The sequence below is a fragment of the Culex pipiens genome, chromosome 3 (genome assembly GCF_016801865.2).
Source record: "Culex pipiens pallens isolate TS chromosome 3, TS_CPP_V2, whole genome shotgun sequence".
Lineage (NCBI taxonomy): Eukaryota > Metazoa > Arthropoda > Insecta > Diptera > Culicidae > Culex > Culex pipiens.
In genome coordinates this window covers 184,960,409-185,021,356 of record NC_068939.1, presented here as the reverse complement: position 1 = coordinate 185,021,356, position 60,948 = coordinate 184,960,409, and the positions used below count along the sequence as shown (strand labels likewise).

Sequence of the window (60,948 nt, the reverse complement as noted above, 5' to 3'; positions counted from 1 at the left end):
TTTTACTAATTAAAGTTAAATTATGTTAAAATTAGTTAAATTAAGTTAAATTGACTTAAATTGAGTTAAATTTAGTTATTTAGTCAATTAATTTAGTAAATTTTAGCTAAATTTAATTTATTTTGGTAAGATTTAGTTAAATGTTACATAAATTTATTAAATTTAGTAAAATTTAGTTAGATTTAATTAAATTTAGTTGATTTTATTAACATTTACTCAAAATAAGTAAAATTTAGTTAGAATAAGTAATATTTAATTAAGTTTCGTTAAATTTCACTAAATTTAATTCAATTTAGTTTAATTTAGTTATTTTTAGTTTAAATTAGTTAAATTTAGTAAAATTTAGTTAATTTTTTTGAAATTTAGTTGAATTTAGTTATATTTTGTTAAACTTAGATAAATTTGGTTAAATTCAGTCGAATTTAGTGAGATTTAATTAAATTTAGTTGAATTTAGTTACATTTATTTAAAATAAGTAAAATTTTATTAGATTAGGTAAAATTTAATTAAGTTTCGTAAAACTTCGCATAATTTATTTCAATTTAGTTAACTTTAGCTAAATTAAGTGCTATTAAGTTAAAATTAGTCAAATTTAGTTTAATTTAGGTAAATTAAGTTTGATTTAGTTAAATTTAGTAACATTTATTAAAATTTTGTTGACTTTTGTAACATAAAGTTAAATTCAGTTGAAATTTATAAAATCTATTAAATTAAGTAAAATTTATTTAAATTTATATAAATTTAGTTAAAATTACAAAATTTAGTTAGATAAAGTAAAATTTAATGAAGTTTAGTAAAATTTCGTTCAATTTACTTAAATTTAGCTAAATTTGGCTTAATTAGGTTATGTTAAGTAAAAATTAGTTATATTCAGTTAAATTTAGTTAAATTCAGTTAAATTTAGATGAATTTAATTAAAATAAGTAAAATTTATTTAAGTTTATTAAAATGTCGGTTAATTTATTTCAAATTGGCAAAATGTAGGTAGATTAGCATTAAGTTTTACTGAATTAAGTTTTGTTTAGTTTACTAAAATTTATTTTAAGTTCGCTAAATTAAATGAAAATTTAGATAAAATAAATTAAATTTATTAAATAGTAAGTAACGTAAAATTTAGTTTCTTTAGGTTTAATTTATAAAAATTTGTTGAATTATGTAAAATTTGATTGAATTGAAATTTGGTTAAATTTAGTTAAATTTACTTAGATTTATTATTATTTCGTTTATTTTATTTTATTTTGATTGCTAGTAGTTAAATTTGGAAACGTTTAGTAAAATTTAGATAAATTTGGTTATATTTAATTAAAATTGGTTGAATTAGGTTCATGGGCTTAATTTATTTTAATTTCATGAAATTTCAATTTCAATAAATTTATTACCATTATTTTAGTTGATTTAAATTAAAATAAATTTAGTTTAATATATGTTAAATACATTTAACTTCATTTTGCTCTATTTTAAATAAATTGAGTTTCATTAGTTAAATTTAGTTTTATAATTAAATTTAGTTAAATTAGGTTAAATTTAGATTAATTTATTAACAATTTGATGAATTGATATGATTTTTTTAAAGTAAAATTAGTTACATTTAGTAACATTTATTTAAATTTAATTAAACTAAGTCAAATTTGGTTGAATTTGGCTAAACTAAGATAAATTTAGTAAAAATAATTAAAATTTAATTTTGTTTATTTTAGTTTTAGTTTTTTTTTTAATTAAGTCAAATTTATTATTATTATTTAAATTAAGGTAAATTTAGTAAAATGTTGTTGAATTTTGCTAAATTAAGTAAAACATAGTGAAATTTTGTCAAATTTTGCTAAATTGAGTTCAAAGTTTAATTTAGTTATATTTAGTAAAATTTAGTTGAATTCCGTTAATTTTAGTTAAATTAGGAAAAAAATAGTTTAATTAAGCTAAAATCTTTGATAATTTAACATTTATTTAAATTTGAAATTTTTAGTTAAATTTAGATTCTTTTAAATTTAATTTAATCAAGTCAAGCTGAATTTAATTAATTTTTGTTAAATTTCAATTATTTTCTTTTATTTTAAGTTTAAATTAGACTAAATTCTACCAACTTCAAACAAATTAAGCTAAATTATACATAATTCATGAAATTATACTAATTAAAACTCAATTTAACTAAATTTTATTCAATATAACTAAATTTAACTTAATTGAACTAAATTTAACTGAATTGTACTAAATTTAATCAAATTAAACTAAATTTAAATAAATTTCAATGAATTTAAATGAATTTAGCTTAATTTATCCAAATTAAACTAATTTTAAATAAATGTATCCAAATTTAATCAAAAATTTCAAATTTAAATCAAACAAAATTAAATGAAATTAAACTGAAAAGAACTTAATTTAATCAAATTAACGAAATTCAACGGAATTAACTAAATTTAGTTTTAATTAACAAAATTGAACTAAATTTAACCAAATTGAGCAAAATTTCACTAAGGGTCACTTGAAACATTAAAAAAGGTTTACTTAATTAGCTAGTTTCTACAATATGTAACTACAGTTATTTTTTTTAAATTTAACTCAATTAAACTAAATTTAACTTAATTTTACTAAATTTAGTTAAATTAAACTAAATTTAACTAAACTCAACGAAATTTATCTAAATTTAACTGAATTCAACAAAACTATTCAAATTTAACTAATATTAACTAAATATATCTAAATTTAACTAAATATGTTTAAATTTATTTGACAAAATTTAATTAAGTTCAACAAATTTGATTAAATTTAATATAATTCAGCTAAATTGAATAAAATGTATTTAAATTCTGTTTCATTAAGTTTTATTCAATTAAAATTCATTCAATTTAATATAATTTAAATCAAACAAAACTAAATTAAACTGAAAAGAACTTAATTTAACTAAATTAACGAAATTTAATGGAATTAACTAAATTTAGTTTAAATTAACAAAATTAAACTAAATTTAACCAAATTAAGCAAAATTTCACTTAGGGTCACTTGAAACATTTAAAAAAATGTTTTAATTCAATTAAATTTAAATACATTTCGTTGAAAAAAGTTAAATTCAATTGAATTTAGTTTTATTTAGCTAACTTTATTAAAATTTGGCTAAATTTTGTTGAATTTAGTTAAATTTAGGTTAATTTAGCTGAATTTTCTTTAATTTGGTTAAATTAAGTAAACCTTAGACATTTTGCTAAATTTAGTTGAATTAAGCTAAATTTAGTTCAATTTAGTTAAATTCCGTTAAATTTCGTTAATTAAGTTCTTCAGTTTAATTAATCATTTAAATTTATTATTGTTTTGTTTGACTATAATTTGAAATTTTTAGTTAAATTTGGATATATTTAGTTTAAATTTGGTTAATTTTAGGTACATTTAGTTAAAATTTGTTAAAGTTTGGTTAAAATGAATAAAATTTAGTTTTATTTGGTTAATTTTAGTTAAATTCAGTGAAATTTAGATTAATTTTGTAAAGTTAGTGAAATTTGGTAAAATTTAGTTAAATTTGATTAAATTTAGTTAAAATCATTTAAATTTAATTAAATTTTGTGAAAATATGTGAAAAATAGATCAAATTAGTATATTCATTTTGAGATTCTGTAGTCTTGTTTTCATTTTTTTGTTGTTGTAATTTTGTTGTTTTTTATGATCTTTGTTATGTATCCTCGGATTTTACTTTAATATTTTTACATTCTTGTATTTTTGTATTTTAATATGTATCTTTAATAATATATTTAATCTTTTGTATTTTTATTTTTTTTGTTTTAGCATTTTTGTGTTTTTCAAAGATGTGTTCTTTTTTTCTGTGTTTTGTATTGTGGTTGTGTATTTTTATCTTTTTTCGGTAGTTTAAGATTTAATGTTTTCTGTGTTTTTGTGTTTTATCTTTGTATTTTTATAATTTTTATATTTTTTTGATTTTTATAATTGTGTTTATTTGTCTTAGCAGAGTGTAGTTAAAATGCGACTGTTCAGTTTGAATGTTCAGTCCAGAATGTATTTCGTTTCCCAAATAGTTAAAAGGTAACTTCGATTGTCTTCAATCTTCAAATATTCCAGGCTTCTTCGATTCGGTATTTCTTCACTCCTCCTCGAACTCGAAGAATCCTAGTCCCAACGCAGCTCTCAGCTTCTCCAGCTTCACGCGGGTTAATGGTTTCGTCAGCGCATCAGCCACCATCGAATCCGTGGGACAGTACCGTACACAAATCGTTTCATTGGCATTCAGGTCTCGAACGTAGTTGTATCTGGTGTCGATGTGTTTGGTTCGTCTGTTCTCACCTTCCTTGTGTAGTATGCTGATACAGCTTTGATTATCTTCGTTAATGAGAACCGGAAGCTTGACCTCCTCTCCAACATCAGCCATCAGCTTCAGCAACCACTGCAGTTCCTTGCACGCCTCCGCAAGTGCCACGTATTCCGCTTCCGTTGATGACAGCGTGACACACTGCTGCTTCCGTGACGTCCAGCTGATAGTTCCAGTCCCCAACTGGAAGATGAAGCCTGAGTTGGATTTCCTGTCCGACTTGTCGCCAGCCCAGTCAGCATCTGCAAAGCCGATCAGATTTCCATCTCCACCAAGCTTCAAGTTCATCTCCGTGGTTGTGATCAGGTACCGCAGAGTTCTTTTGGCCTCAGTCCAGTCAGCTTCTGTTGGGTTGCTTACTTTACGACCGAGTATGGAAGTCGTGATCGCGATGTCCGGCCTGGTACATACTGCAACATAGAGCAAAGCACCTACGAGACTATGGTACTTATCGTTGTTCTTCATCGGTTTCTCCTCCTTTTGCGACATGTTCGGGTACCCAGGATCCATCGGAATTGCAGACGGTTTTGCATTCTGTTGACCAAAACGTTCAGCGATCTTTTTGATGTAGCAGGACTGGTTCAACATAAATGTTCCATCCTTGTTGCGTTCGACCTGTAGTCCCAGGTAGTGCTTCACGTCACCGAGGCAGGTCACTTTAAAATTCTCCGATAGATGCTTCCGAACACGCTCGTACTCATCCTCTCCTTTGGTGACGACCAGCATATCATCGACGTAGAGCAGGACAAACGACCGATCTCCACCATCGTCTCGCACAAACAGGCATGCATCGGCTACTGCCGACTTGTAACCGAGTGTCTGCAACACCTCGGTAATTTTCTTGTTCCAGATCCTACCTGCCTGTTTCAGTCCATACAGGCTCCTCCTCAAGCGGCACACATCCTCAGGATTCCCGTTCTCGTAGCCCTTCGGTTGACGCATATATATGATCTCGTCCAGTTCTCCGTATAGGTATGCCGTCTTGATGTCGATCTGCTTAACGTCCATCTTCCTACGTGCAGCCACAGTTAGGAGAGTTCGAAGCGTCGTCTGCTTTGCCACAGGAGCGAATACCTCGTCGTAGTCAGTTCCAAACTTCTGACTGAATCCTTGCGCCACAAGTCTTGCCTTGTAGCGTGCCACGTTGCCATGTTCGTCAAACTTCTTCTTGAAGATCCATTTGCATCCAATCGGTTTGCGGTCCGGAGGCCTGGCCACAATTTCCCAAGTACGGTTTTCTTGAATCGAAGCAAACTCCTCCTCCATTGCACGAATCCACAGATCTCGATCAGAGCGTCGAAGCACCTCCTCGTATGTGGTTGGGTCATCCAGTTCCGCGACGTTGTTGGAAGGCTGAGGGAAAACAACACGGCCAGAATTCGTATTGTAACACTCAAAATCTTGGTACTTGCCTGGGACATGGCGCTCCCGACCGCTGCGCCTCGACTCTTGTTGCACAACAGCTGGTCTGTTTAGTTGCGGTGGGAGCGCAACTTCGATGTGGTCCACCAAGGCTTCAACAGGTGCCGCCAGTGGAGCGTTCTCATCTAGAACTTCCACATCGTCATGCACGAACTCCATCCGTGCAACTGGTTCGTCTGTGACTTCGTTTGGTCCAAACTGCAGTTCCATGAACTCAACCGGTTTTTTCACGAGTTCGCAGATCCCGTTCGATCTCGCTGCGCCCTCGCCGACAACGATGACATCTCGGCTGATCAAGAAATCGTTCGTCTCTCGATCGTACACTCGATACCCCTTTGTGTCCTCACAGTATCCGACGAAAATTCCCTTGCGTGATTTTGGATCGAACTTGTGGCGTCTCACCTTAGGGATGTGGACCATGACACTCGAGCCAAATACCTTCAAATGCTTCAGATTCGGCTTTCTTCCAGACCATGCTTCTTCCGGAACAATCTTTCCAAGTGCTCGTGTAGGACATCGATTCATCAGATAAGCTGCAGTCGAGATTGCCTCCGCCCAGAACTCCTTGCCCAGCTTGGCCTCGTTTAACATGCACCGAGCCTTCTCAACCGCCGAACGATTGAACCGCTCCGACGCTCCGTTCTGCTCCGGAGTGTATGGGCACGTAGTTTGATGCCGAATCCCAAACTGCTCCAGCACCTTACGGAAGTCTGCGTTTACGTACTCCCTTCCGTTGTCCGTACGCAAAATACGCAACTTCTTACCCGTTTGCCGCTCAGACAATGCCTTGAATTTCTTGAACGCATCTAACGCCTGGCTTTTCCTTTCCAGGAAGTAGACCTTGACCCTCCGGCTAGCGTCATCCAAGAACGTCATGAAGTAACGGCTTCCTCCAAGCGAAGACACTTCCATCGGTCCACACAAGTCAGAATGAACCAGCTCCAGTAGTTCGGTGGCCCTTGAATTGCTACACGAAAAAGGTTGTCGAGTTTGTTTGCCTTCCAGACACGGGACACAATCTGGCAGCTCGCCGTCCTGGAACTCGATTCCGTCAGCCATTTTCTTCAGTTTCCGCAGGCTTCCCACGTTCAAATGGCCAAGTCGTTTGTGCCACAGCTCCATCTTGCTCACCAGCAACGATTTCTCCGGTCTGTCCAACCGGTACAGCCCACCGTCTTCGACTCCAGTGACCACCAGATCACCGTCCGTCGACCAGACTTCGCACTTGTCCGCCGTGAACACCATTTTGTTTCCTCTTTTACAAATTGCGCTTACCGACAACAGATTTGTTGCAAGTTCCGGGATCTTCAGAACTTCGTCAACATTGACCTCACCTTCGCTTGTATTCAGTAGAACCGACCCTTTCGCTACGGTCATCATACTGCTGCTGTTCGCTGTTCCAACTCCATGGTTCATCGGCACCTCATTCGAAAAATTTTGGTCCGACCGCGCCATATGACTAGTTGCACCCGAGTCAAAGTACCACTCCTTCGTCATCACGTCACCCATGGCAAAAATACAGCACAGCCCTTTCTGCTTCCGTCCTTTCTGGTTCACGTTCTCTGGACACTTGTTAGCAAAGTGTCCCACCTTGTTGCACTTAAAGCAAGCTTTTGGTCCTTTCGATTTCCTGGCATCGTCCTTGGCCCGGAAATTCCTCGACGAGCTGTAGAAAGCTCCGTCCTCGTTCGAGCATCTCGGACCCCGCTCGACCTTCACGTCCTGAAGGATTTTCGACTTGACAGCATCCGCCGACATCGCCTTCCCGGACGCCTCGAGTCCCATGATCATTGGCTCGTAATGCTCCGACAGCCCCATCAGCAGGATACCCGCCAGCCAAGAATCGTCAACCTTGAATCCGATCGCCGCCAAACGTTGACTCGCCGACATCACTTCATCGACGTAGGCCTCGACGCTGGCACAGTTGACCAGTCTCACGGATGTGAACTGTCGCAGCAGACCGATTCTTCGGGTTGAACCGTTATCTTGAAAAGCGTTCTCAAGGTTCTCCCATGCCTTCGCGGCGGTGCCCGCATCCACCACATGACTGTAGTTGTAGGTCTCAAGACTGAGGCAGATTGCTGACAACGCACGCAAAGACATATCTTCATCTACAGCTTAGCAGAGTGTAGTTAAAATGCGACTGTTCAGTTTGAATGTTCAGTCCAGAATGTATTTCGTTTCCCAAATAGTTAAAAGGTAACTTCGATTGTCTTCAATCTTCAAATATTCCAGGCTTCTTCGATTCGGTATTTCTTCAATTTGTGTTATTTTGCATGTATTAATAAATTTTTGTTTTTTACTTCTATTTTTTTGTATTTCACTTGACTGTTGATGACTTGATTTGGGTTAATCGAGGGCCCAGTTCGTGATCGGGAACCACACACCACCATCACACACTGAACCCCGCTGTGCTGAATCGCTGGAACATCTGGTGCTGATGGAGGATTGTGCTAGGAATTCAGCACCGTAGGATCGTACTGGTCAGACTCGTACTTGAAGGTTGTCGCTGTCGATTTTCCCGGATCATGGCATCGCCGTGGGAACATGGATCACCGTCGGAATATGGATCACCGTGGGTGGTGACACTCGATTGGCCGGCTGCTGCACAACCGGCGTTTTTGGCCGCACATTTTGATCCCGAACGACGACGTCGTTCTCATACCATGGCAGCAGGTCGTTCGAGCGGTTAAAAGATCGTTAGCGGCAGGATGTTTTTGTTTTAAACTCGCCACGGCGAGGACGGCCCCAGGGAGGAGAATCCAATCGTCACGTTGGGCGGCTGGGTACGGTCTGGGCCGTCGGATTGAGGGGAAGCTGCTATATGACACGCTCGATGAGGGGATTCACTTTGTTGGGCTGGACTTGGGGATGCGGACGCGGTAGTGAGGGCGGAATGATGACACGTTTCACGTTTTCGGGTTCCTCGGTGCGGTCATTGTTGTCGGAGAAGCACTGATGGTCTTCGACCGGGTTGGAGGTGGGAGACGGATGACAGCGGGTCGAGGTTAACGTTTTGCTGAAATAAGTAAAATAAACTGTAAATAATCTAAGGTTCAACTTCTATAAATCTGTTACTTACCATCGCCTCAGCCGGCCGCTTCACAGAGGTTCTTCCCCATATCTTCTGCACCTCAATCTGGTCATACCGGTGCGTAAAATGGCAAACGTCTGCGACGTCTTATTTGCCGGCGTATCCCGCTTCCCCCGGGAACGAAATTGACCTCTCCAGCCGTGGCCTCCTTCAGTGTCCGATTCCTGCTCCATTCCGGGCACTCCCGGAGAAACAAACGCATAAATCCTGGTCGACGGATCGCTTCTTCGCATCGGTAACCGCTGAAGTTCGATCGGAGACCGATTTGCATCTCACTGGGGGAGTCTTCGGCGCCGTTGCTCGCATTACGGACTTGCTTTAAAACGCGCGGACTCGAGTAAATTCAACGTTGGGCGACTTCTGGTTCGGGGAAACCGGGGAAACGCGGCCGGGGGAACTCCTGAACACGTCCGGGAACGTCCGCGAGCTGTCTTTGTTGGAGCTGGTAAACACGTGAAATTGAAAATTTTTGACAGCTGCTGGTCGCGTTACGAAAGAGGATTGTATGCGTGAGAGCGGCAAAGAGCAAATATGTTAGTGTGCGTGTGCAAACAAAAATATATTTTTTAAGGATTGTGTCTAGACTAAAGGCGTCTTTACTGGCACTGGCGATGCCCGATAATCGCCCGCTCCCCCCCCAAAAGTTAGAGTGGGTCTTAGATCGAAACCTTGTTTTCAACTAATACACTCTCGACGTTCACTTGACAGTCGGCATTTTATGCTTATGTGCGAAGCAGACATGCAGACACCTGATTCGTATGCTGCCCAAGCGTGAGCCTGCATAACTCGAGTTTTGATTTTATTTGTGTGAGTTTTAAATGGGCTATGCTTTAATCAAAAGTTTGCTGGCAAAAAAAGCGTGAAAGCAAGAAACCGGTCTAAACAGTATCAGATCTAATTTCAAAAGTATGTGTAAAAAAATATGTAAATTTTCGAAAAGGACTTTTGAATTATAGATCTACTCTAAACAAAGCAACCCAGAAAATGCTGGGTTGATCACTCCAACCTTCCTCTGTGCGCTGGCCAGGCCCACCTTGGACAGTATACCGCTAGGGCGATTCGTTACAATAGATTCTCAAAGATGTGATATCGGGTTATTCTCATAAAAAGCTGGTTAAAAAAATCTTATTTTTTATTAACAATTCAAACAGAAAGCCACTTTTAACCAAACTAAATCTACGACGTTCCTTTGCCGGGATCTTCAAAGTTATACACCGGATATCGAGGCATGAACGGTTTGGACATTACCGGCTCTTGCGCTTGCGATTCTTCCTCGTTGTCTGAATGATCCGAAACGGTGACGCTCATTGCTTCCTCGTACGTGGGAGGTGCTACAAAAGTAAAACAGGTTGAAATCACATGTTTTTTAAGGGGAGAAACCATTGCTTACGTAATTCATTCGGGGATGTCGCAGTTTGAGTGGTAGACGAAGCTGATGGTCCTGCAATGTTGGCAGCAGGTGGTTGCGATGGTCCGGGGGCACCACCTGATTTTTCCGGTGGGGACATTCCGTCCACATTAAAACCGATCTTGGGCGGGTGAGGAGGTGGTGGCGGTTGATCATCGGAACTGGTGCCGGGGGGTGGTCCCATAAGAGGAATTGTTCCGATCGAGATGGGAACGTTGAACACCGGATTGTCTCCGGATGAGATGTGGACGTAGACTACCAGTTCGTAGGATATTTTGATCAATGGACTCACGCTGGTTGGTGGCACAGCTGGGATGGTTAGATTACGCTCGAAACGAACCTGTCCCTGTTTGTGCATGTCCCGATTCTCGACTTTGACCACGCTCTGTTGATCGGTTCGCTTCTTCTCGTACGGATCGGTGGCCTGGTATTCTTCATTCTTGAACAGTTTGATGCGAACTCCGTGGATGCTGGCATTGCTGCTGTTATCCCAACGAACCGTTACCGGAATTGCCTGTCCAGGGACGAATCCCGTGCAGGGAATCTCTACGACTATATTTAAAGGATCCGACTTGAAAACCCACCAGCCGAAGGTTTTGCTCAACTCTAGCTTTTTCGGAATCTTCAGCGAAGGATCATCGTTGAGATTGACGTGTCGCAGTACTGTGAACGCTTCCCGATAGGTCGTGTTCTTTTGGGTTGGTCTCTCAACAAGAATGGTTGCCGTGTATCGAATGTGCCCATATTGACCTTCGAATGATGTTGGCAGGTTGTCCGGTAGGACGCATGTAAACTTGTACACATGCGTCCCTTGAGGAACGTTGACGGACGGTGCATTCGGCGTTCCTCCAACCAGGTATGTAAGACTGTTGAGATAATCTTGGCGCGCAGTAAAATGTCTCGATCGACGTCTTTGACCTTGAGGACGACGCTCGCTCCAATGCACCACAGTGAATCCTTCGATTTTGATGGAAATTGCTAAAATACAAACGATCCTTGAGTTTCCGAAAGCTCCACGTCAGTCGCTACGTCATTCATGACATCACAGCGTAAGTCAAGGTCAACTCTTGAACCAAATTGCTTACCATTCACGGTGTCCGACTCGGTAAGCTTCAAAACTGCACTTCCTGACAACGTTTGACCAGCGTAGAATATCCCCTGCGGGTTATTATCGTACTGAACTTCGACACTGACTGTCATGGTGACCAATAGTTAACTTCCAAAACAATAAAAAAAAATCTCCAACTAAATCAGTCGCTTTCGTGACGATGACTGAAGCGTTTTGTCCATGAAGATGGAAATTTTGCTTCTGAACTCGCGATCGTGCGTTGATATTTGTGGAAGGAGGCGCTTTCGTGGTGACCGATCGTGGCTGTATCGTGTCTCTACACGTGTACCTGCACAACCTGCACCTGAGCCACCTCAAAGCAAAGTTGTATCTTTGGCTGTGTGTGGCGGTTTTTTTTTTGAAGAAGTTGAACAACCAAAACAAAAACCGCCGTGTCGTGAAGGTCAACCGTGTGATTGGGCGGTCTGTATCGCATTGTATCGAGCTCGAAGAAGCTTGGAGTATTCAAGTGATGCAATTAATAACGATACTGAGCTAACCGCGGGATTAAAAAGTGTCGCTATTCTGTCTTTTTATAATAGGAAAAAAAAAATCTCAAATCGCATTTTAAAATTTTAATGTATTTTAAGAATTTAGAATTAAAGAATTTATTATAGATTTAAAGAAGCTTAAGAATTTACAATTTTGATTTTTTTTTGGAATTCTATGATTTTTAAAATTTTAATTTTATGAATTCAGAATTTTCGAATTTTAGAATTTTTAAAATTTTTAATTTTATAATTTCAGAATTTTAGAAATTTAGAATTGGAGCCTAACATTTCAAAAGGGCACAAAACTTTTGTAAACAATAGTGTATCCCTTTCACTCAAATGACAGTTTGCATAAGGTGTGAGAGGGATACACTCTTGTTTACAAAAGTTTTGTGCCCTAATGAAATGGAAAGCACGAATTTTAAAATTTTAGAATTTAAGAATTTTAGGATTTTAGAATTTTAGAATTTTAAATTTGTAGAATTTTAAAATTTTAGAATTTTAGAATATCGTTGGAAAACCGCATCCCATTGCATTCACTACACACACGAATGCAATTATTTTCTCTGCCATACATTTTCTATAGTGGGTCAGCTTATCTCAAACACATGAGCTGTGACAAAGTAGTGAATCACACTGCATTTGCGCCACAAACCAGACCAAAAAACACGGCATGACCCACTGCGAAATAAAGTTCCACAACAACTCGCTCGGAATCTACTACGCGGGCCAAACCCTGGCCGGTTCCGCCGAGTTGCGGTTGGAGAAGTCGAAAAAACTTAAAGGTTTGTACAATGTGATTATTGATCTAGTCATGGGTTGATTGTTTACGCAATTTCAGAGTTCATTCTTACAATCAGTGGGATTGCGGAAATTTCATGGACAGAGAAGGATGGCGACGGTAAAGAGTCAAGCTACAGTGGATCGGAAAAGTTACTTGAAGCTGTGCATGTTCTGATAAAACCAAAAGGAAGCGAAAGTATGGCGAATTTTTTTTGTAATTTAAACAAGTAATACAAGTTTAATTAATGGTGTATTACAGGTGATACCATTGAAATCCCGGCTGGAACTCATGTCTACAATTTCGAATGCGCTTTGCCATCTACTTTACCGACGTCCTTTGAGGGTTACCACGGTCACATTCGGTACACGGTATCCGCAACGATCGTGCGTCCCTGGAAGTTTAACCAGACCAGCAAGGCGGCGTTCACGGTGCTGCAAGCACTGGATCTCAATCTGGGACCGGAGCTGGTACGACAGCCTTCTAAAGCGGAATTCTCCAAGAGATTTTGCTGTTGGCCGTGTAGTTCCGGACCATTACACGTCACAGTTAGGACGCCAATCGCTGGGTATGTTCCGGGTCAAATTATCCACGTGATGGTCTTGCTGGACAATAAAAGTAGCGTGACTGTCAACTGTTTAGTGACAAGTCTGGTCAGGATCGTTACGTATATTAGCAGTTGCGGAAAAACCAACGTAGATACCAAATCGATCGCCAGTGTTGAGAATGTGGTGACCGATGATCGAACTGATCAGTTTAGCCAGCACATGGTGGTACCATCCATAGCCCCGAACATTAGCTGTTCGGTGTTGAATGTGTCCTACGAGTTGCTGGTTACGATCAAGGTTGGATGCTGCCGGATTAGCCCTCGATTGAGGATACCATTAACCATTGGAACGGTTCCGATCGTGGCGGCGCCAACAACGGTGCCTACCGCTGAAGAGACCGCCAACTATGGGACATTTGGTGCAATCTTTGGACCATCGGCACCAGTTGCAGACTCAGTTGATCCACCAACTTATGCCGAAGCGGTTAGCACCACGTCCGTCAATGTGAACGATCATGCCAATGCAATTGGAGTTCAATCTTACGTGCCCAGATATCCCGTGTACAAGTTTGGGGCCGGAGTACTTTACTGATTCTTGTATTACTTATTTACAAAGCAGAATAAATACATTTCATATTGATCGTTCCTATACATACAGACATACTTTCCAAAGGATATCTCTTTCCTGCAAGAAGATGAATCTTTTTTTTTCAGCAACTCATACATAAAGTTTGCCGGTATAGGATGATGTCATTCTTCACCAGCCGACGCATGTGTAGTGGTTATGTCTATACCAAAGTTGTTGTATACATTAATTTCTTCGTCATATGCGTGCAACGTAGTTCATTAATGGTCCTACGGGTATGCTTGTGTGCTGCGTACTATGAGTATTCGCGAGTGCCGATCATAACACAGTATTGCCTTTGATTTCCCTAGTGAGATAAAATGTTTGTCGAAACAATCCGGCTGTCGATTTAGAAGTAAAGTTTGTATTCAGGGTGAACAGTTAGGATCGCAATGACCCACTGCCAAATCAAGTTCGATGACAATCCTCAGGGAGTTTACCACAGCGGACAGACACTTTCCGGTTCTGTTGAGCTGCGGCTAGATAAACCCAAAAAGCTTCGAGGTTTGTTTAATTTGAGTTAAATTGTGTACTTCATTGGGAAGTTATTACCTATTTTTAGGTTTTAAACTATTGATACGAGGAGCTGCCGAAGTTCGCTGGACTGAACGGCATGGTAATAACAAGTCTACCACGTATTACGGAACGGCAGAACTGTTGCGATCGGAGATCGAGTTGGTAAATCATAGAGGAGGTATGTAGATTGATCTGCAAGAAATTATACGAAGTTTGTTCATACAATATTTTCGTCCACAGAGGAAACCGTCGAATTACCACAAGGACTTCACGTCTACAACTTTGCAACGTTCATCTCCCCAATGCTTCCAACGTCCTACGAAAGTGAACATGGACACATTCGATACACGGTGACCGCCACCATCGATCGTCCCTGGAAGTTTGACCAATCCAGCAAGGCTGCCTTCACGGTGCTGAAAACTTTGGACCTCAACCTGGGCCCCTCTGCAGTACGACAGCCGTTCAAAGAGAATCGCATCAACACGTTCTGCTTTCGTACGGGAAGGCTTGAAATCACCGTAGAAACACCATACAAGGGATACGTTCCAGGTCAAAGCATTGAGGTGAAGACAAGTATCATAAACATTGGCGATATCAATATCGAGTGCATTTCAACCAAACTGTACCGGACCGTTAAGTACACAAGCGATGGTGGGAAGACCAAAATTGTGACAAAATCAATTGCAAAATCCAAACTGCCAATATCTGATAAAAGAAAACCAAATCACACTCAGCATGTCCTAGTTCCGTCCATCGCACCGACTACCTCCTGCAGCGTACTAGATGTGGCCTATGAGCTAGTGGTCACCATTGAACTCGCCTGGTGCTACATCGACCCCCAAATACGCATCCCGCTCACCATCGGCACCGTTCCAATATCACCCAATCCAGTCGGATGGACTATGCCCGCAAACATCCCCCAACCAATCAGTCACCCTTCGGCTCCAGAAGCAGCTGTAGTGGCTGAAGTCGCGCCGAATGTGCCATTACTGCTGGATCCACCGACTTATGAAGAGGCCATGCACGCACCACCGCCGGTTAACCTAAACGACTATCCGCACGCGATTGGCTTCGGGAATTACGTTCCCAAGTATCCGGTGTACCAGTTTGAAACGAAGTGAAGAGAAGATTTCCCATGATGTTCTTAAAATGTGCTTTAGAGCAGGATATGCTCTCTAATGAAAGACGCATCTAAAATGTGTTAACATATACTCATGTAATCTCAATAAAATATATTATATTTTATTAGACAGTTTATAGAATGCTTCTCATGTTATTTGTAAGCAAGAAAATAAAAAAATTAAAAAAAATAAATGTTGCTTATGCTTGCTCTTAATCTCCTCATTCATGATATCCCAATCCAATTAGCTTTGAAGGCAGTGTGGCCACTAGGGTGGCTCATCATGGTCGATTTTTCAGAACATTGTGGCCCCTAAACAGCTCCTCGAAATTTGGGAACGATTGAAAGCGTCAAACTAACACAATTGCCTTAAAATTGAAGAAAATTCTCAAAAAATTTCCCGAAGAAAGTATGGCGTGCTTAAAACTGGGCTTAAACTTTTTTTTTTCGATCAAAAAACTCGTTTGAAATCAGTTTTGAGGACCCTGTATTTCTTTTTTTATTATTTTGAAGGAGCAAGAATGCACCATAATATCTTCGGGGATTTTTTTTAGAGATAATAATAAAAATTGCAAAAATCAAAATACTAAAAACTATATTTTTTCCACATTTTAAATTTTTGGGGCACTCAGGCCACTTATGCCAGACTAAAACCGTTTTTTTAAATTCATTAACAAAAAATAAATAAAATGAAAACATTGCAAAAGAATCCAAAAAATAAAAAAAAACATGTAAAAAGAAGTTTTAAAAATTATTAAATTAATAAAAATATTAAAAGCATTTATTTTTTTTTAAATAAGGCGGTTGCAAATATTTTTAAAAGTTAATGGCGCTTGCCCCTTCAGTCGGCCTGAATAATTAAACGGCAAAAATGTTTATTTTCGAAAAACTTGAAAATAATAAAAAAAAAACCGGTTAAAATGCATTTTCCTGCGTTTAAAATCATATTTAGCATGTTTCAGCTTCATTGAAAACATTTTAAATTTTCATGAAATGTACAGTAGGGTGCCCAAAAAAAATGACCCCCTGCTCCACAAGCGAAACATTGTTTATTGGGTTATTTTAAGCATCTGTTCAAATTTTGAGCGAAATTGGTTAAGATTAACCCATTGATACCCGAGCCTGAAGTTGGTGAAAAAATGTTTTTCATACAAAAATGACTTTTTTAAATCGCTAATAACTTTTCAGGATTGAAATTTACAGCTTTGGTATGTTCTACAAAGTTGTAGAACGTTAAATTTTAAAAAAATGAGAATATCACTTTTGAGAATATTTGGATGGAAGTAGCGCACCCTGCAGACCAAACCGTAAGAAAATAGCCCAGAGTCCTTAAATAGCTCAAGGAACAATATTCAGCTTGTGGAGCGAGGTTTTGAGAAAAAGTACTATATTCTGGGCACCCTAATGTACAGTCCCACGAAAAGTTTTTTTTTCGCGAAAAAAAATGTCCGTGAATACATTAAAAATTCAAAGATATTAAATAAACAAATTAAAAATAAAATAAATTCAAAATTAAAAAAAAAGTAAACAGAAGAATTAAACATTAAAAAAAAAATAAAACGCAAGAAAAAACAAAATTAAACCGTTTTTTATATAAAAAAATAAAACAAAAACAAGGTTAAACAAAAAAAAAAACAGCAAAAAGTAAAAATGTTAAGGCTGATGCAAAACAAAAATATAAATATTGAAATAACAAGCCATAGTTTCAACATTTGTATGGAAAAAGTGTTTTAAAATGCATTTTATACTAGTTCAGTTGTTTTGCAATCATTAGTTTTCAAAAAAAGTAAGATTTGACGAAAACATTTTTTTTTCCGAATAATATTTTTTTTTCAATAATAAACATCGAAAATTTATTCAAGAGATTTTTAAATCAACCCAAACATACTAAAAATTATTCTAAACGCAGGGGAATGCATTTTAAATTAACTGTGAAATTTGTACAATGCCGTCAGATAATTGAGTCTGGACAATACTTTAGCTCCGCCATATTGGATTCCTTGTTGGATTGCATCATAGAGTAACCCAGCGAAAACAGTCCAAAGAAAAAGTAAAAAGCAGACAGCAGGCATGCGCTGAACGAAAAGATGGTTTTTCAGAGTGGTCGAATCACTTTACACTCCTCGGCAAAGTTGTTCCCCGGGACACAAATTATTAGCTCATGCGTTTTTTTTAATCGAGCTCTGTATAACCCAAAACATTGTCCTAAACACACGAACTCATTTAAATTTTTAAGAGAAAAAGAAGATAAAAAATAATATTGTAGACTGAAGTAGCTTTATTTACTGTCACATTTCAACATTTTAACAAGCAAACTTGGACACATGGCAAAACATCTCATAATAATAATATCTGTATGTAAAATGTTAACATTCATTCCAAAACGACAATCCGCTGCCAAACAAACCATTTTCCTAAGTCTCCAACTCCATGATCGTCGACTCGCGACGATCGCAGTTCAGCGGAACCGTCCCAATCAGCACGGGAATGGTCAGCTTCATGATCTGATGTACGGCACCAACTTCCAGTTCAGCTTCCAGCTCGTACTCGATGCGGATCTTCTTGCTGCAACAGTCGCTACAGCTGGTAGCCGGCAGATGCGGTATCAGCAGGGACTCTTCGTACTTGACCTCGTCGGGATCGTCGATTTGGTCCAGCTCGGCCCGCACCACGTCTTCCCGGTCGATTTTGACCTTGGCTCGCGGAGTGTCGCTCGAGTACGACACGACCATCACCAGCTTCAGGTGGATGACCTGAATTTTAGAACTGCTGCCGTTGTTGATCTCCAGCAGTACTGGGATTCGCTGGCCTGGGACGTATCCGGTCGCGGAGGTTTGCAGCGCGACGACCAGCGGACCGGTTCTGCACGGCCAGCAGCGGAACGATCGGGTTATTTCTGTCCGAGCTGGTCCGCGGATCGACGGGGGTTGCGTGTTGAGATCTACGTTCCTTAGTACGATGAATTCTATCGTGAAAATCTTGTCTGCCTTCCAGGAACGCTGCAGGATTACGGTTATGATGTACTGGATTCGGCCATGCTTTCCCTCGAACGTGGCAGGCAATGATTCGGGGAGGAAGCAGTCAAAGCTGTACGTGTGCTTTCCAGCGGGAACATCCGCCGTTGAGTCACCTGATGAAAGTGAAGTTGTTCAGAAAGTAATCTTATATTACGCACTTTGCTTATATTACCAACTGCTCGCAGAAGGTCAATTTCCGAGTGCAGACACGCCTCACTGCCCTTGAAGGTTGTGCTGTACCGATTCGGACCTCGGTACTGTAACCACTTTACGTGGACCACTCCTGCGATGATAAGTTTGATTCCTACGAGACAAACAATGGAAAATTCGCAATTTACACTTTTTCTCACTCTTTCTCTCGCCGCGGTGTACAACAAATAGTAGGGGTGCGCCTGCAGGGTATGCCACACGCCAGACAGTCGCGCCCTTTTTTCTCTGTTCCCCAACTCTAAGACGCGAACAAGATGAAAAAAGAGGTTCTTTTTTTGCGAATAATCGCTGGCGGAACCACCCATCCGTATGGTTATTACCGTTCACTTTTTTAGCATCCGAAAAGGTTAGATCCACACTTCCTTCGAGCTTTTCGCCGCAATAGTACAGCTTATTAGTATCGTTTCGAAGCCGAAATTTACAGGTGGTTGGCATCGTCTCGAAAAAATTGCGTATGTGTATACAGACTAGAAACTATCACTGAAAAAAGCTGAACAAAGCTGCTGCTGCTGCGTTTGAAACCTATTGGTCAGCTCCTGTAGTCAGAGGTGCTTTTGCATCCACGAACCCGTAGTAAACACTGAATGGACCTGGTGATATGGACCGTGTTGCATACACTCGAGGCGCAACAGACGTCCTCGCGTGAAACTGTAGAAAGAGCAAACTATAGTCTGTGTGTGTTTGCGTGAGTGCGTGTCCAACCCTCGGGATCCGTAGAAAGTTTGGAAGTCTACGCATGTGCGGTGCAGGCTGCCTACCTTGCAGGCGGCGTGTCCAGACGGCAATTCATTCAACTGTCGATTGCTCATTCACTTCCTGGACTTGGTCCAGCAGGTGCTTCAAGGTTGATGAATGGGAACGAGCTCAAAACAAACTAGTTCAAATCGAGAAATGATTTCTAAGAACATCCTGCGATTGTACTGATGGCATTGATGATTCTTGAAGCATTAATATTAGAATTGTTTATTTGATTGTTTAATAAAACTATTTCAATCAAACAAAGTAGGTTTTCATAGAATAAATATACATATGTCATCTTTAAAAATACATTTTTTTTGTAAACAACGACTTCAATTAGATATAAGAAACTTTCCTGTCGAGCTTTCTTCAGCAAATCTCCGAAAAAAAAGCTGCCACTGCCCATGCTGATGTTATGTTCCGCAGAGCGCCGAACACAGACAACGTGGCGCCAGAGCTCTCAGCATCCACGTGCGTTCTATCTACGACGGTCAGTCTACATTCTAGGGTGCTTCCGTGCACAGTGTATTAGGTATGAGCTATCGTTCAGCATGACGATAAAAATTGAAATTGTGCTCACGAGTGGGTCCGACGGGACGTTCTACCCCGGACAGGAGGTTTCCGGCGAAGTGCTCGTAGTGTTGACCAAAACGATCAAAGTTTCGAGTGAGGGAAAATAGGTAAATTTGAAGCTGAGAAAATAATGATTTTTGTTGTCTGTTTGTTTCCCAAGGAATCAAATTAGCCGTATACGGAATCGGAGTTGCGGAATGGAGCGAACCAAACGTTGAAAATGCTCGATTCCTAAATCTGGAACAGTTTCTTTTCCAGACGAGCAACGATGCCTCAAATGTGGCGTATTTTGGTAAAGAGCGCTACATGTACTCGGAACTGATTCTGTGCAAAGTGAATGGTAATAGTTAGAAATTGATGCTGACTAAGATTACTAATTAAACAATCCCTCAGACTTCGTCCCAGCTGGTGGTTACACTTACGGATTTGCCTGTCCACTTCCGGAAAACATACCGGCTTCGTTCGAGGGAACCGATGGATACATCCGCTATACGATACTCGCAACTGTAGAGCGTCCCTGGAAGCAGTCAAAGATATTCACGCAAAACTTCCAAATCTCGCGACACCTTGATCTGAACAACGAGTCCCTGTTCCCCATAAAAGCAGAACACACCAAATCGATAGGATGCTGGCCCTGTTTATCCACCGGGCATTTGTCCCTCTCGGTGCAGTTGCCCTCGAACGGATTCGTGCCAGGCCAAATCATCTCCACCCACATTCAGGTCCACTGTAGGCGGAACATCAAAATCCGAAGCGTCACAACGGTCCTTATCCAGCGAACCATCTACAACGCCAGAACGCCTAAACCGCGCCAACGGATCGAGAACCAGGTCGTGTGCAAAAACGTCTCCGCCGGAATCCGAATGCCCGAGGGAGGCGCCGTGGCCGAGGACCAGCTGCAAGTGCCCTGGATGTTGCCCACCAGTTGCAACTCGAAGATCATCAAGATCTGCTACGAGCTGAAGGTGGCCCTGGAGCTGGACACGTGCTTCCTGCAGGATCCGCACGCGATCGTGACCATTCCGGTTGTGATAGGAACCGTGGCAGAGCGTGATGCCTCGGAGCTGTCCGAGTGCGAATCGATACAGCTTTGGCCGAGTAAAACGTGAGCGGAGTAGGCGTTGATTTTCATGCTTTTTTGAATGTTCCAAAATTTCGCGTTGTGATGACAATTAAATAAAGTTCTCGTGCAATCTTATTCAGCATTTACTTTTTCGAAGAAATAAAGCAATAAAGATTTTACAAACCAAAAATTGTGTACATCCAAACTACGTATCTCTGACATCCAATGCGAACTTGCGCTGTGTAAGTTTTACCAAGTTTTCATGAAAACATTTGAAAATATTTACAACAGCCTTTCTTACTTAAATTAAAAAAAAAATGTGATAAGAGCAATGTAAATTCATTTTAATAAATTGTAGTTTTAGGCCCCTTAAAAAAAATCCGATAATGAGAAGACAACATTTTTTTTATTGAAATTCTAAATTTATTGCAAACGATAACATTAAATAACGCAAATTTTAGATTATTTCCCGAAATGGGGCATTTTTAAGCATTTTACAAATGTTGGCCAACAGATCGTAAATATACATGATTCTTGTAAAATTTAATATTGTCATGAATTCATTGATGTTTGCATTTTTTTTTACAGAGGCATAATCCCACTCCAAAAGATTTTTTTTCAAGGTTTTGTCGTACAAAACGCTAATTGGGTACTAAAGCCCTATGTCAATTTTTATCTACAACGGTTAAAAACACGATCAAAAACCATTTCTGATCACTTTTTTTTTCATTTTAATTCAAAATAAAATATTGGCAAGACAACATTTTTTCGATTGATCAACTATGGTCCCCTTGGAACGAGCTGTCAAGTAGGAACTTTTCTGTCAAGAAGGACCGCTAGGTTAATTTTTCAAAATTGATTGAAAAATCCATTTTAAACTCTTTGTGGTCGTACAAAGGGTCATTTTACTCAGAAAAATAAGCTTTATCGCTGTAAACAATAATATCAGCAATCTAAGCTTCATTTTAGGACCCAATTGTCTTGTTTTGATGTTTTTTGCATTTCATATTTTTTTTTAATTTTGTTGTTTTGAAATCTTGAAATTTGATTTCCAGATTTTTTTTTTGTTTCCAAAAATAAAAAGCAATGAGGTCAATGTTTTTTTTTTATGGAAAAGAGCATAAAATCAGTAAAAGTTTCACATTGAAAATCGAACCAATGGTTTCAGAGACAACGCGAGTGGAAAATTTAGGGCTAATTAGGTGACTCAGAAAAAAATTCCGCGAAATATTTTTTATTTTGACAATATTTTTTGAAAGGGTGCCTTTTCTTCATGAAGTATTTTTAAATTTCAAAAATTGAACCGTGTGTGTGTGTGTGGTCCAATCCAATACCCGCTAGCCGGTAGCGATATTATGGGAAAGTATAGTTTGTATCAGACTTTGTATATGCTGAATGCTGATACAACTTATCTCAGTCCCGGGTATTAGGTGGTGATAGCCCTCGCGCTGCTTCCAACGACCCGTTTCAGAATGACAGAGCTCCTTGCGGTCCAATTCCGAGGTCGCTGGGCATTGTTCGGCCCCGCCTAAACATAGAAGCAAGCATCTGAAGGAAACTCGATCTATATTTAGACTTCCAATCCCCTCAGGCAAATCAGGGACCAGCGCGTATTTAATATGAGAAGATAACATGTTTCAACACTACGGATCAATTTCACTGCTAGAGTGTAAACCTTATGATGGTCGACTGCTTAGCGTCCCAGGCCACTAATCCAAAGGTGTGAGTTCGATTCCCACCTGATTCAATTTCGTTTTTTGTTCATATTCAAAGTTCAAATTCCTGATTCCAAATTTCAAAGGTACCGACCGGGATTTGATCCCTGAACCTTCTGCTTGTGAGGCAGAAGCCGTAACCATTAAGCCACGGAGCCGGTTTTAAATTTCAAAAATTGAACCGTGGCACAAAAAATAGATTGCATATTTCATTTTTCATCTAAAAAATACTTGTCGAGTTTTGTTTGACAATATTTTAGATTTTGTCTAAAAATATTTATTTTTTTCAAAGATTCCTATCTCCGGTACCAGATTTGCACCATCCTAAGCGCAATAGATGCTTTTTTTGGTCCTCTAAAACAAATAATAAAATCGAAAAAAAAATATTTTGGTGATTTAACTTACAGCAATAAAAAGTCAAAGAAAAATATTGAGATTTTTCTCACTGTACCATTTTTTTCTGAAGCCTAAATACAATTTTAAGAGCTGTTCATACAAAATGGGCATGTTCTTGGGCAAAGCTGTTGGTTATGATTAGGACATAACCTACAACTTTGCCCAATCAAATAACTAAATCAATCAAATAATCCCTTCTCAAGATACATATTTTCGAATATTTACATGTCCATTTTGTATGAACAACTCTTAAAATTGACGTAGGCTTGAATCTTGAATGGAGAAATAAATTATGCAAAAAAGCTTTTGTTTTAAAATAGGGATGCTGGACAAAGTTTTATTCAAATCAAAAACTACATCTTTAAAAATTGTGAAATTGTAGAAACACTTGTATATCTAAGGAATCCGCTTATACAATCTTTTGGAAAGAAACCAAACAACCTTTTGAATTTATATGAATAGATAATCTTTAATACTTTGAACAGATTACAACAGTAATAAATAGCTGATGTCAAGATGGAATATATAGTCCGTCATAAGTCATCTCCGGATTACGCCTTCCGCGTCCACACGCGAATGGCGTTGCTCTCCATCATGTTGGAGTCCCGGGTCGGGATCACCCCGATCACCACCGGCACTCGGATCACCTGGTTCGCGTTGAAGAAGCAGCTGTCGATCTCGAACTCGACGACCAGTTCGTAGCCGATCTGGACGACGCGCGAGAAGCTGCTGGTCGGTAGAACCCACGGCACCTGGAGATTTTCGGCCGCGAGGACACCACCCTCGGGAAGCGTTATTCCGGGGGTAATGTTTTTGCACACGATGAATCGTTCGACCTTTTCGGTTAGCTTGGGGCGTCGTGCGGCGTAGGTGATCTTCTGCACTAGCATGGTAACGATTCGGGTTATTTTGTTGCTTCCTTTGTTGTTGACCTGGATTACGGCTGGGATAAACTGTCCGGGAACGAACCCGGAGGTTGGCAGCTCCACGGACGCGTATAGAACTCCGCTTGGAACGCACGGCCAGTATCCGAGGGATTTGGTCAGCTCGGATCTGACGGGAAGCAGGATTTCGTTGTTCAGGTCTAGCTGGCGAACGATTTGGAAGTTCAGCGAGGTGGTCTTTGACTGGCGCCATGGCCGCTCAAGGGTGGCCTTCAGGAAGTACCGAATGTGGCCACGTTTGCCCTCGAAGGACGCTGGAAGCGTGTCCGGAAGCTGACAGGCGAAACCGTGGCTGTACGTGCCGGCTGGGATTTCCATTGATTTCTCTGCCAGAATGTGATTTATTACAAAATTGTCATAGCGAAAGCCAGCATCTTACCATTGAAAGGTTGGAACAAAATAAGCTCCGAATAGAGATATCGTTCCTTTCCCTTGAAAGTTGTGGCGCCACGACCACTGTATTGCTCATACCAGGTCGTTTTCCCCACACCGGAAATTGTTAATCGTAGTCCTGCAAGATTCATCGTACGTCATCAAGCAATAGAGCTTAATAACAAAAAATAACAAAACTTACTTGAAACATTACAAGTTTTGCTCAGCACTGCGTTCACATCACCAATCAGTTCCTGGCCGGGGTAGAAAATCCCGTCGGAACTGTTGCTGAGGACAATCTCCAACCTAGTAGGCATGGTCCGGCCGAAAACGCATCCAAATTTCCATTAGGACGACGCACGAGGCCAAAGCATCACAGCATGCGGCGCCAGCCAGTCGCGATATGTCGTGTTTCGTCTCGTCGTCGTCGTCGTTGTCGTATCCAAGTATGCGCTTCGTCAATCAATGATGCGTGTGAAACATACTGTTTGACTATTGGTTTTCGACTTTTGAAGATTGTTGTATCTAATTTTACATCGTTTTAGTTAAATCACATCACTTTTACTTTTAAAAAATCACTATTCACGAAAAACACCCGCGATGTGATGCAGCGTGCCTACCTCGAAGGCGCTGCGACGCACAAAGAGGCCTACTCTGATGCGTGCTCGTCGGTTTGCAGCGTGTGAAATCGACTGAGGACAGGACCAACTAGGATAAAAGATGATGACCTCACGCGACGACTATTTCTTGCGTGGAAGGACACGACTGTTGGCGTTGCAAAAAAGACCGCGGGAAGAAGGATGCTCTATTTAAAAGAGATTCTATTTTTAAAATCGATTAGATTGGTGTTCTAGGCGATATACACGAAGATTTCATTTATTGTGAAATTTCTTTCTCAAATCAGGAACAACAAATTGATTGTTTTCAGACCAGCATTTTTATTCACTATCAAAACTAGGTAAAACTAACTACTTTTTGCAACTTCCGGTTTTGCAGCATTCCTTGCCGGAGTCCGTCTTGCAAGCGCAATTGCACTTGCATCCGGCATCACAGGGCTTGTTTGGTCCACACTCGGAGGTGCATTTGCAATCTGAAAGTTGAAAAAGAATCTCACTTTTTTATCAAACATTTTCTTCACAAGCAAACTTACCGTTACCACAACATTTGCACGGCATTTTTGATTCTGTTATCACACACTTTTGTTTTCACTGAAGGTATTCAACTGCACTGCAAATGCAACTCTTGCCGAATGATGAGGTCGGCGACGAGCCGTGACACTTTTATAGGGTAGGACACTTTCGTGTGAGAGTGAGTCTTGTTAGACGGCGGGCTCGAAAAGTACCACCAATCAACGTGCAATCCGAACAGTGTCGTGTGCAACGACCACGGTAGTAGCTATACTCCCGACGAAGCCAATCATTTTGTGGTGGATGATTTGAGAACTGTTGTTAGGGTGGTCATGTGATACAAATTTTGTTTTAAAAGTGACAAAATGATCGCCTTTAGCAGTCAGTTTTGCATCATTCAAATTTTCCCTTTTTCCAAAAACCTTCAAAAAATGATCACCCTAACACTTCAATTGTGGCGTCACGACGGGCGTAATCGGGTGTGAGGTGGTGCTGTTTTACTTTTTTTTTTGCAAGCATCTCTACTACGTATCACACGTCTAAACTGCTGCACCGGCACTTGGACTCTGCACTGCCCCATTAGTGGAGACACCGCGGCGATAGCGTCGTGACGTGCGGAACAACCTCCTCAGCTTATTAGATTAATCACAGACCTGGACCAATCACCCTAATAGAGAGATAGTTACGAACAAATTAGGATATATATTTTGAAGTATTTGGAATACAAAGCATTTTAATTTATTTACAAAAAATCAAATAAGCAAATTTCCTATGAAAGATTTTCTTAGCATGTAACCAAAGAAACCAGGCAGCAGTCCATACAAAAATTTTATCAAAATATTCAAAAGTAAATACTTGAGTTTGTAGCTCCAGCATTTTGGAAAAAATACCAAAAAAAAAATGCAAAGAATACGAAAATACAAAAATACAAAAAAAAAAACTAAAATCCAAAACTAGAAAGTACAAAAATGCAAAAATATAAAAATGCAAAAATACAAAAACACAAAATATACAAAAATACAATAATACAAAGATACAAAGATACAAAGATACAAAGATACAATAATACAATAATACAATTATACAAAAATGCAAAAATACAAAAATACAAAGATACAAAAATACAAAAATACAAAAATACAAAAATACAAAAATACAAAAATACAAAAATACAAGAATACAAAAATACAAAAATACAAAAATGCAAAAATACAAAAATACAACAAAAATACAAAAATACAAAAAAAACAAACATACAAAAATACCAATATTCAAAAATACAAGAATACAAAAATACAAAAATACAAAAATACAAAAATACAAAAATACAAAAATACAAAAATACAAAAATACAAAAATACAAAAATACAAAAATACAAAAATACAAAAATACAAAAATACAAAAATACAAAAATACAAAAATACAGAAATACAAAAATACAGAAATACAAAAATACAAAAATACAAAAATACAAAAATACAAAAATACAAAAATACAACAAACAAAAAAAAAATAGAAAATACAACAAATGTAACATTACAGATATGAAAACAAAAACATCAAATAACAAAAAAAAAATGCAAAAACATAAAATAACAAAAAAATATACAAATACTATAAAATCGAGAATTCAAAAATACAAAAATGAAATTTTAGGAAAACAAAAATTATAAAACATGAAAATTAAATGTACAGAATTACAAACTTATTTCACAAAACAACTTTTCCAAAGATACCAAGTCGATCAGAAACACCATTCTCAACATACCGATATTTGGCTATTTTGTTGGCATTTTTATACGGAAAGATGTTCAATGGAAAAAATATGGCACATTTAAACATCATAGAGAAAGTACATAGAATTGCTGAGCTAAAATAGTTGTTTATGCAACAAGTTGCAAAAAGAGGATTTTTTCAGCACGAGTCGTACATTTATCCAACGAGGTTCACCGAGTTGGATAAATACGAAGAGTGCTGGAAAAATCAAGTTTTGCAACGAGTCCCATACAACATTTTTTGCAATTACAAAAAACAACCATCGAGTGAAATTTTAAGTCAAATTTGCATGTATTTTGTCAATAAATCGTTTAAATCAAAAAAAAATGTTGAAAAGTGTTACTTTTCGAAACAAGTGCTGAAAAGTTCAAATTTTCAGCATCCATTTCAGTGCTGGCCGGGTCCGGTGGTTCAGAGGTTAGCGTGGTAGTCTCTAAATCCCAGTATGGCCTGGGTTCAATCCCAGACGGACCCGGTGGCATTTTTCGAGACGAGATTTGCCTGACCACGCCTTCTATCGGATGGGGAAGTAAAACGTCGGTCCATTTGCGTAAAAGAGGTTTTGGGTGACTCACCACACATAACCTTCGGACGCCTAGAAATGAGCAGAAACTTGCAACAGAGACCACAAAAGACCCGGGGGTCGTTAAAGTGGATTACTTTGCTTTTCAGTGCTGAAAAGTAGAACATTGCTGTTCGATTCTGTTATTACGAAGTTTAAACAAGATAAATCAAATGCAATTCATTCCAAATATCACAAACTATTTTGAATAAATGGACCAATTTTTGTTTCACTTTCTCGTTATTACCAGCAGTTGTGTTTCTCCAGCCCATGTACGAGATGCATGCAAACACACTCGAAAGGCAAGAGATCGATTACAGTTATTTTCTTAAATTGGCTCTAATTTGATACCTTCTAGCTGGTGGTGTTTACGGTAAGGAAGCTGTCGCGAAAAACAAATTCAATTTGCACGATTGAGGCTAACAAGGAAAACTGATGGATCGCGAATGTTGGCTGTTTCAAAATGGTTGAACAAGTTTATTAAATGCTCCAAACACATTCCTTTCAAGCGTGTTTTCATCGATTAAAAAATTCAAATGTCAAGATCAAGATAACCAATGGAAAGAACCTTCCCATACCAACTTTACGTCCAAGGTCGTTAGCAATGACCACCCAGTCTAGTATAATATTAGCTCAATAAACTCCACCGACACGAAGAGTGCTAATTTATGTAAATATCCCACACACCATGCTCGCACATGTGCAACCGTGCATTTCAAGTACATGGGTCGCGCCTGCAAGGTATGCAACACGCTCTGCATTAGAACAGCAAGGCTGGCTGCAACAAGTTGTGCATTTCAAGTTCAAGTGTAACTTCAGGCAAGTATGATGACCTTTGAATTCTAAATTAATTAAAAAAAAAATTTCTTTTTTTAAATATCTAGTACGATGCATTCCAAAAAAGCTTCAGCTTTGTCACTTTTGGTCCAAATTCCATCCGTCGAGTATTCCGCCGGGGAGCAAATTCCCGTCACCATAATTCTAAGAAAAGAGCCTTCAATCAAAATTCGTTCCGTACACGTGAGGCTGATGCAGCGTGACCGTAAGAAAGTGGTGCACCAGGAAAATCTTACGCATTTGGGTTCTGGAGACTCGCTCGTTACGTACGAAATGGATCTGGCGATTCCGAGGAACGCGTCGGCGCCAATGAACTCGCGGTCCCGAGAGCAGAGCGAAGAACTTTTTGAAGTTGAGGTCTGCGTTCGAACGGGGTTGTTAAAGTGTTACGAAGTAAGACTACCTGTACGAATAAAACGGAATGAGACAAAGAAGTGTAAGCATGGTTCGGACTTTCTTGTGCCTATATTCGCCTTCAAATAAAGTGTCCTTGGAATGACTTGAGAAGTGTTTTGTTATTTTGCTTTATTTTTTTAAATTAATTTTAATATAATAGCCATTTTGATTGCTCAAACGTAAATATCGAAATTCAATCCATTTTAATATTATTATTTTGTTGTAAACATAAGGAAAAGCAAGAAATGAGTCTTTACTTCAAATTTAAACCCATTCCGTCAAAGCTAGTTCACAACTTTTGATAAGGTTATTGGATCTTAGACGTTTAAGTGCATCTCCAGCGCTGCTGGCAAACATCGAAGCAAATCAAATTTGCACCCGACGTCGACCCTACCGCGTTACCTGTCGCGGTAGCAAATTTGCTCTCAGTTCTTCGGGATTTCATTTTGCTACCCGGTATTCAGCCTTTTTGCTACCGCATCAAATGGAATTATGCACGGAAAAATTGAATCAAGCAAGGAAAAAAAATAAAAAAATAATTAAAAATTAAAAAAAATAAAAAATTTTAATATAAAAAAAATAAATTAAATATATTTTTAATATAAAAAAAATTAAAAAATAATTAATATATGTTCAAGACGACATCAAATGCCAACTTTTCAGAAATTTCCAGGTTATGCAAAAAATCTTTGACGGAATTATGATTTTTTGAGTCAATACTATTTTTTTCAAAAAATCGAAATATTGGCCGCAAAAATTTTTCAACTTCATTTTTTGATGTAAAATCAAATTTGCAATCAAAAAGTACTTTAGTGAAGTTTTAATAAAGTGCACCGTTTTCAAGTATTTTGCTTTTTTGAACTTTGTTGATTCGACCCTTAGTTGCTGAGATATTGTCATGCAAAGGTTTAAAAACAGGAAATTTGGGTCCTAAAATGAAGCTTAGATTGCTGATATTATTGTTCACAGCGATAAAGCTTATTTTTCTGAGTACAATGACCCTTTGTACGACTACAAAGAGTTTAAAATGGATTTTTAAATCAATTTTGAAAAATTAACCTCGCGGTCCTTCTTGACAGAAAAGCTCCTACTTGACAGCTCGTTCCAAGGGGACCATAGTTGATCCATCGAAAAAATGATGTCTTGTCATTATTTTTTTTGCATTAAAATGAAAAAAAGTGATCTGAAATAGTTTTTAATCGTGTTTTTTACCGTTGTACATAAAAATTGACATAGGGCTTTAGTACCCAACTGATGTTTTCTAAGTCTCACCCAAACAACCCACCATTTTCTAATGTCGATATCTCAGTAACTAATGGTCCGATTTGCAATGTTAAAATATGAAACATTAGTGAAATTTACCAATCTATACGAAAAAAATATTTTCAAAATTTTTAAACCATGACTAACATTTCAAAAGGGCCAAACATTCAATATTACGCCCTTTAAGAATGTTAGTCTTGGTTTAAAAATTTAGAAATTTTTTTTTTTTGAAAAGATCGGAAAACTTCACTAATGTTTCATATTTTAACATTGAAAATCGGACCATTAGTTGCTGAGATATCGACATTAGAAAATGGTGGGTTGTTTGGGTGAGACTTATAAAACATCAATTTTCCTGTTTTTAAACACTTGCATGGCAATATCTCAGCAACTAAGGGTCGTTTCAACAAAGTTCAAAGAAGCAAAATATAGAGAATTTTCTCAGACTTTCAAAAATATTTTTTTCAAAGGTGGGCAAACATGTGCACAAATTTAAAAAATGAAAAACTGCGACTATGTCAAAAAAGTTATCTAAAAATGGATTTAACTTGAAAACGGTGCACTTTATCAAAACTTCACTAAGGTACTTTTTGGTTGCAAATTTGATTTTACATCGAAAAATGAAGTTGAAAAAAAATCAGTATTGATTCAAAAAATCATAACTCCATCAAAGATTTTTTGCACGACCTGGAAATTTCTGAAAAGTTGGCATTTGATGTCCTCTAAAACGCATCAAAAAAAAAAATAAAAATAAAAATAGTGTTTTTTGCAAATCAAGTTTAAGTGACAAAAAGTTAAATAAAAAATCACCAATTTTTTTTTATCGTGTATCATTTTTTTTTTTTGTGTAGTCCATATCCATACCTACAACTTTGCCGAAGATACCAAGTCGATCAAAAAATTCCTTCAAAAGATACAAATTTTTGAATTTTCACATTTCATTTTTGTATGGACAGCTGCCAAATTTGTATGGAAAATTATATGAACGAACTAATGATGCAAAATGACTTCTTTGGGCATACCGAAGGCACCAAAAAAGTTTCAGCCGGATTAAAAAATACAAAAATTAAAATTGAAGAAAACAGACCGATTTCGTAGAGATTTGCTCAGGTGGAAAATTTGATCTTGAAATTCAAAAGCCGGGTGCAAATTTGATTTGCACCCCATCGCTGCAGATGCCCTTAGGCTCATTTGAAAGGGTTTTTAATTATTTAAATAACGACGGATCGCATGATGGACACGGGCATCATTTTCATCGAAAAATCTAAGGTTCGGCCTCCAAAATGTTTTATTTATACACTTTTTGGAGTGTGCTAACAACTTTTGATAGGGTTGTCAGATCTTTGATGTTTTAGGTTAATTGGAAATAGCTTTCCAAAAATATATAACAAAGTGGGTTACAAAAACCACCCTTTTAACAATCTTCTGATCGTTTGTGAAAATAGTTTTTATTAGCTTATAAATTTTTAATAGGGTTATCAGATCTCCAATGTTTTGTGCTCGTTGGACAGGTATTTTGAAAACCTTTCTAAAAATGTATAACTTGACGAGTTTTCTTACAAAGACCACCAAACATGTTTTTTTAGCATAACTTTTGAAGTACTTAACTAAACTTAATCATTTTCAATAGCGACTTATGGGACCCAAAGGCGGATCGAATGTGCCCAAAACGAACATAATCGATTAAGCCAGTGCCGAGATATTCGAGTGACAAATTTTTGATCAGCATCCCACCATACACACAAAGACATTTGCTCAGACGTGAAGGTGGGTCTAGGAACCAAATAAAGAAGTTCATTTCTAAATGATTTTATAGCCTTTTCCCAGTAAGGTGAGGAAGGCAAAAATGCATTTTGTTCATCTAACAATGGGTAGAATCTAGTCTAAGAAAAGTCTAACTCCTATACCTGCCCGAAACCGGGTAAAAAGTTCACTCGAACTCACCAGGACCACACTTGCAGATGATGTGGGATCTCTGCGTGTGCACAAGTTGAAGCAAAACGTCAGAAAACGCTGTAGTCGAGGCAGCTTTGAGAGTTCTGCAGAGTGCCGTATAATACGGTACGCCGTGTCACTCTTTTCGCAAAATCTCGTCAAACTAGTCTTCTGACCAGCAGCAGCATCATCATCACGGCACGGCATTTATCTCCCCCGTTCCAGGTTGCTGCGCTTTTGTTGTCAGAATGGCCCTGCTGCAGGTCGAGTTCATTCAACAACACACCAACATCTAGTAGCTGGGCGGCGAAGGTCTAGTGTGCTGCGGTCGCTGCCTGTTAATGGAGAGTTTGTCTTTTTCATTCAATTCTATTTGATTTGAATAACAATAGTCGGCGGTGAGAACGCGGGAGCTCGCTCAACTGGAAAGATTTTTTCTCGCCTCGCCTGCTGCGGTAATCGTCGACGACGAGGTGATGAGCAGCAGCAGAACACGGAGAGTTTAGAGAGTGCCAGCAGTCAGGTCGGTGTTGTTTTCTGTGTGGGTCGATTTGGCAAAAAGTGCTGGAGCTGGAAGAAAGTGTTTTGGGGGTTTTGACTGATGAAATGGGAAGTTCCGAAGGTTTTCGCTTTTTGAAGTGATGCTCCAGAGCCTACTGTGAGGGGTGATTATGCATCGGGTTGGAAACTGGACGCGGCAGTCGCTTCTGGCGACCTAATCAGAATAGCTCGACGATTTGGTAGCTATTATCAGCAAAGTGGTGTTGCACACACTGTGTTTTGCTCCAGCAACACGAAAAGAACACGTCACAATTATCGGCAGCGCAGCAAAAAGGGATGAGAAAGTATTATTAATGCCAACCTAGTTCCTACTAGAACTAGTAACAGGATTAGCGAAAAAGGGGGCGAAAGTGTCAAATTGTATTTTTGTACGTGCTAGTGTGATAAGGGGTAGTCAGGGTTGTTTTTTTTAAAGAAATGATTCTCCGACAATTGATGGGACTCAACACCTGGGTCCGAGTGCTGATAGCATTCATCTCGGTGTGGGTTATTCTGGTGTTGATTTTCTACTCCAAGTTGAATACCGGAGGTGCGAACGACACCGAAGATGCATTCCGAAGGTTGAACCAAGCGCTAAGCTACCTGGAAAAGTCCAAACAAGTCGACCAGGAGCTGCGGACTCTGATCGACGAGTACATTAGTGATACTTCGTACAATCGCAAGCAGAAGTTTGTCGATGAGCTGGGCAACAAGCTGCAGATCCAGGGTGCCGGAGCTGGCCATTTCAAGGGAGTTCCGTCGCTGGAGTATGAACAGCTGCGTCGCCGGGTGTACAGCAATACGCAGGAGTTGTGGAACTTCCTCAATTCCGAAGTAATAAAAGCAGCTAAAATCGGACGGAAAAACTCGCCGGAGATTGCGCCTCCGTTGGACGCACTGCTATCGCTGGCCTCGGAACACAAGCGCTCCCTGCTGAACGACATCAACCAGATGCGAGCCAGTGATGGGTACGAATTTTGGCGCTACAAAGAGTCCAAGGATCTGAGTGACTTGGTCCAACGACGTCTCAACTATCTGCAAAACCCAGAAGACTGTAGTACCGCTCGAAAACTAGTTTGTAGGCTGAACAAGGGCTGCGGATACGGCTGTCAGCTGCACCACGTAGTCTATTGCTTCATCATGGCGTACGCAACCGAACGAACGCTGATCCTCAAGTCCAAGGGATGGCGATACCACAAGGCCGGCTGGGAGGAGGTGTTCCAGCCCATCTCGGACACTTGTCTGGACGCGAACGGTGCCACCCATGCCAGCTGGCCCGGCACTACCGAAACGCAGGTCCTCACGGTACCAATCATCGACTCGCTCAACCCGCGACCCCCGTATCTGCCACTGGCGATCCCCGCCGACCTGGCGCCCCGCCTGATGAAGCTGCACGGCGATCCGATCGTGTGGTGGATCGGCCAATTCCTCAAGTACCTGCTGAAACCGACCGGCGAGACGCGCCAAATGCTCGAGAATGGCATGGAAAAGTTGGGCTTCCGGAAACCGATCGTAGGGTAGGCTGAGTTGTGCTTGATATCTCGATCATTCGTACTAACAAGATCGTTCTTCATTTCAGAGTTCACGTCAGACGTACCGACAAAGTCGGTACCGAAGCAGCATTCCACGGAATTGAAGAGTACATGATGGCGGTGGACGATTACTACAATCAGGTTGAAATGACGGAGGCAATTGACAAGCGGAGAGTGTTCATCGCTAGTGACGATCCCAAGGTACAAATTATACCACTAAGATGTGTTTTTTGTATACGTGGTGCACGCAATCGAAACAAGACCGTCTACATGCGCTACATCTCAACTCTCCCCCCTTGTCCTTAGGTAATCGACGAGGCCAAGGCCAAGTACCCGCACTACGAGATCATCGGCGACCCGGACGTGGCCAAGGTGGCGGCCGTGTCGACGCGCTACACCGACTCGTCGCTGAACGGCATCATCCTGGACATCCATCTGCTGTCGCTGAGCGACTACCTCGTGTGTACGTTCAGCTCGCAGGTGTGCCGCGTGGCGTACGAGATCATGCAGACGCTGTACCCGGACGCGTCCGGCCGGTTCAAATCGCTGGACGACATCTACTACTACGGCGGCCAGAACGCGCACAACCGGGAGGTGGTGCTGGCGCACAACCCGAACAACCACGACGAAATTCACATGCGCAAGGGCGACCTGGTGGGGGTGGCCGGGAACCACTGGAACGGGTACTCCAAGGGGAAGAACTCGCGCACCAGCCAGGTCGGGCTGTTTCCCTCGTTTAAGGTTAACGACAAAATCGAGGTGGTCGATCTTCCCAAGTATCCCAAAGTGAAGTAAGCGGCGGAATTGGACTCTGTTGTGATAGACGACGGGTTTGAGCATGTGGCGATTTGGTGTAAAATATTACTACTACTTTTTTTTGGAAACCCCACGTAGAAGTGAAAACTATGTTTGACTAAAAAAATAAATTGACCGTGTAACAACAACAGAACAAATCACAAAATTTGAGCGAACAAAGCATAGATTTAATGATTTTTAAAGCAAGTCTTAGAAATAATTCTGTCAACAAATAATGGAAACGACCTACCACAAAACAAGCATTAATTTATACAAAACGATGTGAGGAGTAAAGCAATTACCTGGTCTGTTGATAAAGCTTGAGCTTATTTTGGTTTTATATCACATTCCTTTGACGTTGTCTAATTAACTTAGCATATTTTACAACAAAAAATTGCTAGTATTTATAAATCTAGATAGACAAATACATATTTATTTAAATGTTTAAAATAGAAAAAATCAAAAAAAAAACTATTCAAACAATCTAAAATTTAAAAATTCTAACATTCTACAATTCTGAAATTCTATAATTTTAAAAATTCTAGAATTAAAAATTTAAAAATTCTAGAATTTTAAATCATTAGTATACTAAAAGTCTAGGATTTGAAAATTCTTAAATGATAATATTTTAAAATGGAAACATATAAAATTCTCAAAAAACTGAAAAATTAAATCTCTGGGATTTAAAAATTCCTAAATTTTAAGATTTTGAAATTCTTGAATTTTAAAATTTAAACATAAAAAAAAAATCAAAATTACTGGAACAAAAAAAACATTGTAAAATTCTAAAATTAACTCTAAGATTCTAAAATTATCAAATTCTGAAGTTCTAAATTCTAAATTTTAGAAATCCGTATCTCTGGAATTTCAATTTGTAGAACTTTAAAATTCTGGAATTCCAAAAATTTGAAATTATGAAACTTTAGAATTCAGAGATACATAATTTTAAAATTCTACAGTTCTAAAATTCTTCAATTATAAAATTCCAAAATCCGTCATAAAAAACCTTAAGAATTTTTTTTTTTCATTGTGAAACTTTAAAATTCTTAATTTTTTTTCTAACTCTAGAATCCTTAATTTTCTAAAATCCTAATATTTCAAAATTCTTTAATTTTGTTTCAAAAAGTTCCTATAAACAAATTTTTAGTTTTTTGCTTTATAAGTGTTTTTTAATACCCCTGATTCGATGCGGTTCAAAAACACTCAAAAAGTAAAAATTTAAAATTTTGTTTATACAGCAATTCCATTTGAAAAGAACCTAAATGAAAAAAAGAGTTCTCCGATCGGGCTCAAAATTTGTTTAGGGGTTCCTTAGCCGAAATAATTTGACACGTATTTTTTTATGTTTGGCCGTTAGTGTGACCTACACCGTGCTAGGGTGGTCCCAAAAATTGCAATTTTCGTAAATTTTAGCAAAAACCACATTTAAAAAAAAATCATAACTCCGTGCCATTTTAACCGATTTTAGTTGTCTTGAACGCAAATGTAAGGTGATTAGTTTGCCTTTCAGGGAAAAATAATTTGAGATCCGAAAAAACCAGCCAAACATTTCAAAAAGTCTTATGAAATATTAAAGTGGCGCGTCGAAAAATCTAGTTTTTATTTTCAAAAAATCATATCTCAGAAATGTACGGATCGTCATCGCCATTTCTTTATATGTTATACAGAAAAAAAATTCAGACATAGGCTCTTTGGTCCAGACAAGGTACGACTTTTTTTAATGTTTCGCTGGGTTTTTCTGATCTCAAATTATGTTTCCTTGAAAGGGAAACTAATCACCTTTCATTTGCGTCCAAGACAACTAAATTCGGTTGAAACGACACGGAGTTATGATTTTTGAAAAATGTGGTTTTTGCAAAATGTTACGAAACTTTCCGTTGTGTGGACCAGGCTGTATGGAATTTTTTTTTAACTCTAGAATTTTAAAATTTTATGGCTTTAAAATTCTAAAATTTTAAAATCCTGCTTCAAAACTAAAATTTTCCAATTCTAAAATTTTAAAATTGACTCCAAAGCCTTTAATTTTGAAATTGACTCTAAAGTTCAATTTTCGAAATTGTAAATGTCTTTCAAAATTACAAAAATTCTAAAAGTCTGAGACTCTAAAATTCTGATATTCTTAAATTCTAAAATTCCTAATCTTCTGAATTCCAAATTTGTAGCATTCTTGATTTTTTGGAACTCGAGAATTCCTTATTTCGCATACAATTCAAATAAAAAAATGGAATTATGAAAATTCAAAAACTAAATTCTGTACATTTTTGCATTCTTTAAATTCAAGTGATTAAAATAAGATTTCAAATATATTAAAAGAAAACTATCTCTTAAAAAAGGGATCATTTTTTTCATATTTAATTTTTAACTGTGAACAAAAGTAGCCCATTCAACTGAGTTCCCTTTACCCAGAATGATATAATGAACTCTCCAGAGCTCAGTTGCGGTAACTCACCGAACAGGAAAGAAACCATACAACAAAAGTAGGTGCACAAAACAAAGTTTGTTTACATCCATTTTGTCATTCCACGTAGAGAGAGGTTCGATATCAAGCCACCACAATGTTATCAGCAATGATTAAGGATCACCAGGCTCGACAGGCTGCCAAAAAGGAGGAACAAGGTTAGTTTAATCATCAAATGTTTGAAATGCAACAAAATTTCCAAATATCTCTTTCAGAGCGACGTCGAAAGGAGGCAATCCTGTCTGCGAACGAACTAACTCAGAATCTCGTCGACCACCTTAATGTGGGGTAAGTTTGGGTCAAATTGCTGGGTTTAAACAAATTTTAATTATCACCTTTGAATCGAACTCTAGCGTTGCTCAAGCCTACCTGAACCAGAAACGGCTCGATGCGGAAGCCAAGCAGCTGCACGTAGGTGCGACAAATTTTGCGAAGCAAACCCAGCAGTGGCTGACGCTCATCGAGAATTTTAATGGATCGCTGAAGGTAAACTAAAATCTTGGTTCTTCTTGGTTGATTTACCATTATAATTTGAATTTCTTTGTTAGGAAATTGGCGACGTCGAAAACTGGGCCAAAACCATCGAGAACGATATGAACGTCATTACGACGGCACTGGAGATTGCTTATAAAACGAGTCGTGAAAAGTAGATTAGTTATTGGGAGTGTGGTTGATGAACTTCTTCAAAGTGATTTTATTTATTTTACCTTATATCTTTTAAACGAAAAAAAATACACAAGTTCAATCCTTATTCATTCCATCGAAGTTTCATTAGAAGACTTTTTGTTTCCGATCATTTTGTGAAAATCCAAAATGCCACGTTAACCCTAGAGGTCCCTTTTTAAAATGTAAAAGTGAACGACTATTTTATCATAATTTTCCAAAAGGATTCTACCCAAAATTATATGATTTTTTTAATCAAATATAGCGTTTCAGTATTACCTACCCAAACGACCTCTGACATATTTAGGCGAATTCATGAGGCCGTGGGCTCGTTTTTAAAAAAGCCCTTGATACAGTATTTCGATTATCTACCCAGAAACAGGTCGCATCATGACATCATTCATATCAAAAATCTTAGATCCGGCATCAACAAGTTTATAAATATTACCTTATATTGGGTGGGAACTGTCGTCAAAAATGTGTAAAAATACACTTAAGTACTCATAACATTTCATAAGCTTGTCAAAATTTCAATAGGTTTTCATTTTTAGAAAGGTTATAAACTACCTTTCTACAAACCATATTTTTAGAGTTTTTATTTAAGGTACAATAAACTAAATTAGCATTTTTTGCTTTCTGGATGTTATTGCACACCCCTGACACAACATAAATACCTAAAAAGCAAATATTGAAAGTTGAAAGCTAACTCATCCTATTATAAAGATAAGTACGGAGCTCAAAGGGAACACGATTTCTTGGAGTGAAAATAAAAAGGTTAATTTTTGTTTAATGTGTAGTGTAAAATTCAAAAAAATAATATAAGATTGAAAAAAAAAGCTTGAAATTTTATAAACTCTTTAACTTCAACTTCAACTCTTTATTTCCAATATTCCTGAAATTCTAAAAATTTTAAATTCTGAAATACAAAAAAACTAAAATTCTTACCGCGTTATTTAAAATGCCGCCATTTTAAATAATTTAAATTTAAATAACACAATATGAGGTGATTTGGAGCATTTTGTGAGTCATATTTTAACTGTGCTTAAATTATCAAAATCTCTGAATTTTTAGTTTATATTTTTAATTATCTGCGTTTATGAATTTTACAATTTTATACCTTATTTTTGAAATTTAGATTTAAAATTTTGGATTTTCAGTGTCTAGATTTCAGAATTTTCAGGTCATGAGCTTTAGAATTTCTAAATTTGTAATTAAAAATTTATAATTTTAAATTTTTTAAGTATTTATAAATTTCAGAATTTTTTTGTTTTAATTTTTTTTAATTATATTAGATTTGAATGTTTATGTTATTTTTTTAAAAGGACCTATGAGCACTTGTCTTTCATATGTTTATAGGACCTTATAAAAAAACTCTGGATTTGCAGTTTGAAAATTTTTGGTTTTAGATTTTAAGAATTTTTGAAATTCGAATTCTTAAATTTATCAATTTAAGATTTTTTTTTAATTTAAAAAAAATAATATTTATAGTTTTGAATTTCTATTTTTTTTTTTGAATTTATCAATTTTCAAAGTTTTTGATTCTTTTAATTTTTTATCTAAATTATGTTTACTCAATTTTTTATGTTTCAGTTTTTTTTTTATTTTTCGATTTTTTTGCCAAAAATTCAATTGATTGCATTATGAATGACTATTCCTTTTTTTCACTTCATTCTGAGCAAAAACAACATGCGTCCTTTTTAAAATTAATTTTTTTCAGCATTTTACTTTAGTCGGGAGCGAAAGTCAAAGTTCAAAAAACATACAAACAAAAAAAACTTTAGTACTTACCGAGTCATGCGATGAGATCCAAGTCCAAGAGTTGGTAGATATTTGAATCTTGGAAATTTGTCAGATCAAAACGTAATATTCCATTTCCAGTATCCGGAATTTCATACTTGATCCAAAATTAATTTACAATATTTTATTTATATATCTAGGAGTTGTATCTTTGAAGTGATAACCCTAATAATTATTATAAAAACGAAGTTGACTTTATAGCTGTCGGCCACCATTGCTAGTACCAACCACTAGTGTCTTCCTTTTAATCTACAAGGACTTCGCCGCCCTGGGCTCCTAAGTGTATGAAAGTATGGCACGGAGCGACGGCGCCGAATACCCATATTTACACAAAGAATTTTAGAGCGCCCGCCGCGGGATTCGAACCGGCGACCTCTGGATTGTGAGTCCAGTGCGCGGTCCGATTGATCCACACGGGCGGGACGTAATTATTATAACTTTTCCAAAAAAATAATGTAAAATTATTTTTACCAAATTCACCAAAATCTTGATCACTGTGCACTTGTTTTTCTTCACCTGTCACCGCCAAATTCCACCAATCACTCAATGTAATCCATTCTATAAAGGTACGGCTGTGTTTCTACAGCTGTGTTAGTGTACGAACCCAGAGAAAAAAAAAATGTCTGGTTTAGCTACAAAATGTCCTTTATTTTCATATTTCTCTCCGTGCACTGTCAGACAAGAAATGTGTGACGTCATACCGTTTGTTTTGAAATTGCAGGGTAAGGAAGTTCAGAGGTTTTTTTTCAATTAAATACAATTTTTTGATTTCTGTCCAGTTAAAATGCCGACCTGCCAGGTCAAAACATGTGGGGCGACGCGAAGCAACCCGAACGTCACGTTGCACCAGTTTCCGAAAAATCCAGCTATCCGGAATCGGTGGCTGAATTTTTCTCACAGCCGAGAAGGACCAAATTTGTTTATTTGTTCGAGACATTTTTTACCTGCGGATTATGAAAATATTCTTATGACGAGCTCAAGGAGGAAGCTCCGGAAGGAAGGTAACATACAAATTCTTAATATTTTAAGAAATAGATATTATTTTGGTTTATTTTAGCTGTGCCAACAATCCATGATCCGATCGAGTCAGATCGGTCAAGCAGAGCTTCGGTTAGGAACCGCAAAAAGCTGGTCGCCGATCTGCTGGAAGAGGAGGAGGAACGGAGCCGTAAAGCGGCCAGCTATCAAGCGATGGTGGCGGAAGTTTTTGCGCCGTTCGGACCGTTAGATTTATTATCTCCCGGTGGACCAAAGGGGAAGGCAGATCTGTTAAGCCAAACGGTGGCGGAACCGATGGACGTGGCTGACGATATGATCGAAGTGCGGAGCGGCCGGATAAACACTAGTGGCTGTGTGTCGTCTGCGCTGCTCGGTGAACGTGATTCCGACAGGCGCGACGTGCGACCGGACCGAGACAACGACGACCTTCTTCGGTTGTCGTCTGCGCTGCTCGGTGAACGTAATTCCAACAGGCGCGACGTGCGACCGGACCGAGACAACGACGACCTTCGTCGGTTGTACGGCACCGTTGTCACCACCACCAAGCAACGCAGCAAATCTTCTTTCTCAGCCGCATCCGCTTCCACCAACCACTATCCGCTTCCAGTTTCACTAACTGTTGAAGATGAAAGCTCTCCCGAAAGGAACTATTCTGTGCTAACATCACCAATCTCCATCTCGGCGGCCCCAATCCTCGAAGGTTACTACTCGTCTCTCAACCGCTACGAACTCGCCAACTCGGAGCCTTCAAGTCCGGAATCGGGCGCTCAGGAACCAACCCAAGGAACCGGAAACAATCATCATCATTACCCCAGCAGTAGCAACAACAAGACCCAATCGTCGTCGAAAACTGGAGGAAGTACTGGCCAAAGTTCCAGTCTCATGAGTGCCAGTGCCAACAGCAACGTCGTCCGGACGAGCCAGTCCGAAGACCATCTGCACCTGGAAAGTCAAACGATAGAAGAACCGGTGGTCGACATGGTGGCGAATCCGGTGAGCCAAACGGTGGTGGAAACGATGGCCGGAACGGTAGCGGAACCGATGGAACTGATAGGAAAAACGGTGTTCGACTTGATGGAGAACACTGTTCCGTCTCAATTTGAACTTTTCAGTCCAGATTTGAACAGTACTGCGCGGGAAAAGAGCGGGTTTCCGTCGAGTTTGCCACAGGCCGAACCAGGCTTCGTCCAAGTGAAGCGAGGAACGATAACGAAAATCAAAAAGGAAAATTTCGGTCTTCGAGGGATTATTCGTTCCTTGCGAGCCCAGGTGAACTTTTATCAATGATTAAATATATAATAATGGTAATATTTTTATTTTTTTTATTTTTGCAGCTAAAGGCGAAAGATCAGATCATTGGGTCGCTATCTTGTCAGAATAAACAAAAATCGAACGAGATACAACAACTCCGAAACCAGCACGCTCAATGCGCAGCCGTTCTAGAGCATCGTATCAGGGAGGCCATTGACGGAGCCTTTGGTTTGCTTTTTACTAAAAATCAAACTGACCTGATCCTTGGGCGAAAGAAGAAGGTCAAATGGACCGATGAAGAAATTATGTTGGCCTTCGCACTGAGGTACAGTGAAATATTTGTCCGTACCCCCCGTACGGAAATTTTTTGTAATGTAAAAGTACATAAAATTCGACTAAGTCATCCCTCATATTCGGAACAGTTTCCAGATCTGCCAACGTTCAACAAATCATAGAAAATCGATGATTGAACATAATGATTTGCTTTTTCCTTCATTTGAAAGCTTTTCTTGCCATCTTTCAATTGATGTATAGACTTGCTGTACATTTTTACGTTTTATATCAGTTTTTTAAAGAAAATCATTGACCCTTGAAATCCACAAATTCGGAACACTTTTTTCTTACGATATAAACAAACTTTACTTTCTCTCTAGGAGTACATATTTTTTACAAAAAAAATGACTTCACACTCTGAAACCAATAAAACTGAAGCTTAATGATGTTTTAAACATGGTCTGATAACTTTTTTTGTGAAAATATCAATTAAATTCAGGTGTTCCACAATTGTGGGAGGCACAGTAACATACCACAATTATGGAACAGGCAATTTGGAGGCAGTGTTTTGCTGCCCTGGATAAAATAGTCTTGAAATGAGGTTTTTTGTTCAAAAAGTACTATTTTTACTAGTGAAATAGCAAGAGAATGTCCAAATAAAGGTCCTAAAAATAGGAGGGACATCAGAAAAGTTGCATTTTGCATCCTATTGACAAATTACCACAAAAGTGTTCCGAATTTGTGGGTGTTCCAAATATGTGGGATGACCAGGTTTTAGGGCATCTCCAGCGCTAACAGCTTATTAAACTTTTTTATCCCATTGAAAATTTCAAAGAATTTCATTTTTCGAAAATGTTGAAAGTTAAACCATTTGCTACCCGATTTTATTCCCACCAAATTTGCTCTCGAGTTTGCCCCGAATCTCCCACCGCGCGTAGCAAAGCAGGTATCAAATTTGATCTCAATTCCATCTGTAGAAGAAAAATATGTGTCGGTACCTGTCGGGTACTCATTTTCTGATATCCGACAAGTACCGGCAAGCCGGGGGCAAAGTCTTGAATGCGTGTTTCGAAGATTTTTGTATGTCTGCTCTTGTGGGCGATTCAAAAATTAAAAAATACAAAAATTCAAAAATTCAAGAATACAAAAATACAAAAATTCAAGAATACAAAATACAAACATACAAAAATACAAAAATACAAAATAAAAAATGCGTTAAAAAAGCTGAAATTTTATTTAAATTTTTTAATATTTTTTAAATTAAATTTATTTATGATTTTTAAATTTTATTAATTTTTTAATTTTTGTTACTTTTTTATTTATTTTTTATTTTTAATTTTTTTTAAGTTTTTTTATTTTTTTTTTAATTTTCATATTTTTTTACAAAAATACAAAATAAAAAAAATGAGTTGTAAAAAGCATAAATTTAATTTAATTTTATATATAGTTTTTTAATTAAATTTATTTTTGTTTTTATAAATTTTGTATTTTTTTTCAATTTTTTTTTAATTTTAGTTATTTTTTTAAATTTGTTAAATTTTTTTTAACTTTTTAATTTTTTTAAAAAAATTTAATTTAAAAAAAATATTTTTTTTTATATTTTTATATTTTTTTCAACATTTTAATTTTTTTTAAAGTTTTTTTTTTATTTTTAATATTTTTTTAATTTAAAAAAAAATATATATTTTTTTAATTTTTTTAATTTAAAAAAAATTAAAACTTTTAATTTTTTTATTTTTTTAAATTGAGCAATTTTGCACAAAATCGGTCTTTTTTTGGAATTTTATTTTTTTTTAATCCGACTGAAACATTTTTGGTTTCTTCGGTATGCCCAAAAAAGTCATTTTGCATCATTAGATTCTCCATATAATTTTCCATACAAATTTGGCACCTGTCCATACAAAAATGATGTATGAAAATTTAAAAATCTGTATCTTTTGGAGGAATTTTTTGATCGATTTGGTGTCTTCGACAAAGTTGTAGGTATGGATATTAGGGTGTTTCATCCAAAACCAAAAGTTCTCAGAATCAGGCAAACCGAGGTTCCCCTAGTAGAGGATACCCATAGGGATTCTCATGCCAAATATCAGCCCATTTGGTTGAGAATTGGCCTGTCCCCAGCGGTTTAAAGTTTACATGGAAATTACCATGGGATTTTTGTGCTTTACGTTCAATCGTTCCTACAGATCTGGGGACAACATGGATTCACTCGGAATAAAGACAGGTGTGTAGGGGATGGTCCAATGAACACATTCCAGAAGGAATTAGGCTTGTCCATTCTGTCCCCAAGGTGCGCATTGGATCGACGTCCGGTGTCTCCAAAACCAACGATTCATCCTTCAAAAGCATCACATTTCCTTAGTATGCTATGACGGCTAGGTGAAAACCACGACGCCCCATATGAGACGGTGAACACGTGGAGAGGCATCGATTGCATTATTAACACAAAATCATCATTTTACTTTATTTAGAATAGTTGAAATTCTTCCAGGAACATCAATAATTATAATTTTAGTACTTTAAAGAATGTTTCTGAGTCAAAACTCGAGTAGATGCTCTGCCACGTGTTCACCGTCTGACATGGGGCGTCGTAATTTTCTCCTAGCCGTCATAGCATACTAAGGACAATGCGTACATTTGAAGGGCGAATCGATGATTCTGGAGACACCGGACGTCGATCCAATGCGCACCTTGGGGACAGAATGGACAACCCTAATTCCTTCTGGAATGTGTTCATTGAACCATCCCCTACACACCTGTCTTTATTCCGAGTGAATCCATGTTGTCCCAAGACCTGTAGGAACGATTGAACGAAAAGCACAAAAATCCCATAGTAATTTCCATGTAAACTTTAAACCGCTGGGGACAGGCCAATTCTCAACCAAATGGGCTGATATTTGGCATGAGAGTCCCTATGGGTATCCTCTACTAGGGGAACCTCGGTTTGCCTGATTCTGAGAACTTTTTTGTTTGGCTGAAACACCCTAATGGATATGGACTACATGAAAAAAAAAATGATACACGGTAAAAAATGTTTTGGTGATTTTTTATTGAACTTTTTTTCACTAAAACTTGATTTGCAAGAAAAAACACTATTTTTATTTTTTTTATTTTTTTGTGTTTTAGAGGACATCAAATGCCAACTTTTCTGAAATTTCCAAGTTGTGCAAAAAATCTTTGACTGAATTAAGTTTTTAATCAATACTGATTTTTTCAAAAAAAATCGAAATATTGGTCGTAAAAAATTTTCAACTTCATTTTTCGATGTAAAATCAAATTTGCAATCAAAAAGTACTTCAGTGAAATTTTGATATTTTCAAATACAATCAAGACTAACATTTTAAAAGGGTAAAAAAATTCAATATTACGTCCTTTTGAAATGTTTGTCTTGGTTTAAAAAAATTTAAAATATTTTTTTCGAAGAGATCGGAAAATTTCGCGAATGTTTCATATTTTAACATTGTAAATCACATAAATTATGTAAATTACATAACAAAAAGTTTCCGTAGTTTTATATTTAATTAGCATTAAAACACAGTTTTACTCAAAATTCTAACCGTTTCTAGATACCACAGTCAACCCGCTTATGAGATGGTAAGGAAGGAGTTGAAAATACCACTTCCGTGCCTTCGGAGATTGCGCGAATTCGCTTCCGGTATGGACATGAGGGGCGGCGTTCTGGAAGACGTTTTATCCGTACTCGGCTCTACCGGCATGTTTATGACCCCTAAGCAACGGGTGGTCGTACTAGGGTACGATGAAATGTCGACTAAAGAAACCTCAGAACTTGACAAAAGAACAGACAAGCACATGGGTCCGCATAAAGAGATGCAGGTGATCGCTATTCGAGGACTGTTTTCAAAGTGGAAAACTCCCGTCTTTATTGATTTCGATCGTCCCATGACCCTGGAGATTCTCAACGACGTTATCAGCCGTTTGTACGCGAAAGGTTTCACAGTTGCTGCTATCGTCCACGATTGTGGAGGGGGAAATCTCGCTGTGTTGAAGGAGGCGGACATAAATCACGCTCAACAAAAAGTTTCGATTCAACATCCGGTCACAAAGGAAGAAATCTTTTTTTTCCCTGACGCCCCACACCTATTAAAGCTCATCCGAAATTGGTTGCTGGATCACGGATTCTATTACAAAGGTAAGCAAGTTGAATAACATTCTTACAAAATAGAATATTGTACAGTACCAAGCAAAAAATCCAAATGTTCTAAGATAAAACAAAACGAACCTAATATTCAAGTAAAAATCAAAAACAACAATAAAAAAACCCTAAAAATTAAAAACTCAGAACATAACTTTCAATAATTTAAAAGTAAAAAAACAGAAAACAGAAATTAGAAACTTAAAATTAAAAATTTGATCTCAAAACTGAGAACTCAAGATTTAATATTAAAAAAATAACAAAACAAAAACCAGAACAAACAAAGGCCAGAAAAATATAAACAATAAAAGACAAATCTAAAAAATAAAATCAAAAACTCAATCCACCTTAAGGTGGTTGGTGCCTTCCTCACATTCATAAAGCCAATACATTCAGTAAAAATAGCAACATTCCCCCTCAACATGTTTAACAAATCAACTTTATTACTCATTTCTTTTGATAGGGTTCGCAGACCTTCTAAATTCCTGGCTCATCGGCAAGGTCTGATCAAAAACATATTCAACGATAGTTCGCAGGGAAGATTCAGACAATATTTCTATCATAATATCTGAAATCCGGCCTGAAAACTCTTGATAGGGTTGTCAGATCTCCAATGTTTTAGGCTCATTTGAAAGGTCTTTTTAATACCTTTCTGAAAATGTATAACATGATAGATTTTCTTGCAAAAACCACCCTTTTCACAATCTTCCGAACATACGCCAAAATTGTTTTTTTAGCATAACTTTTGAAGTACTTGACTAAACTTGCTGATTTTAAATAGAGACCTATGGGACACCAAGATGGATCGAATGAGACTAATACGGTCGAAATCAGTTCATCCAGTCCGGAGATAATCGAGTGACATTTTTTTTGTCCACCCACCTACACACATCCACACAGACATTTGCTCAGAACATGATTCTGAGTCGATATGTATACGTGAAGGTGGATCTATGAGGTCAAATTAATAAGTTCATTTTTCGAGTGATTTTATAGCCTTTCCTCAGTAAGGTGAGAAAGGCAAAACCACACACAAAAATCTAAAACTAAAACCATGATATCGGAACCAAAAATTATAAATTTAAATTTGAAAACTTACACATAAATCACATTTGAAAACAAAACAAAAATCGTAAAAATAAAACCAAATACCAGAAAACTAACAGAATTAGTTTTTGATAAAATTCTTACAAAAACCAAACTTCTTGCAGACATTGTTTAAAACGTTTTTTTTAGTATAACTTTTGAAGTATTTAACAAATCTTTAAAAAGACTCCAAAATGGAGATCACGCGAAAAAAAAACTTACAATCAAATCCTTTACAATAGAAATAAAAACATAAAACTGAAATATAAGCTAACTAAAATACAACAAACAACAACTAACAAAAAAAAAGCAATTCATAATGACAAAACTGAAAAAAAATTGCAAAAAAATTAAAGCTCAAAATCAAAAACTAAACTTAGTATCCTAAAACTATATGATTTTGAATAAAATGGCATATAAATCACGATATAAATCAACCTTTTTGCTTATTTTACAGGCAAACTGATAACAAAACATTTTCTTGTTGAACTCGTCAAAAAGGGGTCTACAATGAAGAACCCGTTCAGCAAATCTCACCCGGAAAATAGCAACGTTGAACTCAACGCGTTGTTCAGATTGACGATGAAACATGTTACTTGTGAGGGTTCCGAAAGACAAAATGTGCGATTAGCTGCTCAGCTGTTGAGCCATACGACAGCGGTTAACCTGCGACGACACTTCGGGCAGTACGAGGAAGCGGTTCTTCTGGCCGAGATAATTGAAATCATCAATTCATGGTTTGACACCATGAATTCCTCCCGGATTCACGAATCAATTGCGGACAAAAAATGCTACGGAATGGCAGAGGAAGTGCAAAATCGAAACTTGCAGCGTATGGAGGAGCTTATGAGTAATATGAGAACCCTTCGTAAGCATTGCCTGCCAGCTGCGACACATTTGCAGGTATTTATTCATTTGAGCAGTTCTGTACGAAATCGGTCTTTTTTATTTAATTTTAATTTTTTCTATTTTTTAATCCGGCTGAAACTTTTTTGGTGCCTTTTATATGCCCAAAGAAGCCATTTTGCATCATTAGTTTGTTCATATAATTTTCCATACAAATTTACGCGCTGGGTCTTTGTCCGTTTGACAAAGGTTCGGAAGTTCTAAATAACGTTTGAATCTGATTGATGCAAACGTTCTTCAGGGCGGGGCTTGTCGATAAAGCTGAGGTACCTCGCGCTCGGCTAGCCAGCGTAGAAATGGGTCACCGAAGCTCGGCAGAGCTAACACCTTTCAAATGCCTATGCGAGTTATTTGCATGTATAGAATGTCAAATTCTAAAATACATGGAAACAACTCAATTTGTAAGAAGCGGGCATGTGGTCCCGTTTGATTGGTTGCACACACACACACACACACACACACACACACACACACACACAACACAAATATTACAATTGTACTTTTGAAAAAAATTTCTAAAATGCTTAGGACCAAAATATTGTAACACAGCACCGCGACAAAAGAAATAGCAACAGATAAACACGACTCAACAATAGGGGAGATTTCAGGAAAAAAACAATACACAGTAAATAACAATTAGTTTTTGAATTCAAACTAAAAATATAACAGTTTTTGCTTTAATGAAAGTTGATAGACACACTATAAATGGTTAGGCGCTTATACTTACATCAAACCCTACTTAATGTACCACCCCCGGCCGAGTTAAAATGCGTAACCGGAAAAGAAGGTGTGCATGCCTGGCACGAACACTCAAAGCGTGTTCTAGCGTGCTTCTCGTACTGACTCAGAGCAAGGGTGAGATGTAGGTGTAAGGGCAGTGCGTGTTCGTCGGGAACCTGGTGCATAAAATCGTTCAAGGCCCGTTCTTACACTGAAAATTGCGTAATTGCGAATAAAACTTGATTTGCAAAAAAACACTATTTTTATTTTTTTTTATTTTCTGATATGTTTTAGAGGACATCAAAAGCCAACTTTGCTGAAATTTCCAGAATGGGCAAAAAATCTTTAAACGAGTTATGGTTTTTTGAATCAATACTGATTTTTTCAAAAAAAAAATCGAAATATTGGTCGCAAAAAAATTTCAACTTGATTTTTCAATGTAAATTCAAATTTGTATGGACAGCTGCCAAATTTGTATGGAAGGTTAAATGGACAAACTAATGGTGCAAAATGGGCATACCGAAGGCACCAAAAAAGTTTAAGCCGGATTAAAAAATACAAAATATCTAATGACCGAAATTTCAGAGGAATGTTTAAAATATTCATATAAAACCAATTTGAAATCAATCAATTGTGTTAAAATATAATTCTAATTATACTTTTGTGTTGCAGATCTTCCAAAAAGCTATATTAACATCGATCCAGTCCGTCAAGCGTTTGCTCATCAAAATGCGACTCGATTATGGTATCACATTCATAATGACGTTCAAATTAAATCAGGACTTCTTGGAAAACCTTTTTGCCATGATTCGACTGAACGGGGGAAGTAATGATCATCCGTCTCCTCTCGAGGCATTGAATCGCATAAGGCTCATCATCCTTGGCAAAAGCTTAACCTTCCCGATGAGTGTAAATCAAAACACCGAAGTCAACACGGACGTGCAAGAACATTTCGTGATGTCGCAAATTTTTCGTAAGAAGAAGGAGCAGAAGTCTGACGAAGCTAAAGAGTCAGACGAAGAAGATGACATCGATGCCTGGACGTACCAACCGAAGAGGCGTACCTTGGAAGAGATTGACGGTCAACAGTACGTGTACGGGTATATGGCCAAATCCCTGATGAAGACCAAAGAGTGGTGCGGCCAATACACCTATCAGATTGAGAGTTCCCCGGACGAATCGGCCACCGGCAAGGAAAACTACGTGGAAGATCTTTCGCGAGGCGGTTTGGTTCAACCATCCGAAGAGTGGACCAACGTAGCTGATCAGATGGAGGATTACTTTAATTTCATTCATAATCGTGGCCCATACAACGAAGAACCAGCATTCAGGAACAGTGATAATATTTTTAAGCGAACGATGTACAAATTTTCGAAAAAATTTCCGGAAGTGCCGCGAGAAATGATGGAAACTTTTGTAAAAAAACGGATTAACATTCGCGTACGACATTTGAAGAAACAGATTCAGGAGAAGAAGACCCATCGTTATAAGGTATTGAAAAACAATAAGAAACAAACACACACTGTACAAAAGGCCATTCTTAACAAAAATCAGAAAAAACTAAAACATTTTCTAACGTGATCATTGCTACTTAACTCTGTAATCCAAATATATTCGCTCCACTGAAACCGAAAAAGATTTCATTGATAATATCCGTGTGAGAAAACTAATTTTCATTCATGAAAACTACCCTCTACTTTTATAATTCAAGCAACGGAAAACAATCGAACACGATTATCTGTTTTAGTTCAAATAAATTTGCACCCCGACCCAAAACATAGTTAAGTTTGTTGAAAAGTGTGAATGTGAAGCATTCGTTGACTGAGAAACTTATCTTTTGATACAAATTTCCGTTTTACTAAAAAAATTAACATTCTCGGTTTGATCTTTCACTAACGAGGCACTACATGCATTCAAGGTAATACTTTTAAACGTTAATGTTAACAAAAAAACCATTCAAAGTTGTTTAAATTAGTTTTTTTTTAAATTTTGTATGTCATCCCATACTGTCCTGTAGTACCGAGAACGGTATGACGTCATCACGAGAGGCATCACAAATGTTGACACTTTTTTGCTCACTAACACTAATCCAAGACGTTTTCAGCCGGACCTTTTAAATATACGGACATTGCCAATCACTGCCTTCCGGGTGGCTGAGCCCGAGCTTGAATAAAAGGGGTTTTACTCTTTTTTTTTGCAATCACCTATTGCTCTTCAAAACCATGCCCCTGAAAAACACAGCGAATTCAAGTTGAAAGATTTTCCTTAAGAACAAACACTTTTCTTAAAAAGTAAACTTTTGTGAACGAAAACTCTTTAAGATTGGTAATTTCGCGCAACAACGACGACGCACAACGCGTTTCGCGATTCAAAACCGTTGACGACTTCCGAAAAAACGCGTTTCGTGAATGAAACTGTCATCGACTACTTGTAAGGCAGTGATGCTAATTTTTTAATCTAATTTTTTTACCAAATGATTTTTTTTTTAAATTATGTTAATCACGTTCACGTGCCGGGAAAACAATTAAAATTCGTTTGTATTATTTTTATTTGATTTTTTTAATAAAATTCAGAGAACCCTTCGAACGCGACCTGCTCCATCAATTCAGTACAGGCATTTCACCGACACATCACAGACTCTTTGACAGAATCTTTGCAGATCACGCATGCTGCTGACAGCTCCCGCACTGCCAAAGTGTGCAAACGTCAAACCACCACCACCACCATCATCTCAATGTAATCCATTCTATAAAGGTACGGCTGTGTTTCTACAGCTGTGTTAGTGTACGAACCCAGAGAAAAAAAAAATGTCTGGTTTAGCTACAAAATGTCCTTTATTTTCATATTTCTCTCCGTGCACTGTCAGACAAGAAATGTGTGACGTCATACCGTTTGTTTTGAAATTGCAGGGTAAGGAAGTTCAGAGGTTTTTTTTCAATTAAATACAATTTTTTGATTTCTGTCCAGTTAAAATGCCGACCTGCCAGGTCAAAACATGTGGGGCGACGCGAAGCAACCCGAACGTCACGTTGCACCAGTTTCCGAAAAATCCAGCTATCCGGAATCGGTGGCTGAATTTTTCTCACAGCCGAGAAGGACCAAATTTGTTTATTTGTTCGAGACATTTTTTACCTGCGGATTATGAAAATATTCTTATGACGAGCTCAAGGAGGAAGCTCCGGAAGGAAGGTAACATACAAATTCTTAATATTTTAAGAAATAGATATTATTTTGGTTTATTTTAGCTGTGCCAACAATCCATGATCCGATCGAGTCAGATCGGTCAAGCAGAGCTTCGGTTAGGAACCGCAAAAAGCTGGTCGCCGATCTGCTGGAAGAGGAGGAGGAACGGAGCCGTAAAGCGGCCAGCTATCAAGCGATGGTGGCGGAAGTTTTTGCGCCGTTCGGACCGTTAGATTTATTATCTCCCGGTGGACCAAAGGGGAAGGCAGATCTGTTAAGCCAAACGGTGGCGGAACCGATGGACGTGGCTGACGATATGATCGAAGTGCGGAGCGGCCGGATAAACACTAGTGGCTGTGTGTCGTCTGCGCTGCTCGGTGAACGTGATTCCGACAGGCGCGACGTGCGACCGGACCGAGACAACGACGACCTTCTTCGGTTGTCGTCTGCGCTGCTCGGTGAACGTAATTCCAACAGGCGCGACGTGCGACCGGACCGAGACAACGACGACCTTCGTCGGTTGTACGGCACCGTTGTCACCACCACCAAGCAACGCAGCAAATCTTCTTTCTCAGCCGCATCCGCTTCCACCAACCACTATCCGCTTCCAGTTTCACTAACTGTTGAAGATGAAAGCTCTCCCGAAAGGAACTATTCTGTGCTAACATCACCAATCTCCATCTCGGCGGCCCCAATCCTCGAAGGTTACTACTCGTCTCTCAACCGCTACGAACTCGCCAACTCGGAGCCTTCAAGTCCGGAATCGGGCGCTCAGGAACCAACCCAAGGAACCGGAAACAATCATCATCATTACCCCAGCAGTAGCAACAACAAGACCCAATCGTCGTCGAAAACTGGAGGAAGTACTGGCCAAAGTTCCAGTCTCATGAGTGCCAGTGCCAACAGCAACGTCGTCCGGACGAGCCAGTCCGAAGACCATCTGCACCTGGAAAGTCAAACGATAGAAGAACCGGTGGTCGACATGGTGGCGAATCCGGTGAGCCAAACGGTGGTGGAAACGATGGCCGGAACGGTAGCGGAACCGATGGAACTGATAGGAAAAACGGTGTTCGACTTGATGGAGAACACTGTTCCGTCTCAATTTGAACTTTTCAGTCCAGATTTGAACAGTACTGCGCGGGAAAAGAGCGGGTTTCCGTCGAGTTTGCCACAGGCCGAACCAGGCTTCGTCCAAGTGAAGCGAGGAACGATAACGAAAATCAAAAAGGAAAATTTCGGTCTTCGAGGGATTATTCGTTCCTTGCGAGCCCAGGTGAACTTTTATCAATGATTAAATATATAATAATGGTAATATTTTTATTTTTTTTATTTTTGCAGCTAAAGGCGAAAGATCAGATCATTGGGTCGCTATCTTGTCAGAATAAACAAAAATCGAACGAGATACAACAACTCCGAAACCAGCACGCTCAATGCGCAGCCGTTCTAGAGCATCGTATCAGGGAGGCCATTGACGGAGCCTTTGGTTTGCTTTTTACTAAAAATCAAACTGACCTGATCCTTGGGCGAAAGAAGAAGGTCAAATGGACCGATGAAGAAATTATGTTGGCCTTCGCACTGAGGTACAGTGAAATATTTGTCCGTACCCCCCGTACGGAAATTTTTTGTAATGTAAAAGTACATAAAATTCGACTAAGTCATCCCTCATATTCGGAACAGTTTCCAGATCTGCCAACGTTCAACAAATCATAGAAAATCGATGATTGAACATAATGATTTGCTTTTTCCTTCATTTGAAAGCTTTTCTTGCCATCTTTCAATTGATGTATAGACTTGCTGTACATTTTTACGTTTTATATCAGTTTTTTAAAGAAAATCATTGACCCTTGAAATCCACAAATTCGGAACACTTTTTTCTTACGATATAAACAAACTTTACTTTCTCTCTAGGAGTACATATTTTTTACAAAAAAAATGACTTCACACTCTGAAACCAATAAAACTGAAGCTTAATGATGTTTTAAACATGGTCTGATAACTTTTTTTGTGAAAATATCAATTAAATTCAGGTGTTCCACAATTGTGGGAGGCACAGTAACATACCACAATTATGGAACAGGCAATTTGGAGGCAGTGTTTTGCTGCCCTGGATAAAATAGTCTTGAAATGAGGTTTTTTGTTCAAAAAGTACTATTTTTACTAGTGAAATAGCAAGAGAATGTCCAAATAAAGGTCCTAAAAATAGGAGGGACATCAGAAAAGTTGCATTTTGCATCCTATTGACAAATTACCACAAAAGTGTTCCGAATTTGTGGGTGTTCCAAATATGTGGGATGACCAGGTTTTAGGGCATCTCCAGCGCTAACAGCTTATTAAACTTTTTTATCCCATTGAAAATTTCAAAGAATTTCATTTTTCGAAAATGTTGAAAGTTAAACCATTTGCTACCCGATTTTATTCCCACCAAATTTGCTCTCGAGTTTGCCCCGAATCTCCCACCGCGCGTAGCAAAGCAGGTATCAAATTTGATCTCAATTCCATCTGTAGAAGAAAAATATGTGTCGGTACCTGTCGGGTACTCATTTTCTGATATCCGACAAGTACCGGCAAGCCGGGGGCAAAGTCTTGAATGCGTGTTTCGAAGATTTTTGTATGTCTGCTCTTGTGGGCGATTCAAAAATTAAAAAATACAAAAATTCAAAAATTCAAGAATACAAAAATACAAAAATTCAAGAATACAAAATACAAACATACAAAAATACAAAAATACAAAATAAAAAATGCGTTAAAAAAGCTGAAATTTTATTTAAATTTTTTAATATTTTTTAAATTAAATTTATTTATGATTTTTAAATTTTATTAATTTTTTAATTTTTGTTACTTTTTTATTTATTTTTTATTTTTAATTTTTTTTAAGTTTTTTTATTTTTTTTTTAATTTTCATATTTTTTTACAAAAATACAAAATAAAAAAAATGAGTTGTAAAAAGCATAAATTTAATTTAATTTTATATATAGTTTTTTAATTAAATTTATTTTTGTTTTTATAAATTTTGTATTTTTTTTCAATTTTTTTTTAATTTTAGTTATTTTTTTAAATTTGTTAAATTTTTTTTAACTTTTTAATTTTTTTAAAAAAATTTAATTTAAAAAAAATATTTTTTTTTATATTTTTATATTTTTTTCAACATTTTAATTTTTTTTAAAGTTTTTTTTTTATTTTTAATATTTTTTTAATTTAAAAAAAAATATATATTTTTTTAATTTTTTTAATTTAAAAAAAATTAAAACTTTTAATTTTTTTATTTTTTTAAATTGAGCAATTTTGCACAAAATCGGTCTTTTTTTGGAATTTTATTTTTTTTTAATCCGACTGAAACATTTTTGGTTTCTTCGGTATGCCCAAAAAAGTCATTTTGCATCATTAGATTCTCCATATAATTTTCCATACAAATTTGGCACCTGTCCATACAAAAATGATGTATGAAAATTTAAAAATCTGTATCTTTTGGAGGAATTTTTTGATCGATTTGGTGTCTTCGACAAAGTTGTAGGTATGGATATTAGGGTGTTTCATCCAAAACCAAAAGTTCTCAGAATCAGGCAAACCGAGGTTCCCCTAGTAGAGGATACCCATAGGGATTCTCATGCCAAATATCAGCCCATTTGGTTGAGAATTGGCCTGTCCCCAGCGGTTTAAAGTTTACATGGAAATTACCATGGGATTTTTGTGCTTTACGTTCAATCGTTCCTACAGATCTGGGGACAACATGGATTCACTCGGAATAAAGACAGGTGTGTAGGGGATGGTCCAATGAACACATTCCAGAAGGAATTAGGCTTGTCCATTCTGTCCCCAAGGTGCGCATTGGATCGACGTCCGGTGTCTCCAAAACCAACGATTCATCCTTCAAAAGCATCACATTTCCTTAGTATGCTATGACGGCTAGGTGAAAACCACGACGCCCCATATGAGACGGTGAACACGTGGAGAGGCATCGATTGCATTATTAACACAAAATCATCATTTTACTTTATTTAGAATAGTTGAAATTCTTCCAGGAACATCAATAATTATAATTTTAGTACTTTAAAGAATGTTTCTGAGTCAAAACTCGAGTAGATGCTCTGCCACGTGTTCACCGTCTGACATGGGGCGTCGTAATTTTCTCCTAGCCGTCATAGCATACTAAGGACAATGCGTACATTTGAAGGGCGAATCGATGATTCTGGAGACACCGGACGTCGATCCAATGCGCACCTTGGGGACAGAATGGACAACCCTAATTCCTTCTGGAATGTGTTCATTGAACCATCCCCTACACACCTGTCTTTATTCCGAGTGAATCCATGTTGTCCCAAGACCTGTAGGAACGATTGAACGAAAAGCACAAAAATCCCATAGTAATTTCCATGTAAACTTTAAACCGCTGGGGACAGGCCAATTCTCAACCAAATGGGCTGATATTTGGCATGAGAGTCCCTATGGGTATCCTCTACTAGGGGAACCTCGGTTTGCCTGATTCTGAGAACTTTTTTGTTTGGCTGAAACACCCTAATGGATATGGACTACATGAAAAAAAAAATGATACACGGTAAAAAATGTTTTGGTGATTTTTTATTGAACTTTTTTTCACTAAAACTTGATTTGCAAGAAAAAACACTATTTTTATTTTTTTTATTTTTTTGTGTTTTAGAGGACATCAAATGCCAACTTTTCTGAAATTTCCAAGTTGTGCAAAAAATCTTTGACTGAATTAAGTTTTTAATCAATACTGATTTTTTCAAAAAAAATCGAAATATTGGTCGTAAAAAATTTTCAACTTCATTTTTCGATGTAAAATCAAATTTGCAATCAAAAAGTACTTCAGTGAAATTTTGATATTTTCAAATACAATCAAGACTAACATTTTAAAAGGGTAAAAAAATTCAATATTACGTCCTTTTGAAATGTTTGTCTTGGTTTAAAAAAATTTAAAATATTTTTTTCGAAGAGATCGGAAAATTTCGCGAATGTTTCATATTTTAACATTGTAAATCACATAAATTATGTAAATTACATAACAAAAAGTTTCCGTAGTTTTATATTTAATTAGCATTAAAACACAGTTTTACTCAAAATTCTAACCGTTTCTAGATACCACAGTCAACCCGCTTATGAGATGGTAAGGAAGGAGTTGAAAATACCACTTCCGTGCCTTCGGAGATTGCGCGAATTCGCTTCCGGTATGGACATGAGGGGCGGCGTTCTGGAAGACGTTTTATCCGTACTCGGCTCTACCGGCATGTTTATGACCCCTAAGCAACGGGTGGTCGTACTAGGGTACGATGAAATGTCGACTAAAGAAACCTCAGAACTTGACAAAAGAACAGACAAGCACATGGGTCCGCATAAAGAGATGCAGGTGATCGCTATTCGAGGACTGTTTTCAAAGTGGAAAACTCCCGTCTTTATTGATTTCGATCGTCCCATGACCCTGGAGATTCTCAACGACGTTATCAGCCGTTTGTACGCGAAAGGTTTCACAGTTGCTGCTATCGTCCACGATTGTGGAGGGGGAAATCTCGCTGTGTTGAAGGAGGCGGACATAAATCACGCTCAACAAAAAGTTTCGATTCAACATCCGGTCACAAAGGAAGAAATCTTTTTTTTCCCTGACGCCCCACACCTATTAAAGCTCATCCGAAATTGGTTGCTGGATCACGGATTCTATTACAAAGGTAAGCAAGTTGAATAACATTCTTACAAAATAGAATATTGTACAGTACCAAGCAAAAAATCCAAATGTTCTAAGATAAAACAAAACGAACCTAATATTCAAGTAAAAATCAAAAACAACAATAAAAAAACCCTAAAAATTAAAAACTCAGAACATAACTTTCAATAATTTAAAAGTAAAAAAACAGAAAACAGAAATTAGAAACTTAAAATTAAAAATTTGATCTCAAAACTGAGAACTCAAGATTTAATATTAAAAAAATAACAAAACAAAAACCAGAACAAACAAAGGCCAGAAAAATATAAACAATAAAAGACAAATCTAAAAAATAAAATCAAAAACTCAATCCACCTTAAGGTGGTTGGTGCCTTCCTCACATTCATAAAGCCAATACATTCAGTAAAAATAGCAACATTCCCCCTCAACATGTTTAACAAATCAACTTTATTACTCATTTCTTTTGATAGGGTTCGCAGACCTTCTAAATTCCTGGCTCATCGGCAAGGTCTGATCAAAAACATATTCAACGATAGTTCGCAGGGAAGATTCAGACAATATTTCTATCATAATATCTGAAATCCGGCCTGAAAACTCTTGATAGGGTTGTCAGATCTCCAATGTTTTAGGCTCATTTGAAAGGTCTTTTTAATACCTTTCTGAAAATGTATAACATGATAGATTTTCTTGCAAAAACCACCCTTTTCACAATCTTCCGAACATACGCCAAAATTGTTTTTTTAGCATAACTTTTGAAGTACTTGACTAAACTTGCTGATTTTAAATAGAGACCTATGGGACACCAAGATGGATCGAATGAGACTAATACGGTCGAAATCAGTTCATCCAGTCCGGAGATAATCGAGTGACATTTTTTTTGTCCACCCACCTACACACATCCACACAGACATTTGCTCAGAACATGATTCTGAGTCGATATGTATACGTGAAGGTGGATCTATGAGGTCAAATTAATAAGTTCATTTTTCGAGTGATTTTATAGCCTTTCCTCAGTAAGGTGAGAAAGGCAAAACCACACACAAAAATCTAAAACTAAAACCATGATATCGGAACCAAAAATTATAAATTTAAATTTGAAAACTTACACATAAATCACATTTGAAAACAAAACAAAAATCGTAAAAATAAAACCAAATACCAGAAAACTAACAGAATTAGTTTTTGATAAAATTCTTACAAAAACCAAACTTCTTGCAGACATTGTTTAAAACGTTTTTTTTAGTATAACTTTTGAAGTATTTAACAAATCTTTAAAAAGACTCCAAAATGGAGATCACGCGAAAAAAAAACTTACAATCAAATCCTTTACAATAGAAATAAAAACATAAAACTGAAATATAAGCTAACTAAAATACAACAAACAACAACTAACAAAAAAAAAGCAATTCATAATGACAAAACTGAAAAAAAATTGCAAAAAAATTAAAGCTCAAAATCAAAAACTAAACTTAGTATCCTAAAACTATATGATTTTGAATAAAATGGCATATAAATCACGATATAAATCAACCTTTTTGCTTATTTTACAGGCAAACTGATAACAAAACATTTTCTTGTTGAACTCGTCAAAAAGGGGTCTACAATGAAGAACCCGTTCAGCAAATCTCACCCGGAAAATAGCAACGTTGAACTCAACGCGTTGTTCAGATTGACGATGAAACATGTTACTTGTGAGGGTTCCGAAAGACAAAATGTGCGATTAGCTGCTCAGCTGTTGAGCCATACGACAGCGGTTAACCTGCGACGACACTTCGGGCAGTACGAGGAAGCGGTTCTTCTGGCCGAGATAATTGAAATCATCAATTCATGGTTTGACACCATGAATTCCTCCCGGATTCACGAATCAATTGCGGACAAAAAATGCTACGGAATGGCAGAGGAAGTGCAAAATCGAAACTTGCAGCGTATGGAGGAGCTTATGAGTAATATGAGAACCCTTCGTAAGCATTGCCTGCCAGCTGCGACACATTTGCAGGTATTTATTCATTTGAGCAGTTCTGTACGAAATCGGTCTTTTTTATTTAATTTTAATTTTTTCTATTTTTTAATCCGGCTGAAACTTTTTTGGTGCCTTTTATATGCCCAAAGAAGCCATTTTGCATCATTAGTTTGTTCATATAATTTTCCATACAAATTTACGCGCTGGGTCTTTGTCCGTTTGACAAAGGTTCGGAAGTTCTAAATAACGTTTGAATCTGATTGATGCAAACGTTCTTCAGGGCGGGGCTTGTCGATAAAGCTGAGGTACCTCGCGCTCGGCTAGCCAGCGTAGAAATGGGTCACCGAAGCTCGGCAGAGCTAACACCTTTCAAATGCCTATGCGAGTTATTTGCATGTATAGAATGTCAAATTCTAAAATACATGGAAACAACTCAATTTGTAAGAAGCGGGCATGTGGTCCCGTTTGATTGGTTGCACACACACACACACACACACACACACACACACACACACAACACAAATATTACAATTGTACTTTTGAAAAAAATTTCTAAAATGCTTAGGACCAAAATATTGTAACACAGCACCGCGACAAAAGAAATAGCAACAG

At 37.6% G+C, this 60,948-nt stretch overlaps 10 protein-coding genes across 10 annotated transcripts; 7 read left to right on the top strand and 3 right to left on the bottom strand.

The window, feature by feature from the left end:
- Window positions 1-9,954: 9,954 nt before the first annotated feature.
- On the bottom strand, window positions 9,955-11,683 carry LOC120414338 (arrestin domain-containing protein 3-like). Its single transcript, XM_039575489.2, has 3 exons — window positions 11,319-11,683; window positions 10,216-11,211; window positions 9,955-10,156 (listed from the first exon to the last, which is right to left on the bottom strand). Exons 1-3 carry the CDS (start codon window positions 11,431-11,433, stop codon window positions 10,002-10,004), a joined length of 1,266 nt encoding a protein of 421 aa, XP_039431423.1. The 5' UTR covers window positions 11,434-11,683; the 3' UTR covers window positions 9,955-10,001.
- Window positions 11,684-12,405: 722 nt separating this feature from the next.
- Window positions 12,406-13,813, top strand: LOC120414344 (arrestin domain-containing protein 3-like). Its single transcript, XM_039575499.2, has 3 exons — window positions 12,406-12,617; window positions 12,674-12,811; window positions 12,875-13,813. Exons 1-3 carry the CDS (start codon window positions 12,506-12,508, stop codon window positions 13,750-13,752), a joined length of 1,128 nt encoding a protein of 375 aa, XP_039431433.1. The 5' UTR covers window positions 12,406-12,505; the 3' UTR covers window positions 13,753-13,813.
- A 148-nt stretch (window positions 13,814-13,961) lies between these two features.
- Window positions 13,962-15,440, top strand: LOC120414345 (arrestin domain-containing protein 17-like). Its single transcript, XM_039575500.2, has 3 exons — window positions 13,962-14,289; window positions 14,348-14,479; window positions 14,542-15,440. Exons 1-3 carry the CDS (start codon window positions 14,178-14,180, stop codon window positions 15,420-15,422), a joined length of 1,125 nt encoding a protein of 374 aa, XP_039431434.1. The 5' UTR covers window positions 13,962-14,177; the 3' UTR covers window positions 15,423-15,440.
- A 2,245-nt stretch (window positions 15,441-17,685) lies between these two features.
- Window positions 17,686-19,312, bottom strand: LOC120414323 (arrestin domain-containing protein 3-like). The gene is made up of 3 exons (XM_039575460.2): window positions 18,969-19,312; window positions 18,611-18,742; window positions 17,686-18,551 (listed from the first exon to the last, which is right to left on the bottom strand). Exons 1-3 carry the CDS (start codon window positions 19,081-19,083, stop codon window positions 17,836-17,838), a joined length of 963 nt encoding a protein of 320 aa, XP_039431394.1. The 5' UTR covers window positions 19,084-19,312; the 3' UTR covers window positions 17,686-17,835.
- A 403-nt stretch (window positions 19,313-19,715) lies between these two features.
- On the top strand, window positions 19,716-21,095 carry LOC120414320 (arrestin domain-containing protein 17-like). Its single transcript, XM_039575457.2, has 3 exons — window positions 19,716-20,052; window positions 20,120-20,299; window positions 20,353-21,095. Exons 1-3 carry the CDS (start codon window positions 19,791-19,793, stop codon window positions 21,066-21,068), a joined length of 1,158 nt encoding a protein of 385 aa, XP_039431391.1. The 5' UTR covers window positions 19,716-19,790; the 3' UTR covers window positions 21,069-21,095.
- A 2,485-nt stretch (window positions 21,096-23,580) lies between these two features.
- Window positions 23,581-25,304, bottom strand: LOC120414321 (arrestin domain-containing protein 2-like). The gene is made up of 3 exons (XM_039575458.2): window positions 24,652-25,304; window positions 24,457-24,588; window positions 23,581-24,403 (listed from the first exon to the last, which is right to left on the bottom strand). The coding sequence occupies exons 1-3, from the start codon at window positions 24,764-24,766 to the stop codon at window positions 23,685-23,687; spliced, it is 966 nt and encodes a 321-aa protein (XP_039431392.1). The 5' UTR covers window positions 24,767-25,304; the 3' UTR covers window positions 23,581-23,684.
- Window positions 25,305-32,431: 7,127 nt separating this feature from the next.
- Window positions 32,432-35,657, top strand: LOC120414319 (alpha-(1,6)-fucosyltransferase). The gene is made up of 3 exons (XM_039575456.2): window positions 32,432-34,403; window positions 34,466-34,619; window positions 34,725-35,657. Exons 1-3 carry the CDS (start codon window positions 33,325-33,327, stop codon window positions 35,211-35,213), a joined length of 1,722 nt encoding a protein of 573 aa, XP_039431390.1. The 5' UTR covers window positions 32,432-33,324; the 3' UTR covers window positions 35,214-35,657.
- Window positions 35,658-37,667: 2,010 nt separating this feature from the next.
- Window positions 37,668-38,432, top strand: LOC120414324 (biogenesis of lysosome-related organelles complex 1 subunit 1). Its single transcript, XM_039575461.1, has 4 exons — window positions 37,668-37,829; window positions 37,887-37,959; window positions 38,025-38,157; window positions 38,220-38,432. Exons 1-4 carry the CDS (start codon window positions 37,769-37,771, stop codon window positions 38,319-38,321), a joined length of 369 nt encoding a protein of 122 aa, XP_039431395.1. The 5' UTR covers window positions 37,668-37,768; the 3' UTR covers window positions 38,322-38,432.
- A 2,483-nt stretch (window positions 38,433-40,915) lies between these two features.
- On the top strand, window positions 40,916-43,543 carry LOC120414315 (uncharacterized). The gene is made up of 3 exons (XM_039575451.2): window positions 40,916-41,132; window positions 41,189-42,399; window positions 42,465-43,543. The coding sequence occupies exons 1-3, from the start codon at window positions 40,916-40,918 to the stop codon at window positions 42,834-42,836; spliced, it is 1,800 nt and encodes a 599-aa protein (XP_039431385.2). The 3' UTR covers window positions 42,837-43,543.
- A 6,879-nt stretch (window positions 43,544-50,422) lies between these two features.
- On the top strand, window positions 50,423-55,119 carry LOC120414314 (uncharacterized). The gene is made up of 4 exons (XM_052710021.1): window positions 50,423-50,744; window positions 52,487-52,708; window positions 52,765-53,975; window positions 54,041-55,119. The coding sequence occupies exons 1-4, from the start codon at window positions 50,423-50,425 to the stop codon at window positions 54,410-54,412; spliced, it is 2,127 nt and encodes a 708-aa protein (XP_052565981.1). The 3' UTR covers window positions 54,413-55,119.
- Window positions 55,120-60,948: the final 5,829 nt, after the last annotated feature.

What these genes read in the sequence shown, in the direction of transcription:
- LOC120414338 (XM_039575489.2), bottom strand. Translation starts at nt 11,433, where the DNA reads ATGACAGTCAGTGTCGAAGTTCAGTACGATAATAACCCGCAGGGGATA. An exon ending in CGAGTCGGACACCGTGAATG is followed by an intron (nt 11,212 to 11,318) that starts GTAAGCAATTTG and finishes TTTGTATTTTAG; the next exon opens with CAATTTCCATCAAAATCGAA. An exon ending in GACATCCCCGAATGAATTAC is followed by an intron (nt 10,157 to 10,215) that starts GTAAGCAATGGT and finishes TTACTTTTGTAG; the next exon opens with CACCTCCCACGTACGAGGAA.
- LOC120414344 (XM_039575499.2), top strand. Translation starts at nt 12,506, where the DNA reads ATGACCCACTGCGAAATAAAGTTCCACAACAACTCGCTCGGAATCTAC. An exon ending in GAAGTCGAAAAAACTTAAAG is followed by an intron (nt 12,618 to 12,673) that starts GTTTGTACAATG and finishes ACGCAATTTCAG; the next exon opens with AGTTCATTCTTACAATCAGT. An exon ending in AAAACCAAAAGGAAGCGAAA is followed by an intron (nt 12,812 to 12,874) that starts GTATGGCGAATT and finishes GGTGTATTACAG; the next exon opens with GTGATACCATTGAAATCCCG.
- LOC120414314 (XM_052710021.1), top strand. Translation starts at nt 50,423, where the DNA reads ATGAGTGTAAATCAAAACACCGAAGTCAACACGGACGTGCAAGAACAT. An exon ending in GAGGAAGCTCCGGAAGGAAG is followed by an intron (nt 52,709 to 52,764) that starts GTAACATACAAA and finishes GGTTTATTTTAG; the next exon opens with CTGTGCCAACAATCCATGAT. An exon ending in TTCGTTCCTTGCGAGCCCAG is followed by an intron (nt 53,976 to 54,040) that starts GTGAACTTTTAT and finishes TTATTTTTGCAG; the next exon opens with CTAAAGGCGAAAGATCAGAT.
- LOC120414323 (XM_039575460.2), bottom strand. Translation starts at nt 19,083, where the DNA reads ATGCCAACCACCTGTAAATTTCGGCTTCGAAACGATACTAATAAGCTG. An exon ending in GGATGCTAAAAAAGTGAACG is followed by an intron (nt 18,743 to 18,968) that starts GTAATAACCATA and finishes TTTGTCTCGTAG; the next exon opens with GAATCAAACTTATCATCGCA. An exon ending in TGACCTTCTGCGAGCAGTTG is followed by an intron (nt 18,552 to 18,610) that starts GTAATATAAGCA and finishes CACTTTCATCAG; the next exon opens with GTGACTCAACGGCGGATGTT.
- LOC120414345 (XM_039575500.2), top strand. Translation starts at nt 14,178, where the DNA reads ATGACCCACTGCCAAATCAAGTTCGATGACAATCCTCAGGGAGTTTAC. An exon ending in TAAACCCAAAAAGCTTCGAG is followed by an intron (nt 14,290 to 14,347) that starts GTTTGTTTAATT and finishes ACCTATTTTTAG; the next exon opens with GTTTTAAACTATTGATACGA. An exon ending in GTTGGTAAATCATAGAGGAG is followed by an intron (nt 14,480 to 14,541) that starts GTATGTAGATTG and finishes TTTCGTCCACAG; the next exon opens with AGGAAACCGTCGAATTACCA.
- LOC120414319 (XM_039575456.2), top strand. Translation starts at nt 33,325, where the DNA reads ATGATTCTCCGACAATTGATGGGACTCAACACCTGGGTCCGAGTGCTG. An exon ending in TTCCGGAAACCGATCGTAGG is followed by an intron (nt 34,404 to 34,465) that starts GTAGGCTGAGTT and finishes TCTTCATTTCAG; the next exon opens with AGTTCACGTCAGACGTACCG. An exon ending in TCGCTAGTGACGATCCCAAG is followed by an intron (nt 34,620 to 34,724) that starts GTACAAATTATA and finishes CCTTGTCCTTAG; the next exon opens with GTAATCGACGAGGCCAAGGC.
- LOC120414315 (XM_039575451.2), top strand. Translation starts at nt 40,916, where the DNA reads ATGCCGACCTGCCAGGTCAAAACATGTGGGGCGACGCGAAGCAACCCG. An exon ending in GAGGAAGCTCCGGAAGGAAG is followed by an intron (nt 41,133 to 41,188) that starts GTAACATACAAA and finishes GGTTTATTTTAG; the next exon opens with CTGTGCCAACAATCCATGAT. An exon ending in TTCGTTCCTTGCGAGCCCAG is followed by an intron (nt 42,400 to 42,464) that starts GTGAACTTTTAT and finishes TTATTTTTGCAG; the next exon opens with CTAAAGGCGAAAGATCAGAT.
- LOC120414324 (XM_039575461.1), top strand. Translation starts at nt 37,769, where the DNA reads ATGTTATCAGCAATGATTAAGGATCACCAGGCTCGACAGGCTGCCAAA. An exon ending in TGCCAAAAAGGAGGAACAAG is followed by an intron (nt 37,830 to 37,886) that starts GTTAGTTTAATC and finishes TATCTCTTTCAG; the next exon opens with AGCGACGTCGAAAGGAGGCA. An exon ending in GTCGACCACCTTAATGTGGG is followed by an intron (nt 37,960 to 38,024) that starts GTAAGTTTGGGT and finishes ATCGAACTCTAG; the next exon opens with CGTTGCTCAAGCCTACCTGA.
- LOC120414320 (XM_039575457.2), top strand. Translation starts at nt 19,791, where the DNA reads ATGCTGATGTTATGTTCCGCAGAGCGCCGAACACAGACAACGTGGCGC. An exon ending in CAAAACGATCAAAGTTTCGA is followed by an intron (nt 20,053 to 20,119) that starts GTGAGGGAAAAT and finishes TTGTTTCCCAAG; the next exon opens with GAATCAAATTAGCCGTATAC. An exon ending in GATTCTGTGCAAAGTGAATG is followed by an intron (nt 20,300 to 20,352) that starts GTAATAGTTAGA and finishes ACAATCCCTCAG; the next exon opens with ACTTCGTCCCAGCTGGTGGT.
- LOC120414321 (XM_039575458.2), bottom strand. Translation starts at nt 24,766, where the DNA reads ATGCCTACTAGGTTGGAGATTGTCCTCAGCAACAGTTCCGACGGGATT. An exon ending in CAAAACTTGTAATGTTTCAA is followed by an intron (nt 24,589 to 24,651) that starts GTAAGTTTTGTT and finishes TGAATCTTGCAG; the next exon opens with GACTACGATTAACAATTTCC. An exon ending in TTTGTTCCAACCTTTCAATG is followed by an intron (nt 24,404 to 24,456) that starts GTAAGATGCTGG and finishes ACATTCTGGCAG; the next exon opens with AGAAATCAATGGAAATCCCA.